This window comes from Echinops telfairi, unplaced genomic scaffold (assembly GCF_000313985.2).
Source record: "Echinops telfairi isolate 266 unplaced genomic scaffold, ASM31398v2 ScPeMD7_9;HRSCAF=40, whole genome shotgun sequence".
NCBI classification, from domain to species: domain Eukaryota; kingdom Metazoa; phylum Chordata; class Mammalia; order Afrosoricida; family Tenrecidae; genus Echinops; species Echinops telfairi.
This window is the reverse complement of record NW_022103906.1, coordinates 26,801,596-26,873,684: the sequence shown is the minus strand read 5'-3', so window position 1 is coordinate 26,873,684 and position 72,089 is coordinate 26,801,596. Positions and strand designations below refer to the sequence as shown.

At 42.5% G+C, this 72,089-nt stretch overlaps 1 protein-coding gene across 1 annotated transcript; it reads left to right on the top strand.

The window, feature by feature from the left end:
• The first annotated feature begins 29,175 nt into the window (after window positions 1-29,175).
• LPL (lipoprotein lipase) lies at window positions 29,176-55,522 on the top strand. Its single transcript, XM_045286743.1, has 10 exons — window positions 29,176-29,480; window positions 37,091-37,251; window positions 40,835-41,014; window positions 42,874-42,985; window positions 43,681-43,914; window positions 45,804-46,046; window positions 48,217-48,337; window positions 49,655-49,837; window positions 51,899-52,003; window positions 54,006-55,522. Coding segments are annotated over exons 1-10 (1,428 nt in total). The 5' UTR covers window positions 29,176-29,392; the 3' UTR covers window positions 54,007-55,522.
• The last annotated feature ends 16,567 nt before the right edge of the window (window positions 55,523-72,089 follow it).

The window sequence follows — 72,089 nt, the reverse complement described above, 5'->3', positions numbered from 1 at the left end:
AATTTAGTGAAAATAACAATCAAATTACAGTGGTCAAATCCTTGTGAGACAAGGACTACAGTCTGATTAGAATTCAAAATATTCTGTGAGGATAAAGTTTGAAAGGACAACCTGGTACACATATTAAAAGTGCAGGTGTACTCAGTCATAGCTCAAGTGTGTACTATGTACAATTATAAATCAGAATTTCTATCCTCAGGAAAAGCATAATCTCATTTGATCACATGATTAGTACATAGAAAAGAAACACTAAAAGACAGTGTATTTGATGCTGAGAAAACAAATAACTAATAATTGCATAACAATCTTTTAATTTTTTTCCTCAAAACAAAGCCTAAAGGGATGGAGTGGGAGGCATAATCCTCACAAGTTTTGTTTGTGTGTGTGAATGTCTATCTATGTATCCATTCACAGATTATTGCTATTACTCTTAACATCAATTTTGATGGAAAATTACTATGTGATTTTTAGCATGTAATTAGGAAGGAATTCTAAGAATAGAAAGATATCTGTGTTACAAATATTCTCCCATTCCTATGAAAAAAGGGTTACTAATGCTTACATATAAATGTTAAAAATAAAAGAGTAATACTGTAACTCTGAATCATTCTAGCAATAACAACATTTTATCCATATATGTATGACTTAATTTCTTAAGGCCCATTTATCTCACTAAACGCTTGTTTTGCAAATAAAATTTTATTTTTCATATTTATTAATTGCTTACTATTATGCCACATTTAATTAATTGTATAATAATACATTTAAACCTAGAATAATTCTTAACCTTGTGTCCTATTATCACCAGAAGAACTTTTAAAACACCTAATTCTGATATCTATACTTCTTTACAGAGAGATACTGAAGATTATGAACAAAACTTGAGTATTAACCTCCTTCAAATCCTTTGCTGACCTAAGAACTATACATGGTTGAGCCAAAATATCAAAGAACATAGAAGATAAATAACAACTGAAAAGCATGAAATAGCTGTGCAAAACAGACTCACTGATGGCCCAAGATGTTCGAATGAGCAGACAACAATGTTAAAATAACTATGAAAAGTATGTTAAAGAATCTCCAGGGAAAGAGGATTCATGTGGCAAGAATAGCAATAGCAAGGAGAGGTGTTAAATCTAATGAAGAAGTAAATGAACATGTCACTGTATTAAATGAAGAGTGGACACCATATAAATAACAAAGGATCGATGAAACTGAAAAAGAATCATTTTGAATTATCCACAATAAAGCACAGAGAGAAAATGGATTTCAAATATTTGAAAAGACCTATGGGATAGTACTAAGCCTAAAGTAAGTGCAAGTAGAATTCCAGGAGGAAAAAATATATAGAAAGAATGAGGCAGTCACCCCTTCCTATACCCTAGACCTGCAGTGAGCAGTAATTTCCCCAGGCTGCTGTCTAAAAGTGGTCATAATCCTAGGCTCCCAGAGACCCTTCAAGCGCTACCACATGACCTCACATCGGAGTTCCCCTCACTTCTATCTTCCCTGCACCTACAGTCTAGGGCTTTGCAACTCCCCTTCCAAGCCCAGAATGAAGTGACTACATAGACCAGTCCCTTTCCACCTCTCCCTAGGTCCCCATACCTGCCAGCATGGGTAACAGTAGATAATTAGACAATAATTTGTAGCAATTGAAGACCCTTTGGGTTATTTACCTATGACAGAACACAGTTCCCCAGAGCACAACTGAATAGAGCCAGCAGTGACATGGAAGTGCAGCTGGGGGCAAATTCAGATCCAGTCGACCCCAAACACATTCTGCTAAGCTGGTCCATGTTCCCTGAGGGACAGCACAGCACAGCCCCATACCAGGGCACCCCATAAGCCCATTATAAAAAGGAAAAAAAAAAAAAAAAAAGTTTTTTAATGCTTTCAATTCCAGGATATGGTCCTTTGTGTAACTTTGAATGTTAACCTGCAGAACTCTTCCCATTAGCATAATATTAGCATAACAAGGTAGCCAGAATGCTAATCTCTAGAGCACTGCCTAGGATTTCCATGACAAAATGGAAAAAGCCATCAGGTGTTGATAGCCACAGCCCAAGGCAAAAACTGGCTCTCCCAGTCTTGGACTCCACAGAGTGTCATTAAAAGACAGCAAACTGTGGCCTGACAGTCGAGCTGAGGCCTGTGTCCACACTGAAAACCCAATTCAACTGGCCAGTGACATATCTAAAGTCCCTGTCTCAACCCAGACACTGATTCCCCTCCCCCCCACAACCACCACCACCGGCAACTGAGTCATTGCAGCACACTGCCTACAGAGCAGTCCAATCTATCACCATAGTAGGCCAAAGGTAGTATTCAAAAACACTCTAACCAGTCACACATAAAAAGAGCTCAGGGTCCCTTGGTCTCCCAGAAACATGTCACCCAGGTCTGCTAAAATGACATGCAAACAGCAACATAACTCAAAACTCTCAACAAGAAAATGAGAAAAACAAAATGCAACAACAGAGGAAGTAGTAAACCTAATGACATGCATAGAAGAATCAGATGTGGATCTGCCACAGAAAGAAATCTTCAGATGCTGCTTGGAGGAATCCAGAATATGAGGAATGCAGCGTGGAATAAAGATGCAATGATAGAGGAGGTGAAGTCCATTATAAAAGGGATGAAGTCCACAATAGAGAGGATAACGTCCACGCATGCATCAAAGGGAAATACAAGAGCTAATGAATGAGGTAACAGGAGCAAAACACAAGATCACAGACTTTACCAACAGACTAGAAGAGGCTCAGAATTTTACCAGTGATCTCAAGGACAGTCAGGCAGATTTCAGCAAATGGGATACAGTCAAATAAGATCATCAAAGACATGGAAGAAAACCTGAGGTCAATGACAGATGGAATGAAAAGCAACAATATTCGAACAATTGGTCTATCAGAACAAGACAGAACGAGAAGTCAACAGCTAAATTAGCAAAAGAATTTCTGGAAGCAAACTTCCCCACCTTAATGAATGAGAATCAGACACTCCTACAGGAATCAGATAGGACACCAATTAGATTAGCCCAAGGAAGAACTCACCAAGCTACAAAATAGTTTAATTACCCAACCTCGAGGGGAAAAAGAGAAAATTTAAAGAACAGCCAGAGAGAAAAACAAAGGGGGGGTGGGGGTAGGAACACATACAATGGTGCACAGGTAAGAATATGCTCAGACCTATCAGCAGATACCATAAGAGGAAGAGGAAGATATCAAAAGCTGAAAGAAAGAAAATGCCAGCCTGAGAATCCTCTACCTCGCCAAACTATCTATTAAGATAGATGGTGAGGTTAAGAGACTTTCAGAACAAGGAAACTCAAAGAATACACCATAAGATACCAAACCCTGCGGAAAATCCTTGCCGACTCACTATGGTCAAAACACCAACATCTATCAAGTACAAGCAGGAGACCACCATATAGCCCAACTCTACCCCCAAAGCCAATGCAACAAAAACAATTACCAAGATAACATGGCCTCATAGGGAAGAGAAAGCAAGAATGAAGCCCCCACCCCAAACATAGCACATGAGGTGAAGGGACATGTGAAAACAACTAACACAAAAGGTGTGAAATAACAGCTATGAATCCACAAATGGTGATAATAACTCTGAAAGTCAGTGGCCTCAACTCACCCCTTAAAAGACAAATGTTAGCAGACTGGCTCAGAAAACAAAACATATCAATCTGTTGCCTGCAGGAGACACATCTTAAGATCACAGATGAAAATAGACTAAGAATAAAAGGCTGGTGGAAAATTAACAGGCAAACAGCCACTCAAAAAAGGCAGGAGTTGCAATCCTAATCTCTGCCAAATCGAACTGGAGGTGCAAACCATAAAAAGAGACAAGGAGAAGCACTACATAATGCTCAAAGGATCAGTAGACCAGGAACCAGTGAGCATAATAAATCCATATGCACCTAATGAGAGATCCATGAAAGTAGTCAAACTCTTCAAAAGATGAAAAAATAAATCACAGCTTAAGCAATTGTAGTAGGTGACTATAATACATGGCTATCAGAGAAAGATAGGTCACTGGGAAAGAAGCTCAGCAAGGCTACAGAGCTAAACACTATAATTAGGCCACTGGACCGGATAGACATTTATAGAGCTTTCCACCCAAATGAAAAAAAAAATTACATTCTTTTCCAGTACACAAGGCTCATTTTAAAAAATAGACCACACCACATGCTGCGACAAAAGTTGAGCCTGAGTAAATTCAAACACATAGAGATTACTCAGACATCCCTTTCGGATCACCATGACATAAAGCTGGAGATCAATAAAAGGACGACCAGAAAAACAAGAGCAAACAATTGGAAGATGAATAACGATCTTTGCAAAACAAATGTGTACTTGCCCAGATTAAAGAGGATATTAGGAAGTTTCTAGAAACTAATAAGAATGAGAATACAATGTACCAAACCCTATGGGATACAGCAAAACCATTTCAGAGGAAGCTTGATATCAATAAATGCATATATGAAAAAAGAAGAGAGACTTATGACTGATAAGCTATCACAAAACCTCCAGCAACTAGAACAGAGTCAACAGAACAACCCCTCCAATAACAAAAGAAAATAAATAAAGTTAAATGAGTGGGAAGACAAGAAGACAATGCATACAAAATCAATGCAGCAAAAAGCTGGTTCTTTGAAAGGATCAACAGAATCTACAGACCACTGGGAAGCCTAACCAAGGAGAGGCAGGAGTAAACATCAATAGCAAGGATGAGGGATGCACGAAGGGAAATTGCAACAGACCCCAAAAAGATTAAAATGATAATCACAAAATACTATGAAAGTCTATACTCCAGTGAATTCAACAATGTGGAAGACACGGACAAATACTTTGAAAAAACAGTCCCTCCCTAGATTATCCCAGATAGAGATCAAGAACCTCAACAGACCCATAGCAGAAGAAGAAATAGATAAAGTTGTCAAGAAACTACCAACTAAATACCAGTAATCTCCCAGACCAGATGGCTTCACAGGAGAATTCTACCAAGCATGCAGGAAAGAGCTGGCAATAATCCTCCACAAATTATTCCAGGGCATAGAAAAAGATAGCAAACTCCCAAACTCATTCTATGAAGCCAGTGTCACTTTGATACCCAAATAGGACAAGGTTCCCACAGGAATAGAGAACTACAGACTAATATCTCTAATGAACATAGATGCTAAAATCCTTAACAAAATATTGGCCAATAGAATGCAAATGTATATAAAACATATCATCCACCACGATCAGGTAGGATTCATCCAGGGATGTTTTAACATCTGAAAAACCACCAATATTATTCATCACATTGATAAGAAAAAGGATAAGAATCACATGATAATATCAATAGAGACAGAAAAACCATTTGACAACATCCAACACCCATTCCTAATTAAGACACCGAAGAAGATAGGAATGGAAGGAAAATTCCTCAAGTTAATGCAAGCTATCTATGAAAAGCCAACAGCCAAGATCATCGTCAATTGAGAAGAGATGAAAATAATCCTACTGGGAAAGGGGTAAGACAATGGTGTCCCTTGTCCACACTTCTATTCAGCATCATAATGGAGGTCCTAGCTAACAACATAAGGCAGCAGAAGGACCTTAAAGTAGCCAACTGGGGGAGGAGAAGGTGAAACTATCGCTATTTGCAGACTTCTATACCTTGAAAATTCCAAAAGCTCCACATCAGAAGTACTTGCAGTGGTAAAGGAATCTGGAAGAGTGGCAGGATACAAGATCAACAAAAAGAAGTCTATTGGTTTACTATATACATCAGACAAGACCTTGGAAGAGGAAATCAAGAAGTCAGTACCCTTCACAAAAATCAAGAACAAATTGAAATATTTAGGGATATATTTAACAAAAAAGCCAAAAGACTAATACAAGGAAATCTACAGTGACCTCCACAATGGAAGAATATCCAATACTCGTGGTCTTCAAGGCTCAATATAATAAAGATGTCAATCTTACCCAAGTTTCATGCTATCCCTATTCAAATACCAACAATCTTCTTCAAAGAATTGGCAAAACTGACCACCAATTTCATATGGAGAGGGACGAAGCCCAGAATTAGCAGGGAGTTGCTAAGGCACAGAGAGGACTGTAGGACCCACAGCAGCTTGAGACGGGATGTCCGCTCACTAGAGCATACCATGAAGGAGGGCAATGCTGCAAACACACGGCAGGGGGTTAGTCGGGTCTAAACCCCCCACAGTGGGAAGAACCAAAAAGGGAACATGACAGATCAGCAATGGGAAAAAAGCCAAGCCACAAAACCCCTGAGGAGCCCCGAAAATAGACTTCAGGGTAGGAGGGGCAGTTCCTGGAATTCTCCCAGGAGAAGGGGGGGGGGGGGGATCATAAAGATCAGCAGACAGACCTGGAATTATGTATGATTTTGGAGGTTTTTTTCCCCTAGTTATTTTTTTTCTCTTTTTATTCAATCTGTTTTCTTTTTGCTTTGTCTCTGTTATTGTTGGTTTGCCTACCTATATAAGATAGGCATGGGAAGCAAGCCCCAGGATAAAGCAATGACAGTTCTGGAGGGGATTGGGGGGTAGGAGGAGATGGGGGAAGGGAGTGGTGAGCAAACAACACCATAGACGGGAACAACTAGGTAATTAAAATCAATAATGAGGAGGATGTAGACATCCTGGCGGTGATGGAGCAACAGCAATCTAGCTGAGAGGAATTAATAACTTGTGGCATAGTCCCCTGTCCATGTGCTGCTGTAATGTGATATTTCAAAGAGTAAGCATTGAACCCTGGTGGCATACTGATTACACACTGCGCTGCTGACCGCCACGTCTGCAGTTTGAAATTAGACGAGGCTTTTACCCCCATCAAGGGTTCCAGCATTAGAGACCCACATGGGCAGTTCTACCCTGTCCTATAGGATTGCTATGAGTTGGAATCAACCAACTTGTTGGCACTGAATTGAGTGTCCAATTCACTAATCACTTTCTATTATACTATGTACTAGAATACTCTATTATAATGTATAATAGCATGCAATACTATATAATGTAATGTAATGTAATATAATATATGAGAATATCACATTACAGCAGCAGATTGACAGGGAACTACCACAAGTTAAGGCCAGATTCAGGAGAGGACATGGAATTGCTGATGTCAGATAGAAAATACCAGAAAGATCGTTACTTGTGTTTTATTGACTATGCAAAGGCTTTCAACTATGCAGACCTAACAAACTATGGATAACTTTGAGAAGAATGGGAATTCTGGAACACTTCATCATGCTCATTTAGAATTTGTACATGGATCAAGACTGAGTTGTGCAAACAGAACAAGGGAAGACTGTATGGTTTTAAAAAAAGGGAAGGTGTGCATCAGAGTTGTATGCTCTTACTATACTTGTTCAATCTATATGATTAATAAATCATCAGAGAAGCTGGATCAAAGAAGAGTGGGGCATCAGGATCAGAGGAAAGCTTATTAACAGCCTGTGATATGCAGATGACACAACATTGCTTGCTGAAAGTGAGGCTAAATTGTATTAAGCTTAATGTAAGGAAGACCAAATCCTCAAAACTGGACCAATAAATAACATCATGATAAACAGAGAAAGGTTGAAGTGGTCACAGATTTTGTCTTACTTGGATCCACCTTCAATGCTCATGGAAGCATCGATTAAGATATCAAAATACATATTCCATTAAGTAAATCTGCTGCACAAGATTTCATTAGAGTATTGGAGAGCAAGAATGCTTCTTTGAGGACTAATGTGCATCATATTCTCCATTCTCCATTGCATCATATGGATGTGAAAGTTGGACGTTGAATAAGGAAAACCATAGGAAAATCAATTCATTTGACTTGTGGTGCTAGAGAAGAATACCAAAAGTACCATAGACCGCTAAAAGGGCAAACTGGTCTGTATTAGAAGAAGTAAGGCCAGAGTGCTCCTCAGAGGCAAGGATGGCAAGACAGGAGAGACCAGATCCTGGGGAAGGACATTATGCTCTCTAAAGTGGAAGGATGGTGAAAAAGATTAAGGCTTTCAACAAAAGGGATTAACACAGTGACTGCATCAATGGATTCCAGCAAAGGAACAATCGTGAGGATTGTGCAGGACCAGGCTTTGATTGTTCTGTTGTGTATAAGGTCCCTATGGGTTGATACCGTCTCAATAGCCTCTAATAACAATAGCTAACCTAAACGTTGGAAGTTTGACCCCACCTAGCAGCACAGTAGAAGAAAGTTCTGGCAATCTACTTCTGTACAGATGACGGCCACAAAAAATCATATGAAGCTGTTGTTCTCTGTAACATGAGTCAGAATCACCGGAAACATATTTGGGGTCATTTGTTTACTGTTGGTTCGGGTGCTTTTGTTAGGGTTTTCACAGAATTTTGTTTTGTTTTGGACGCAGGCATAGGAACAATTGTGAGGATGGACCATGCAGTGCTTTGTTCTGCTGTATGGTCAGAGCCAAGTTGATGGCACTTAACAATAACAACAATAACATCATGTCCCATATAAGTTTGTTGCTTTGATACTTATTATATTTTAAAAGAAGAAAAGTTTAACATCAATGATTTTTAAATTATATAAACAACACAAAGTCCACATGCAAGCTAGTAGATGCTGACTCCGCAACCCTGTAGAACAGGGTAGCACTGCCCCTGTGGGTTTCTGTGACTGTCACTCCGATGGGAGAGAAAGTATCATCTTTCTCTTGCAGAGGGATTGGTGGGCTGGAATAGCTGACCTTGGGATAGCAGCCAAACACATACCCTGTCACTCCATCAGGGTTCCTTATTTATTGTACAATTATAATAATAATACAACTCACTGCCATTGAGTTAATGGCAACAAATGGCAACTGTATAGGACAGGATAGAACTGCCCTTGTGGGTTTCTGAGACTGTAAGTGTTTCTGGCAATAGCAAGTCTCGTCGGTGGTTTAGGGTTGTTGAGCTTATGGTTGGTAGCCCAGCGCGTAACCACTAAGCCACCAGGGCTCCTTGTTTATTAAACAGTAACTCATTTATGGCCACTTTCTAAAATAACAAATTGGAAGAGTCTTCTATTCAATTCCTAAAAAGGAGAAATGATATGTTAGGAAATTTTCAAGTTCATGTAATTTTCACTGCTCAAACATATTTTTGGATTAAAGGACACTAGGTTATGTGTAACTTGACCTAAATATTTAGTACAAAACACACTATTTTAAATAAATCCAGTGTGCACTACCTCTATCTCAGGCTAGCTAAGACTTTGTTACAATATCCTGATGAGCAGAAGGAAGGGTGGTATGCGGCATATGCTCTGTATCTCAAAAGTTAGAGCTCATAGAAGAAAATTGGTGCCATTCTTGGAGTCGGCAGGTCAAATATTTGCAGAAACAAGTCTAACATTTTAGGCACCCAAATATGTGTTGGCCAGTTTTATGATGCACATCATGTATGAAGCTGTATATTTAAATTATGTGCATTTTGTCTTATAAACTACCTCAATTTTAAAATCTGAATTGAAAATTAAGGAATAGTTTAATTCATGGGATTGATAATAAAACATCCATTCAAAAAAAATAAAGAAAACAAGTTGATGTCTGAAAAGAGTCACAAATGCAAAATAAAGACAATGTTGGATCCAAACCATTTCATTTGAAGCGAGATTCTGTGTTTGTTTGCCTGTTTGTTTTGCATGACTTTTTAATTGAAAACTTCACTCATTCCAAGATTTAAAAAAAAAACAACCTCCTAGTTACAGGTGCATAGACAGCAATTTGTAGGCAGTTGGCCTGGGTCTCTTCCTTCATTTGTTTCCTGTTCCTTCAGCCAGTTGGCTTCTGGATCACTGGTCTACAGCCATCTGGGATCTGGCCTTCCTCAACTTCTTGCTTTGCTGAAGGACAAATGCGAACTCTTTCCGGTTGAACTCTCCCTGGTTCCTGGCCCGAGACCCAGAAAGCTCAAGGTCCATCTGCAAAGGTAACAGACACAGAGCCCAAGGCACCCCGACAAGTCTTCACAAGGCCCTCTACACAGACCGCTCATCTCTTCAAGGTAGGAATTTCATGTCCAAGGCTCGGTATAATTTATCTCCCAAACACGTAAGCAACCAATATGGTATTGTCAATTTTTGTTTACGCTAAAGGAGTAAATAAAATGTTGTTGTTGTTAAGTGCTATCTAGTCAGTTCCAATGAATAAGGACCCCATGTACCACAGAGAGAAACATGACCCGGTCCTGTGCCACCCTCGCAATTGTTGCTATTGCCATCCTTACCAATGTTGCAGCCAATTTGTCAATCCATCTATTGAAATTTTCCTCTATTTTTTTCTGATTCTTTACCTTCGCAAACACGATGCAATGTCCTTCTCTAGGAACTGGTCTCTCCTGATAGCATGCCCAAAGTCTGTGAGGTGATGTCTTCCCCATCCTCCCTTCTAAGCAACCATCCAACATATATTTCTTCCAAGACAGATTTCTTAAAGCTAGGTATATTCAAGTCCATGGTATATTCAGTGGGTTTAGCCAGCACCATAATTCAAAGAGATCAATTCCTTTAGTCTTCCTTATTCATTATCCAAGCAAGTAAAAATACTATGGTTCATGACCTCTTAGTTTTCAAAATGACATATTTGCTTTTTAAAGCTTCAGAGATCTTTTGTCTGATGTAATTCTTGCAAAGAGTAATATAAACAAACAAAACCCCTCTGCCATGGCATTGATCTAAAGGTATATGCAATGTGCAATATGTATATGCAATATAAATTTCTCCTTTCTGCTGATGCTGCCTGCCTATCAAAAGATAAAATGTCTGGGGTCTTAAAGGCTTGAAGGTAAACAACGGCCATCCACCTCAGAAGCAACAAAGCTCACATGGAAGAAGCACACCAGGCTGTGTGATCATGATACCTGATGGGATCAGGTATCAGGCATCTAAGACCCAGAACAAAATCATACCCAATGTGAATGGGGGCTGGAGAGGGCACATGGAGTGGAGACCCAAAGCCCATTGGTAGACAATTGGACATCCTCTCACAGAAGGGTCACAAGGAAGAGATGGGCCAGTCAGGGTGCAGTATAGCACCAATGAAACACAACTTTCCTCTGGTTCCTTAATGCGTCCTTCTCCCCACTATCATGATCTCAATTCTACCTTACATATTGGATTAGACCACAGTATGCACACTGCTACAGATAAGAGCCAGGGAATCCAGGATAGATAAACCCCTCAGGGCCAACACTGAGAATAGAGATACTGTGAGGATTAGGGGAGGATGGGGGTAGAAAGGATCAACAAGGATCAATATATAACCCCCTCCCAGGGGGACAAACAATGGAAAAGTGGATGAAGGGCAACAGAAGATGATGTGAGATATGAAAATAATAATCTATAACTTATCAAGAGTTCATGGGGAAGGGCGGGCAGAGGATGGAGGGGGAAAATGAGGAGCTGCTATTAAGGGCTCAAGTGGAAAGTGCTTTGAAAATGATGATGGTGACATATGTGCAAATGTGCTCGACACATAGATGAATGTATGGATTGTGATAAGAGATGTAAGAGCTCCCAATAAACGTATTTTATAATAATAAAAAAGAAAACACTACACTTCAAAAAACAAATTCTCCATTCTGGAAAAGAGCGATCGCTGTAGGGTCTGACGTGTTTTTTCCTGTCATTTTCCTGGTGCTTTTTGGCACTGAAATGCCATTCTCATCAGTGAACAGTGAGACCAACAATGAGGTTAGCATACATCCTGAATGACTCCTGTTTGTGTTCAGTTGTTTTGTGTTTGTTTGTTTGTTTGTTTGGTGTTCATGTTGTTTTCTGCCTCCTTCAATTTATCAGAAAAGTTCTTGATTGAAGCCAGAAACTTTTTTTTGCTTTTAATCTTTATATGTCAATAACATCTAGCACAGTCCCTTGCACCTGATGGAAACTAAATTATTATTGGTGACAAAAATGTTATCAAGGGAAGAGAATAAGCAATATGGGTGTCATATTATAATTTAAGATTTGCTTTTGGCACCCAGGTTTATGGAGTTTCTGATCTGAGATCAGAATAAGTTATATTCTCATGTCAGCCTCAGAACAGTAGTCTTCCCTCCTGGAACCCTGCCCTGTGCACCATGTCTTAGAGGGTTCTGCGTGTCACAAACACAACAATAAATATATTAAGGAGCACTTGAGCATGGTGCTCACACACCACTACATACAATACTTAGCATCCGGCTTGGGAACTCTCCAGTCCTGGAGAGATTTCACTTCTCTTGTCCTTGAGATAAATGCTGATAAATACAGAATGATGCTAATATCAGAATCTGAATTGGGAGACGCACTTACCTAAAAGGAAACACCGGCCCTGCCTCTCAATTGCGAAATACTGAGCATTCCGAGTGCTCGCTGCCTCGCTGCTCTTTGTGAGAACTGCTCCGACGTTCTAGAACGGCACCCACTTTAGCACGATGCTTCTGAGGGTTACACACAGAAGCTGGGGGACCCTTTGTGTTTTTTCTCTTTGGGGACATATTCTATCGATACTTTGGGAATGAAAAGGCCTTAAAGTTTGACGGATGTAGACCCAGAGTCCCTGGGGGTTTCAAACAGTTAATGAGCACAGGGCTTAACCTGAGTCCGCTCACTGCCATGGGAAAAAACCAGGTGATCTCTTTCTGAAAACTGAAAACTCTGGAGCACAATTCTACTCTGACACTCACCCATGGGGCTGCTGGGGATCAGAATCAACTGGATGGCAAATGTGTTTTGCTGCTGCTGCTGTTTTGTGCTTGTAAATGTGACAGACGGATCAATGGCAGTGAGAACATATGAGAAACATGAGACTGATTTTTTTTTACCCTCTGCCATTCTAGATATTGTGTTAACAAAAAAACCCACCATTTAAGTGATAATACATTACACCCTAACCAAACTCACCGCTGTGGCGTCTGCAGACCTTGGGGACTTGTAGCCCAAAAAATAACCATGAAATTAAAATATTTTATGCAATAATAATTCATATGAGACTTCATTACAGTGTTTCAACATAGCACTTTTAATTCCTGATTCATTGCCTAATCTCAGTATGGCTTCAAATTTCTATTGACAATATCAAATACTGCTGCCTCAGCAAAATGAGATCTTCTCCTGTTTAAACTTTTTAAAGCTAAGAAGTAAAATGGCTCGAGAAAAGTTTCCGAATGCGGCTTGATGGTCAATAGAAAATAGATTTTTGTTTAATCAGTTATGATTGTCATCACAAAATTAATGATTTTTCTGAAACGAAGGTAAGAAAAATAAATTCTATGGAATAAATATTAAAAGATCTCTAAATTATGTATGCCTTCATCTCATTACCTTATCCAAACACCAGTGACTCTTCAAAAGGACACTTGGCCCTGCACAATAACAATAATAAATTTAGTAGAATTTATAGTTTGCTGACTTTCTGGTCTATAAAGACTAAAATCTTTCAATGCCATCATTAAGCTCACTCACTGCCATGGAGTTGATGCAGACTCCTAGCCAGCCTATAGGACAGGGCAGAACTGCCCCTGTGAGTTTCCAAGACTGTAACTCTTTATGGGAGTAGAAAGCCCATCTGTCTCCCAAGGAGAAGCTGGCAGTTTCTAGCTGCTGACCTGGCAGTTAAGCGGCTAATGCATTAACCACTACTCCACCAGGGTTCCCATGTCAGAATTATGAAGAAATTTCATAGGAAGCTAGAACACATTCTATTTAACCCTTTGAAGCTTGATGTATAACTTGAATATTTCCAAACCTGTCATGTGAGCTTCCATCTGCAACACTTCCCCATTAAAACCAAAACCCAAAACTGAACTCACTGCCACTGAGTCGATGCCAACTCATAGCAACCCTATAGGATGGGGTCAAACTGCCCCTATGAGGTGCTGAGCCTGTGATTCTTTTTTTGTTTTTTGTTTCTTTTATTTTTTTATTTTTTTTTTAAACATTTTATTAGGGGCTCATACAACTGTTATCCCAATCCATACACACATCAATTGTGTAAAGCGTATTTGTACATCATTTCTCAAAACATTTTCTCTCCATTTAAACCCCCGACATTAGGTCCTCATTTTTCCCCTCCCTCCCCGCTCCCCCCTCCCACATGAGCCCTTGATAGTTTATAAATGGGTATTTTGTCATATCTTGCCCTGTCCGACTTCTCCCTTCATCCACTTTTCGGTTGTCTGTCCCCCAGGGAGGAGGTCACACACAGTTCCATGTAATCGGTTCCCTCTTTCCTACCCATTCTCCCTTTACCCTCCCTGTTTTGCCACTCACACCACTGGTCCTATATGATTCTTTATGAGAGTGGAAAGCCCCATCTTTCTCCTGCGGAGAGGTTGGTAGTTTTGAACTGCTTACCTTACACGTCACAGCCCAACCTGTAACTACACCACCAGGGCTTCCTCATGAGTTTGTTCTTTTGGAAAAAAAATCGCCAGCTTCACTAGAGAGCTCCATCAGTTAAATCACTGTAGCTACGGGACCCAGGTCAAGAGGGAGGCAGAGGGTTGGCATCCCAGCTATGCTACTTATGAGCTCTTTACTGGTACGAGGCATATTCCTTTAACTATCATTTTCCTCATCTGTAAAAGCCAGGCCAATAATATTCCTATCACATATGATTAGTGTGAGAAATATAACAGGTAATACACCCACGGGCATCGATGGTCCAATGGTAGAATTCTCACCTTCCATGAGAAGGACTGGCTTTGATGACCAGCCAGCGTACCCCACAGGAGTCACCATACACCATCAGTGGAGGGTTGCATGGTGCTGAGATGTGGAACAGGTTTCTTTGGCACTTCCAGGCTTAGACAGAATAGGAAGAAATACCTGATAACTGTCTTCTGAAAATCAGCCTCTGAAATCCGATAGATCATAACCATGTTCTATGTGGGATCACCATGAAGCAGGGGCTAATTGACCACAGTTAATGAAGTCAACATCATGCCCCTAAAGCTTGTTACCTATGCAAACACTATCAATGGCTGATACATAGTAAGCATTGCACAATTAAACTTATTGCCCATAATAGAAACGAAATAATGTTGGTGACAAAGAATTTTAATAAATATCAATGTTTCTGATTTTATTAAATATCTCCTTTCACTTTGAACTGGAACATCAGGTCTTATTAACCTAATTTATTTCTACAAAGGTAAAAGGTTTATTCCAAGATGTAAAAGAAGCAGAACAAGAATGTGGTAAGAACGCTAGGCAAGTGGGAATTGAGGTATTGGTTGCAACCCCAGCTCTGGCTAGGGAATATCATCTCTTTCATATCAATTTTTTTTTTATGAAGAGAGAATCAGAAGACATTATCACCCTTTCTCTTTCAACTCTTAAGCATAATGATGTTCGTAATCTGTTTTTATAAGCAGATTAAAGCTATTTCCCCCCTCTTACTATCTCACTATAATCTCAATCATCAAACTGCATATACAGATAATTGTATGTAACATGTTAGACGAAAGCCCAATAACTAATAATAGAACTTTGGAATGGGGCTATCTGAAAGGTTACATTAGGAATCCGGGTGGCTCAGTGGTTACGTTTTTGCTGCTAACTGATAAGTCATCCGTTCAAACCCACCAGATGCACCATGGAAGAAAATTGTGGTGGCATGCTTCTATAATGATTACAGGCTTGAGGTAGTTAGTTTATTGTGCCAACCTGGCCGATAAACACATGTGGGGCTAATTGAAGGGCGGAGGGATAAATGGCTCGGTGAGCCTCGCCTTTCTAGTTCTTGAGTCTCTTGCTTTGAGGTGCAGCTGCCTTAGCCAGTTCCCTGCTTCAGCTGAGAAGTCTCACTTCCTGCAAGACATCCCCAAGGAGAAGCCGCATGGACCTACCCTGATGCAGCCCTGGGTGCTAGAGAAGCCGTGTGGAGACCCCTGCCAGTGCTAAGATGTTTACATGCTTGCTGATTCGGCTTTCCTCCTGCAGTAGGCGTCAGCGTATTTGTTTTGTGAGATGGAGGAGGACTTTGTGGATTGGTGTCGGACATATGGGTTAATGTTGAACTTGTGGACTTGGGCAGCATTGGGTTGGGATGTTTTCTTGATGCGCACTTACCCTTTATATAAAACTCTCTCTTATACATGAGTTTCTGTGGATTTGTTTCTCTAAAGTGCCCAGACTAACACACGCCTTGAAACACCCAATGGGGAATTTTGACTCTGAGTTATAGGGTCACTCTGAGTCAGAATCAACTCAATGGCAGTGTGCTTGGTTTGGGATTTGAAAGGTTACCTATGATAACATCAGCTTATCAGAATTGTATTTGTTTTCAGATGATGGGTGTGATGGTTAGTGTATGTGTTAACTTGGCTGAGCTGTGAGTTACAGTGCTTTAACAGACAGTCTGTGAAAAGCATGTCCTCTCTCTCTGTCTCTCTCTTTCTCTCTCAACCCTATACTCTTCTCTTTGTCTGGCCTCTGGTTTGAGGGACATAAGCTTGCACAGGTCTCCCATCTACCATTGACCTGTGGCCTTGGGTCTTAGGAGCCCGCACAATGGTATGAGTAATTACCTTGAAGTAATCCTCTATGTACATTTATATATGTGCCTTGCTGATCTTCCTCCTCTACAGAACCCAGAATAATAGCCCAAAGTAGAAACAACCCAAATGTCCACTAACTGATACATGGATAAATAAAATGTGGTGTGTTCATAAGGTGGAATACCATTTAACCATTAAAAGGAATGAAATATTAATATATGTTTCAGTAATTGAACCTTTAAAAATTATGCTCAATTAAAGAGTTCATCTGCAAAGGACCACATTAGTATGATTTTACCTAATGTAACCTCCAGAACAAATACCTATAGAGAAATAAGCAGATTAATGGTTGCCTAGAAATGAGAGAGTGGGAGAAATGGGGAATGATGAGTCTTTTTGATGTGATGAAATAGTACAAAATTGATGGTGGCGAGAATCAGAGCATTCTGAATATACCAAAATCCATTCCATTGTGCACTTTACAACAGTAACTTGTACAATATTCAAATTATATTCCAAGAAGTCTATTTTAAATAAATGCTTGGATATGTTAGTAAGAGTTGATTTGGTAGTGTGGCGCATAACTGGGGATGGTAGAAAGAAGGATATTTGAGAGAAACTGTATTGAGTGATGAGCAGGACTTCAAATCTGAGTGGCAATGGATGATGCTAAGAAGGAGGACAACCCAGTCTGAAGCAATGGTGAGGTAATTGAGTTTCTGCCATGGTGTCTAGTGGTCAAATGAGCCTTTTAGTATGGAAGCAGAGTACAACTAGAGGTATATCTTAGGCCAGTCCATGTTTGAAGAATATATTTTAGTTTAGTGGGTTTTTTTTTAATTTAGGGACATTTATAGAATCTTAAAAGAAATAAAGAAAATACAAGGACATAGACATATTATCCAAATGAGGAAGGCCATTAGCATAAGGTCAAAATGGCATCCTAGGATTAAGAGTTGGGAAGCCAGATAAATAGGGCATGGAACAAAAGCAACTGTCCCAAATTCATGATTGGTGGCAGCCCAATACATCACAGTTTCAGGTGAGACTACAGAAGCAGGATCGGGGCCATGATCGGGACATATACTGTTTATACTCGAGTATAAGCCAACCCAACTATCAGCCAAGGCACCTCATTTAACCACAAAAACGGCATAAGATATATGCCAAAAAACTTGGCTTATCCACGAGTATATACGGTACACTGTGAAATAAAAGGGTTTACAGGATTGGCCCAAGGCAGTCAAGGCAAGACTGACAGGGCTGGCTTTGTCGTAATGAATATGACTGATTGAAAAGCTCTGGTTTCTCAACGTTTATACCAGTGCTTCCCACCTTAGTACTACGGACATTCAGGGCCAGGTGATTGGTTGTGTGGGGCTCTCCTATGTATTGAGTACGTTAAGTCAGATCCTTAGATTCTATCCACTGTGTGCCGATAGCAAATGCTCCCCCTCCTGTATGACAACCAAAAATAGCTCAAACATTTCCTACATTCAAAATCACTCATAGTTGTGGACCACTGGTTTATGCGTAGGGTTTATTATAGGGTAGGGATGAGAGAACTCTCTTTGATTGGGGTAATGCCAGTTTCCCTTGGGTAAAGGCTCTCTCTGTTACTTAGTTCAAGCTCTTAATGCTCTCAGCCTGACTGCAAAATTCCCAAAAATGTAATAGCCATCACTTAACAGCCTTGTATAAGTCAGCTCTAGCATACGACTGGTAGGGATTTACAGTGCTTGTGTGAAAAGGACACTCCGCTGATGGGAGTGTTCCCTTGGGCCAGGTTCCCAGCAGTCCAGAATAATCCCTCACTCAATGCCATCCAGTCGATTCCGACGGGTAGGAATAAGCCCAGAGCTCCAATAAGTGCACCCCCTACTCTTCTGTCGTGATCCTTCACACCTAGAGGCCTCCATCTTCTTGATCAAGTTCTTCTAATGAGATTTGCATATCTTGCAGTTTTTTCAATGAAGCCAACACAGATGTAAAAGCCTCCCTCATTCAGGCAGCACTCAACTAATGAGACTGTATATTACTCTTGGCCAGACAAGCAGACAAATTTCATTCAAGGTCTTTAGAGAGAACCTTAATAATTTAGGCTTAAAGTCCTGGAAGGCTTTTGCCCTACTTACATTGCTATTAGGTAATGAGTCAACTGGGTTGACCTTTGTGGCGTGAAATGATCCAAAGAGTGCCTCACAGCAGACCTGAGATGGCAGTGCAGAATGTGGACAAGTGTCACTCAAATCCTTTGCACCGAAAGGAAGTATGAGGAGCAAGGTGAAGAAGCAAAGAGAGAAGTTTTCAGACATATGTGTGCAGATCAATTTCTATGCTGATTTTCCCAGGTGGTTCCTGGAGAATCAGTTTCAAACCAAGTCAAACCCATTACCACCCAGTCAATTCTGGCTCCTATCTCCCTGTTGAACAGACCTGCCAGTATTTCCAAGGGGTAAACCCTTATGGAAGCAGACTATTACATCTTTCTCCGATAAAGCAGCTGATGAGTTTAAACCACCTGCCTTTGGATTAATAGTCAAGCTCTTAACCATTGAACCACCTTTCAGTGCCATCCAGTCAATTCTGACTCTTTGAGGCTTTATAGTAAAATTGCCCTTGTGCATTTCCAAGACTGTAAGCTTTGTAGACAGAAGTTTCATGTTTTACTCATGGAGTGGCTGATGGGTTCAAAATACTGAATGGATAGTTAACAGCTCAGTCTGTAAACCACTATGCCTCCAGGGCTCCTTGAATCAAAGCCAGACCTAGGGAAACTCTTAATTCTCCCATTGCCTTTAAACCTGTGCAAGTTGTTCACAAATGACCCATTGCATTATCATTAGACTGTTTCTCATAATATATTTAAATAGCATGAATGAAAGTTGTATTATGTGAATTAAGTGTATTATAGCAACTGTTACACATATGAAATAATTTTTTGATAAAATAGTATTCCAACTTCATTATTGGGGATAAAAATTAGTTGATAGCTTACAAAATTCATGATATCATCTATGAAATTATATCAGTTGATTTAACATGTCTGTTATATAATACAAGTAAAAATCCCTCCCTTCTAATTTCAAATATGTATGACAGCCCAAGGTCAGGTTTGATTCCTCTTGATTTAGTTCTGCCTTCTTGCATTTACCAATAAAACAGATACAAATACCTTATTATACACGGAAGTTCACCTTCTCGCTCCTATAGTCCTTCTCCCCTTCCTTCCCTTCTTTCCTTCCAGCCTGCCTTCCATTATTCAATCATCTATTTATTCACACAAATCGTCCACTACCTTTACTAGCCCTCTAGGCTTGGTGCTAAATAAATAGAAACTATGAACAAGATTTCAACCCCAATTTTGGGAGGTCACAATTTCATGCAGTAGACAGACCGTAACTAAAACAACATTTACATATGGTCATCAAAGAGTGAACACTACTTTACAAATCATGCATGGAGAAAGAGGCTTGGTTCCTTACACAGTTGAACATAGTTACCTTTTGAGGTAGTTTGTTTATTGAAGCAACCTGGCCGATAAACACATGTGGGGTAAATTGAAGGGTGGAGGGATAAATTGCTTGGTGAGCCTCGCCTTTCTAGTTCTTGGGTCTCTTGCTTTCTGATGGTCGGACCAGGGTGCAGCTGCCTTAGCCAGTTCCCTGCTTTAGCTGGTAAGGTTCACTTCCTGCAAGACATCCCTGAGGAGAAGCCACATGGACCTACCCCGATGCAGCCCTGGGTGCTGGAGCACCTGTGTGGAGACGCCTGCCAGAGCTGAGATGCTTACACATTCACTGACTCAGCTTTCCTCCTGAAGTCGGCATCATTGAGTCTGTTTTGTGAGATGAGGAGGACTTTGTGGATTGGTGTCAGACATATGGGCTAAGGTTGGACTTGTGGGCTTGGGCAGCACTGGGTTGGGATTGTTTTTTTGATGTGAACTTACCCTTTATATAAAACTCTTATATGTGAGTTTCTATGGATTTGATTTTCTAAAGTACCCAGACTAACACACATTTGTTGTTGCTTTGAGTCTATTTGAACTCGAAACGACCCATGTAGTAGAATAGCAGTACCTCATAAGATTTTTCTAGGCTTTAATCTTTATGTTATTGTTTTTCTCACAGAATTGCTCTTGTTGTTAGGTGCCTATATGATGGCACCCACTCACAAAGTGATCACATAACTTTGTGATCTGGTTTATGGTTTAACCATTTCTGGTTAAGGTGGCCAATGGTTTAACCATTTCCCCACCACAATTCCTTCTCACCCTGGTTACCATATGACCCAGAAATTGCATGCCTAGGAATATATCCAAGAGAGCTGAAAGCATATTTCCCCACCAAAAAAAAAAAAAAAAGGGTATATACTATGTTCATAGCAGTTTTGTTTATTTATTTAGCAGTTTTATTTGTGATGGTCCATAAGTGGTAACAACATTAAAGTATGTCAGCTGATGAACGACTGGACAAAATATGGTACAGTCATATAATATAGTATTATTTGGCAATTAAAAGACAATGAAATACTAATACATAACACAACTTGAAAACATTATACCTAATGAAATAAATCAGTCACAAAAGCCATTGTAAGATATTTATGTGAAATATCCAGAGTAGACAAATGTATAGAAATAGAAAATAGATTAATGGTTGCCTAGGACTGAGGCTGGGAGGGAAAAGAGAAGTTACAGCTAATTTCTATTGGCGAGATCAAAGCGTCCTGAAATCAACGATGGTTGGACACTTTAAAGGAGTTACTTGTGTGGTATGCAAAGTACATCCTAGGGAAACTTTTTGTTCAATGATTTAATGTGTGCAAATCTTTTAGAACAATGCCTGGAACATAGAAAGCACTATCTGGTGTTTGTTATTATTTGACAATCTTAAAATGAATCGGAAACCACAAGAGACACGTTTTCACTTGCTAGACTGGTCAAGATTTTAAAATTCTGAAATACGCAGTTACGGCCAGGATGTCAAAACTCGTTCACTCTCGTACACTGCAGGTGGGAATGTAAAGCTGAAGTCTTTCTCTGATGAATGTTCATAGTTTACCTCAAGAGTTTCCAACAATTTATCTCTGGTCACTATTTTGTTGTTTGTTGCTGGGCGCTATTGAGACAGTTCCGACTGATAGCCAGCCTATGCACCACCACCACCGTGTCCTGCGCATCCTCACCATTGTTCTTGTTTGAGCCCACTGTTGTAGCCCCTGCCTCAATCCATCTCGTTGAGGGCCTTCCTGTTTTTCACTGCCTGCCCCTCCAATTGACCAAGCATGACGTCCTTCTCTATGGACGTGTATCTCCTGATAACACGTCCAAACGTGTGAGATGAAGTCTCTCCATCCTTGCCTCTAAGGAGCATTCTGGTTTCACTTCTGCCACAGCTGATGTGTTTGTTCCTTGGCAGCCCATTGTACTTTCCATATTCTTCGCCAACCCCACAGTTCAAATTCATCGATTTTTCTTTCGTCCTTCCTCGTCAATGTCCACCATGCATATGAAAATATTGTTGCTTGGATCACCGTACCATAGTCACCAAAGTAACACCCTTGCTTTTCAACACTTGGCAGTGGTCTCCTAGAGCAGATTGACACAGTGCGATAATTCATTCAATCTCCTGACTACTTCCATGAACATTAGTTGTGGATCTAAGGAAGAAGAAACTCTTGACAACTTCAGTCTTTCCTCCATTTATCATGATGTTACCTGTTGGTCCAGTTGTCAGGACTGTGGATTACAACACCAAATTGTCATCCACACTGAAGCCTGCAATCCTTGATCTTCCTCAGCAAGTGCTTCAAGGGCTCCTCACTTTCAGCCAGCAAATTTGTGCCATGTGCATGTTGTGGGTTGTTAGCCATCCTTCCTTTGACCCTGATGCCACATTCTTGTTCACTGTAGCATGGTTTACATTATGGAGGGAATAAATAACAATCAATAGGGTTCTGGTTAAATAAATGGTGGTGAAATCATGCAAGGCGATGTTAAGCCCAATATTGTCAAGTGGATTCCAGTTCTGACTTGTGGTGAGCCTGTAGGTCAGGACAGAACTGCCCTGCATGTTTCACAGACTGCAACTCTCACCAGGAGTTGAAAGCCTCATCTTTCTCCAGCAGTGACTGGGTGAGAAACCCAGTTCAAAATGGCGACACCAGGGCTCCTTTGAGTTTACTCTGAAAACCAACAACCAAAACTCACTCCCATCGAGTCAGGGCCGACTCACAGTAACCTCCTGTGGGTTTCCAAGACTGATTGTTTATGGGAGTAGAAAGCCAACTCTTTGTCCTGAGGAGCTGCTGATGGTTTCAAACTGCCAACCATTTGGATCACAATCCAACTGTGGGGCAAAAACGTTTGCATCACACAGGGAATAAAAAGAGTTCTGCTACTCTACATGAACTCTCTAGGAAACATTGCTAGGTGAGAAAAAAAGTATGAACCAATACTTAAATTATACTGACATACTGTAAAAATAAATAGTGTGTGTGGATAACATTTATATAAGCACATTTATGGACACAACTTCCTGCTCATATATGCAAAGATCTTTGGTAAGGAAATAGCAATTGCTTGTGGAGAGGGGATGGGGGATTCGAATTCCGAGGCTGGAGGAAGCACTGATGTACTGCTTACTTTTGTTTGTTTGTCTGTCATGAGAATATGACCTTTTTAACTAAAGAGGTAAATAGAAATACAACGAGAATGATGTCAGGCCAGCACACATATTCTAATCCAATGAACTTCGTCCTCCATTTCCCTACTCACAAATTTACACTGAATAGACTAGCTCACACTCATAAGAACATGTCTGTGTGCATTTTTGTGAGCTAACATTTTATAACTAATAAATCTGTGAAAGATAAAATGAAAAGTCACATATAACCCAGCCCTTTTCCGTTTTGCACCGAGTCCTAGTTTACTCAGTGATATCAATTCATCTGGCACAAGTGCCGACTCCTTCCCCAGCATGTTTAGATGCTGCAGGGAATCCTACAAGGTGGGGGGACTGATTGGGGAGTGGTGGTCTTCCTTCAACTTAATTATAATCAACAAAATAATTAAATAATATAAAATAATCTGCATTTCATCTCAAGACTTCAACAATAAACCCAGTCAATTCCGTTTCAGGCCTCATACACCACGGCTTTTCCGAAATGTTACAGTATCACCAGAAAGTCAGCAGGGGGCACCTCAAGCACATGCTCTGTGAAGGGAGGCTCCCTCAGGCCCTGGAGTGAGGTTCCCAGTTTCTCTGGGTATGCAAGGTCAGCAGCCCCAAACGCTTATGCCCTCCCTATTCAATTCTCTCACTAGAGTTCACGGAAAGATTCTTTTCATTTCCTGCAGGGATTTAAGCTTGTTGTTTTGTTTTGTTTAGTTTGGCTTTAGAAAGGGAGGAAAGACCTAATAAACGGCCATGGGTTTTAAAGCCAGTGAATTGTTTGTAAATCATTCTTTTTCTTTTCATTTTTAATGAACTGCCTGCCCTTTACTAAAAGACCTCCACCCTTGACCTTGTTGCAGCTCCTATGCAAAAAGCCTATCTGTTACGGTCTCAATGAAAAGTCTGTCTTTCCCCATGGCTATATACAGGGAAACCTGTGGCAGCCCGAACTGTCTGGCTTTCCAGTGTCATGCAAGTTTTCTGCCTTTTTACAGGGTGCAGTCTGGCCACTTTTCTATGGCCCATTTTGTGAAAAATATTTGTGTTTTCCTGCTCCAAGGGGTTTCCATCTTTCAGAGATTATGGCTTTTGAAGGTTTTAATGTAGCTTTTTCTAGGATGTGCCATTGCGATACATTGAAGGTTTTTTCTTTCCCTTATATTAAAATGTATTTTTATTCCTTTTTTAACTTTAATGAGACAAATATTTTAATGCTAATATAACAACCAAAAAACGTATTCTGTTGCTTGTTTTCCTCTGTGTCTGAAAGATGGTCACAGAAGATGATAGTGCCAGCTCAGGACACCTAAAACCTTTAATCCAGGTCTGGATTATTTTACACCACCACCACCCCTCTTTTTTTTTTTCATTTGAAGCAATTCTCTCCCCACATCCACCCACCCTTCCAAGTGCTTACAAAGTGAACTTGAGCATTTCCTTACTAGTGGTGGTGGTGGTGGGGTCTAGGAAATCGGTAGAATTCAACAGTCATTCCCTTTGCCCTACTACAGTGTCTTTGTCAAAGGAGAACTGTCTCCTGTCTGCATTTAATCTTCCCTGAACTGAGCTACTTAGAATTTCCCCCACTTAACTTTGTCGGGATGAAAGCCAAGGTCTGTAGAGCCAGTAGCTCTGGGTATCAGCCAGCCAGGGAGGCCAAGCTGGCCCAGGCACCCGATCATTCTGCAGACAATGTAAGCTGTGTGGTCCCAGGCAGGCCACTTTCTCTGTTCCGGTGCGGCTCACTCGTGTCCCTACTTGTCCATCTGTGGTGGAGATGGTAGGAAAGCCCTTTTATCAAGGGTTTTCTGTTTGCTTGTTTTTATGTGATTTTTAATACTTTAAATTTGGGGTTTTTTTACTTGTAAATTATAAACTTTCCCCCTAGATTCGATATCATTTCGGTGACGGGCCTATCATTTCAGCACTGATAATTCTTTGGAGCTCATTTAGACAATTCATTATACTGGAGTTTAGCAAAGAGGGCAGAATAAATCAGTCTTAAAATGCACATGTACAAGGAAAACATCTACTTCCCCACCACTTCAAATGTGCAATTCCAGCAATATGAAAGCACAATGCATCAAATACATGTTCCTCCTCCCAGGGATCGCCAAAGAACAAACACTAGGATTTGTGGTTACTGTTGGTTAATCCTTCCTCATCTGGACAGCAGGGATGCTATTAATGATGGAGGGGGGTGGGGGGTTGTTTTTTTAATGATTGTACAGGGAAAGGGATGGGAAATGTAAGCAAATAACTATCGTTCAATGGATGTGCTGAGGGGTAGATATGTAGAGAAAAACCAAAAAAACCTAACTCACTGGTATGGAGTCAATGCTGACTCCTAACGACCTCCTTCGGAGTTTCTGAGACTGAACTGCCTGCTGTTGGCTTGAACTGCCGGCCCTGAGGATCACAGCCCAACACATAGCTGCTAGACCAGATAATATAGAGAGGGAAGGAGAGAGAAAGAAAAGATTAAAGGAGATAAAGCTTCCTTTCATCTGTAGATACCAGTTGTTCCAAGAGGTAGGTACTTTAAATTTTTTACTTAGCTGATTTTTAACTTAGACCAGGAGGAAGTGTCCAGCTTCAAGGCTACTCTTTTGTTAAACGTTTATAAAGCGCTCAGCTTCTTTTAACCTTACGTTTTTTCGATTGTTAACAAAGTGTCCCGTAGGAGAAAAAGTCAAGCCCTCAAGCTATTCGTGACCAAATAACCTTGCTGAAGTTGGAAGCGGACCTCTCTCACCTCTCGCAGCAGTCCAGACTTGGAGCGCCTGTGAGCCTCAGCGTGAGAACGCAGTCACCTGACTGCCAGGGAGAGCAGCCAATCAGGAGAGGGAGTTGCCGCCACACCCACCTGCCCACCCCTTGCACTAGGAGCAGAGCCAGCCAGTCTGCTTTTCTACTAGGCTAAATGGTATGAGTTAATTCTTCCTGGAAATAGCTAACGCTAACGGATATGCTCAGTAACGGCACAAGCCATTCCAAAGCCAGGTTCGCGTTAAAAAAAAAAAAAAGTCACTCCAGTGTAGTGCCTTTTGGTTTACTTTGTTATATATTAACCTGGAAAATAATTTAAATATATATATATATGCCTCCTATTTCCTTTCAGCAAATATATAACATCTTGCAGTTCTCTGAAAGGCACAGAGAGACGGAGATTGCTCGGCAGTCTTCTCACTGCCATTGAGTAGATTCCGACCCACACTTGAGCTACCCGGTAGAGTTCTGAGGCTGTAGCTCCTTCTGAGAACAGAAAGCCCCCCGCTTTCTCCTGGGTGGCAGCTGGTGGGGTTGAACTTGTGGCTAGTCGTCCAACGCACAACTAGCACATGACATTTGTGTATTTAAAGGGTTTGCTTGAGAACATGAGTACTCCATATAAAATGAGTGTGTCATGTGTAACTTGAGCATATTCAATACAACTGTACGTCAGTCGTTAAGTTAGAATTTACTATAAGAAGTTTTTGAAAAATTGCTTCACCACAGGTACTCATCCTCTGCAGGGTCTGCTCTCTTCTGCCATTTCTGAAGTTTGTCAGAGGGGGGTGATGGTTCACAAGTCTCAGGATTCCTCTACATACCTTGTAGGACTGAATGAGGTGCACAATACATTGCGTGATAATTGCAGGATAAGGCAATCTATTATGTTGTGGAATTTAATAAATCAACTTAAAAAAGAAATCAACTTTGAAAAAGAAAAACGAACTCCGTTCTACAGAATAGCAAGCTGCCTCATGTGCACGGCAAAGCTGAACAACCAGAAAGGAAGATGGAGGAAGAATTGATACCTTCAGGTTATGTTGGCAATGAATCTTAAATGCCCCATGGATTGCCAGACGAACAAAAACGCCTCTCTTGATAAAGTACAGCTAGACATCTCCTTAGAAACAAGGATGGTGAGACTTCATCTTTCACACTCCAGACGTGTTTATTAGAAAGGATCGGAAAGGATTAGAAGGTGGGCCATCATGCTTGCTAAAGCAGAGAGTCAGTCAAAATTAAGAAGATCTTCAGCGAGCTAGATCGACACAGTGGCTGCAGGGATGGGCTCAAACTTGAGATCGTGAAGCAGGGGCAGGACCCTGAAGGGCTCCATCCTTCTCTGTATGTGGGGTCTTTCTGGGTGGCACCTCACAACAACCAAGTAGCAACAACCAAGTTCTGTTTTATTTCAGAAGAAACACTTAAAATGCGAACCTAATTCAAGTTGTAGGACCTTCCATTCTGTTCAGCTACAAATGTAGATCCCATCCAATTTCTCAGCTGGGTCATCAAGTGAGGAATCGAGTAGATTGTCTTTCCTGACGAATGCAAACCCTTTACATTTAGAAGGATAACTGAAAGTATTCCGAGCCTGTAGGCAGAAAAGCCTGATGTTCAATATGGTCTCTTTGTGAGATGGTGGAAGACTTCGTGGATTGGTGGTGGACATATGGGATAATGTCGGACTTGTGAGCTTGGGCAGCTCTGGGTAGGGATGCTTTCTTGATGTGCACTTAACATTTATGTTAAACTCTTTTTTATATAAAAAATGGTCTTACTGATTATTTTCCATGCACACTTCCATACATTTAAAAACATTTTCTGCATTGTTATTGTTGTTGTTAGGTGTTCTTGAATTGACTCTGACTCACAGCAACTTTGTGGGCAACAGAATGAAACACTGCCCAGGCCTGTGCCATCCACACCCTTGTTGCTTTGTTAGAGCTCCTTGTACAGCCACTGTGTCCATTTGTCTAATTGAGGTGGTTCTTTTTTTTTTTTCAATGACCCTCGGCTTTACCGATTATGTCCTTTCCCAGTGAACTGGTAACATGTCCAAACTACTTGAGACCAAGTCTCGCCATCTTTGTTTTCCAGGAACATTCTTACTGTACCTCCTTTTCCAAGATACTTGTCCTTTTTTCAAAAAAAGCCTTACTGGGCTGTCATGTACCTACCATATAGCTCACCGGTTTAATTCATATGATGGATTGGTTTTTAGTATGTTTATGGTGCTCTGTAAACATGACTATAATCTAATTTTAGAACATGTTCTTCTTCCCAGCTCTCTTGTGCTCAGTAGCCTTCATGTCCCGTTTCTCCCCTAACCGTCTTCCTCAATCCAGTCAGTTCTGACTTACAACATGAGCCCTAGAGAGGAGACCTGCCCCCTGTGGGGTTCTGAAACTGCAACTCTCTACTGGAGTAGAAAGCCCCATCTTTCCCCTGGTGAGGGGCTGGTGGTTTCCAACTGCTAGCCTGGAGGTCAGCAGCCCAATATGGCATCACCATGGCACCTGGGCTCTTTCTCGCAACCCCAGGAAACCACTACTCTATTTTCTATCTCAAGAGATGGGTCTACTTTGGGAATTTCATACAAATGGAATCATACAATTTCATGACCACGTCTTTCTCCTAGCCCAACTCTAGAAACTTCCATTTGACCTCAGTCAATGAAGATAAGATACTATCCTTGCATTCTGGATGAGTTTGAAAATTGGGTATAATTGGTTTGAGGCAAAACTGATAAACTGGTTAGAACCAGTAGGCTTTATCCATAAACTAACCTAACTTGCCAATGTTAAGGACCCCACACAACCTAAGAAGAAATGCCTGTTCATCTGCCCCTAGATGACACGGTGTCGCCCCAGAATTCAGAAAGAATACCATGGAATTAATGACACACGTTGTTTAAAAGTTTAACTTCCCCTCTTTGGAAAACCAGTGATGGCTTGTCCGTACGGGACCCTGGAGGAAAAATCAAATAGGAACCTCAACGGAAAAAAAATTCCCTTCTGCCCTTTCCCCCTCTTCTTGCTGGCGGGCAGAGTGCGCATTACAGTTTGCAGATATATTTGGAAGTGGATTTAGGGCCCTCCCCCCAACTTATGATTTTATAGCCAATAGGTGATGAGGTTTATTTGCATATTTCCAGTCACTTAAGCAGCCCCGGAGTGAAGACAGTGTCACACTCAATTCCTCCTCCTCCTGCGCAGAGGAGATCTGCCCCTTCGATCCAGCTGCCCAGCCCGTCCGTTGAAAGGGAGGCTTGCCCGCGCCAGCTGGAGACTCCAGGCCCTCTCCCGCCTCCCATCCGCCCAGTTCCTCGGTCCGACCTTCCGACCCTCCGTGCGTCAGTCGGTCCGCGCGCTCGCGGGCGGAGTGCAGCCGCTACAGAGGGACGCTCCCGGAGATGAAGAGCAAAGCACTGCTCCTGGTGGCCCTGGGAGTGTGGCTCCAGAGTCTGACCGCCTCCCGCGGAGGGGTGGCCGCCGCCGGGGGTAAGTTCGCGCGCGGCTCCGCTCCACCTGCAGCCCCTGCCGCGGCCACTGCGCGCGCTCGGAGCCCGGCGCGCGGAAGTTGGAAGGGGCACAGGCTGGACACAGAGCTCTCCCCACCCCAGCACTGGCCCTCGAGGTGTGCGGACGGCGGGGTGGGGGTGGGGGGCGGGCGGGGTGGGGACACCGGGTGGGACCCGGAGGGGTAGAGGGGGCATTTCGCGGGCGGCTCTCAGTTCCCGCTTTCCCTCTCCCCTGGGTTCCCGCGCTGTCCCTGCCAGTCAAGGGACAGGAGCCACCGCGTTCCCAAGCGCGCGCGCAGAGCCCCGGAGAGTCTGGGGAGTGTGAGAGGCGGGACCAGGGAAGGGGAGGCCCTGATGGGGTGATCCGCAATTACTTTCTCGCTCTGGGGGCTTTGGAATGAAAGGAACGCGGCCCAAGGTGACCCTGGGTTGGCAGCGACTGGGAGCGGCTCAGTGGGGCCATGGGAGCAGGGGAGCAGCAAGTGGTCCCTTCTTTGGGCCAAGCCGATCAGAGTAGAAAGGGAGGACCCCTTGTCAGTCTCTAAAGAGCCCGGGACGCCCATGCGCTCCAGGGTGCGTGAGAGGGAAGAGAACACGTGTCCTCATGTCCTGGGGACGCTGAGTCTTGCAAGCTTTAGGACGCCTGGGAAGCTCTCCAGCTTCCTTGCACCCACGCTTGATGTAGTGCCCAGCAAAGGCTAGAGCAGCGCTGACCCTCCTGAAAGCGAGGGGCGCGGGTCTGCACTGGGGGTCTCTTTCTGTCCAAGCGGAATTCAACTCCAGGCGCCCAATGTAGCGAGGTGGCTGCGAACTCCTGGGTTTTCAGGCCAAGGCTGGCAGGCCTGGCTTCCAGTGAGACCCCCTTCCCACCCCACCCCACCCTGCTCTGCTCACCAAAGCTCCTTACCCAATTGCAGCCTCTCAAAAGTTAAGGCACTTTCAGGGAGATGGGCATTCTTCAATGTAAGGCAGTGTCCCACCTGACAACCTAGCCCACAATAGAGACAGGCAGAGTGGGTACCTTGAACCCTGGTTCATCTGGAATACAGCAACAACCGAAACAAGTAATTAAAGAGGCAACATTTCCCTTTTTTAACCTTGTTGGTGGTGTCCCCTGGAGGGGTATTCAGGGGGCACATTCGCAGAGGATCAAGTAAAACTCCCACCACTCTGCAGGGGGGTTTCTTTTAGCCCTTAGATGGGAAGTACGAGTGTTAGGTTTGTCTTTTAAGAAGTTTTCATGAAAGTTAAACTTTGGCGGAAAGAGTTACAATTTCTTTCTGGCAGTTCGGTTTGAGAACACAGGCCATTCAGTGAGAAACATCGTGGGTGGTGGTAGAAGGAATTCACCCTAAATTCTCATTTCAAAACGTATACTGCAGTGTAAAAGGAACGCCAGTGGCGTAGTGGACACGCCTTGGGCTGCGATCTTCATGCTCGGTAGTTCAAAAGCACCAGCAACTCAGGAGAAAGACTGGGCTCTCTACTCCCTTCAAGTCCTCTGAGAACCCACAGGGGGATCACTAGGAGTCAGCCTTCACTCAATAGTGGTTACTGGTATTTGTTTTACCACAGTGGACATTACTTTTACTAGAAAACACACAAATAATGTATCATCTACATTTTGTTTTACCATCCTGCATCAGAGGTTAGGGTTCCCACTCAGAGTGAGCACACGTGGGACAGACTAGAACTGCCCCTTTAGGGTTCTAGGACTTTAAATCTTTACAGGAGTAGACAGCCTTGGCTTTCTCCTTCTGAGCACAGGTGGGTTTAGAACAGCTGACTCTGCAGTTCACAGTTTAATGCATAGCCCACTGAGCCACCAGGGCTCAGAATTGACTCAGGGCCCCTGAGTTTGGTTTAAGTGCATTATCGGTTCATGATCCTATATTGTTGCCTGCCATATTTACCCTCCTCGCCCTGTCCGGTGAGGTGCATGAACTGGATCGGAAGGCCCCTGAGACCCCTCTAATGTTTAATCTTTGGTTCAAAATTTAATGAATTAATCAAATTGAGTTTTAGCTAGCATGTGCGTTCCCTGGCTGAACATGTATTAGGGAAGGCTTCCCTTGTAAGGAGATTGGCCCTCACTTCCCTCTCCCCTTTCTAGCTGCCTCTCCCATTACAGAGGCTCCATTCCCCTTTGCTCCTCTAAATGAGTTCACCTAGGAAAGGAAGAATTTCAGTGAGAAAGGCACATGCATGGGTCAAAAATAGATACCACTTCCTCTGGGCTCTTAGTTTATGTATTCATTTTCTATTTTCTTTCCAAGAAAAATATGAGGATATGGGGCCCTGCCCTCGGGGCTCTTTGCTCAAGAGCCACCACACTATCTCGGCAGGGTTCCAGTGAGGAAGAGCCAAAAGCGGGCCTGGGAGCCAAAGGGTCAGTGTGCAGTGGCAGCAGTTCTCTGGGAGAGGCCACAGTCCATTTCCAGGGCAACATCACAGTGAAGAATGATGAGTGATGAGAGCGAAATAGCAGATGTCACTTTCTAACAGAGCTCAGGAAGGGAGTGATGGATTAATAACTGTACTGAAAGGTAGGAGTCAGGTACGGGGGAAGAGTCGCCATGGAAAATGTTCACTTTCTATCAAACTATATTTTTAGCTCTCATTTTGACTTTGTTCCTGAGGAGAAATAGAGTTATTCAGTTGACTCACTTGAGAGGGCCTGACACACACCGCTTGGCTGTCCGTCCCTTCTCTACCACCTGCTCCTACATTCTTGTTGCAAAATCTGCATTGCATCGCAGTAAAAACGAAGGTGTTCTTGCTGTCAGGATATGGTGGATGAGGACTTTGAACCACAGAGCGTACGAAATGTACTCAAGACATGAGTAGCATATTTCAGATCTACGTAGAGATACCAGGACTGAGTTTACAGTAATGTCTTTTTCAACTTTTTTTTTTTTTTTGCAGAAAAAAATGTTTACTTGTGTTTTATTGACTATGTAAAGACATTTAACCGTTTACGTAATAACAAACTCTGGATAACATCTTGAAAAATGAGTATCCCAGAACACCGACTTATGTTCATGGGAAACCTGTGAGCAAAAAGGTGGATGTGATTGGTTGTTTGTTTGTTTGTGGCAGCCGATAATCCACTCATTGTGGGCGTAGCTGGAGGACCATGAACCCTGGAATCACTGTGTTTAAATGCTGCCAACCCAGAGGTTGGTGGTTCATACCCACTTAGCTACTCAGTGAGTCTTTCTCTCAGAAAGGTCACAAAGGACGTTCCTACTCTGTCGGAAAGGGTCACTAGAAGTCAGAGTCCACTTAACGGCACCTAACAGCAACTTGTATGAACGATGACCTTGCTGTCATCAGAGACACTTGAACCTAGGAAAGAATCTGTGTCACAAGTCTTTAATCATATTTCCTCTTTAAAAAGCCGAAGACTGGTCACTTCTAAAGGTACAGTATGGTTGGGTTCCAACTTACTCAGAGGCAGAGACTGATATTATTCCAAACATTGTTCCCTTGACTCTAGAGTTGAACATTAGGGGTTTTTTGGGCCATCTTAAGAATGTTTGAGTGCAATCCCATCATTTAGCCTAGTTGCTACTAGGAAGGGAAATAAATATCTACCAGGAAAGGAGAAATGGATGTACTTGGACGTAGCTATATCTTAGTCCTGGTTGTACAGTGGATTTCTGTTAGGCTTTTTGCTCCAGAAAAATGTACAATCTCAGAAGCCCACAGGGGCAGTTCTTCTCTGTCCTGTAGGATCACAAGGAGTGTGAATTAACTTGATAACAGAGAGTTGTGTGTGTGTCCATAAATATGTATGCACACACACATATATATGTATACAATCTTGAAATCAGTTTTGTACTTTTGAGGGGAAAATGGTATTCAGAGTCACTATGGTGAAAAATAGCATGAGAGCACCGTTTTAACTTAAAACCAAACTCATTGTCACAGAGTCAATTCTGACTCAAAGCAACACTATGAGTCAGAATTCTTATTCTTATCACAAAAGTTGCATTCCATTGCATTTAAAAAATGAGATATTTTTGCAGACCATTTTAAGTCACAGACCAAACAGAATCCCCATCTTTATTCATCTTTCCCACAAATAAAAGACTTGTCAGCAAGACCAGCATTGACTGTCATGGTATCAGTTTGAGCCTTGATCTAATTCAACTGGGCACTTTTAACATCTCCCAATCTTTTATTTAACCCTTTTCAGGAGGGTGGAAACCCAGCCTTACTATTCAACAGCATTAAGCATAAAGTTAATTTGGGTGATAAGTACAGTGATTATTTTATATTCAATTAATCAGCCAAGTATTTTTTCTTAAGCCAAAAAAAAAAAAAGGTTAAATTTGTTTAAGTACTTCGAGAGTACTAATCCCCTGACTGCATTTCAGTCAGGTAACCTATTCCTCACTTATGGTCGACTTCATTATCCAGCATTTCACATTGACAGCAAAAATTTTAAAAATCTTCTATCTGACTCTGATGTGCATTTAGGACATCTGTCCAGTGGTATTGAACACGGAGGTACTGGCTGTGATGGTTACGGTCTTGCGTCAAATTGGCGGGATCATGATTCTCAGTAGTTTGTCAGTTATGTAATGATGTGATTTAGCAGTTGTGCAATGGTCTCACCAGCCTCCATTTGACAATCTGACGTGGATGATCACACCAATTTTCACCTAATGACCTCAAAGAGTGCATTCATTTTTATTTTTTTTTAACCTCACCAAACTGACCTGGTAAGCAATTTGACTGGGTGTTTTTGTTTTGTTTTGCATCTTACCGGCACTGCCTGGGGTCCCCTAGTGGTTAGGCATAGGACTACAAACCACACTGTCAGTGATCTGGGATCACCAGCCACTCTTTAAGAGAAGGTGAAGCTCTCCACTCTAGAGAGAAATACAGTCTCAGAAACCCACAGGGGCAGTTCTACCCTGAACTGTAGGGTCATTATGAGTCTGGATCAACTCAAGGGCAGTGATTTTGTATGTTGTTGGGGTTTTTTTTAGTGTATGGCTCCTATCCATAACTCATTGTTGATTCCAACTATGAGTTGATCCCCTTTAGGAACAAGGAGACCTGCCCAAAGGGTTTCTGAGACCACAGATCTTTATTGGAGCAGACTGCCTCCCTCTTCTCCCTGGGAGAAGCTGATGGCTTTGCAGTTAGCAGGCCAACACCTAACCCACAGCACCACCAGGACTCCATACATATAATTTGATCTGGGCTCTATGAGTTAAAGAGACCTTTTTTTTTTTTTTTCATGGAAGTATACAAAACAAGCCTTAGTAATTTCAAAGGATATTCTTTGAAACTGATTTCAAAGTAATTTCGAAACCACCTGCAATACTCGTGCTACCACACTGCATAATTCTAGAGGCAACATGAATGGGGACCATTTGCGGATCTGCAGTATAATTGTCCTAAATATTAGTTGGGCAGATAGGTTGTGGGTTAAATCTATTTGCTGGCTTTTCAGATTATTTCTGCTTTAAACAGACTGGTAATTGAACATGTTAAAATAAGGTTCTGAGGGAGGAGATGTGAGTTATTTGAGGTTGGGAGGTGTGGGAGAGGGTGAAACGAATTTAGTTATAACCTTTCTCTACCACTTTCTTAAGGATCTCTAGTGTCGGAGTGGGGCATGCATTTGGCTGCTCATCACAAGGGCAGCCTTTTGAAACCACTAGCCGCTCAATGGGATAAGAGGCTTCCTATTGCCGCTGTGAGAAGTTCACCTCAGAAACAAACCCACAGGGACGATCTACCCCATCTCAGCGGCATTGCGGGGAGGAAGACTTGACTCAGTGGTCGCGAGCCTAGAGTTTGGCGCGTTCCGTCTGTTTTGTGCCCTGTGGCCCTGCAGAAAGAAAAAGGGTCTTTGTGTTCAATAGTTTTGCACAGGCACTTTCTTGAATAAATGATCTTAGAATGTTTAGCTATTGTAACAAAATTTACGTAATACTAGACCCTGTCACTACCGATTGTGTCCTACATTTTAGGTCCTGGGGGTTGTCGTTGTTGTTATTTGCTTTTATGTGAAAGATTATAATGACGTAAAAGAGAAAAGGAATGTTTGGAGAGGGAGAATTCACCATAACTTGTACACAGCCCCCAAATCCACTGTCAGCAAGCCAGTTATGACTCACAGTGACCCTGGATAAGGTTTCTGAGGCTGGTCGATCTTTACCAGAGGACATAGCCTCACCTTTCTCCCCTGGAGTGGCTGGTGGGTTTAAACCACTGACCTTGTAGTAAGCATCCTGATGTTTATCTCACAGCGCCACCAGGACCTGAAAAAGAAAGAAAGAAAGAAAACACATTCATTGCCATCGAGTTGATCTGACTCATAACAATTCCATAGTCAGAGTGGCACTGCCCGTCTGGATTTCTCAGACCTTAGATCTTTACAGGAGTAGACAGTCTCTGTTTTTTTTCCCTCAGAGCCACATTGGGTGTTTGAACCACTGACCTTGTTGTTAGCAGCTCAAATTTTAGCCCACTATTCTACCAGGGCTTCTTTGCTATCAGGGCTGGTATTTCTAAATCATTTTTTGAAATATCATTTAAATCTGATACATCCTGTCATGGAGTGAGAATTCCATAGAATCATCTCATACTTCTAACTTTTCTTTATGCGAATGTTTTTCTTTACAAACATGAAAAGGAAACCGCTTTCCCCTAAACAAGTCTAATTGGATAATACTAGTATTGTGAGAACACATTCCTTCTGATATACTTAGAAAGCTAAGAAATGCAAAATGATAAATAAAATAAAGGCATCTAGGTAACGCAAGAGATGCGAGCCAATGTGCTCCAAGAGAAAGAACTTTGAACTGAAATTTGATTTCTGTTCCTCACATTCTTTCCCACTATTAGCAACAGAACCTGGGTCCAAGTCACTTAAACATATGCCTTGAGCTAAAGTTGAGTTGGAAAAAAAAAAAAGTTGAGTTGACGCACAAATCTTCACATAGCGATTTGCATATTGAAATTGTGTGTATGTATATGCACGTAATCAAGCATGCCTCCTGAGCGAGCAGAAGAGGCTGAGAGGGACACTGGTGTTGCTTCACTTAGAGTTATCTTTCAGATCATCTCTGCCGACTCTGGTCACCATTGGCGGATCGGCTCTTCTTTGTCCATCCGCACTCATAGTTTCTTAAACTCTTCAGGAACAAAAAGAGCATTGGTAATCTCCTATGCCTTCTTTAAACCAAACAATAGTTCAGCTGAACTTCTAGAGACTACCTGCCTTGAGCACTGTATTCTCTTAAGATCTGCTGACAACAACACCTGGGAAAATTAGCTGGGGCCCTTCGGGAACAGGGAGATTATGGGAATGGCCCAGGGAAAATATCAGAAAAGGAGCACGAGAGTGGTTCACAACTCAAAGTACGTAATCAACTGAATTGTACATAAAGACACCCTTCCATTGGGGTGTTATTGCCGTGTATATTATCAACAACAACAACAAGTTAAAAATACAGATCATCGGTGGGGGCTGGTTGTGAATCTAAAACATTCTCTTCCAAAAACTGTAAGAAAGCAGTTCTCTAGTTAACCACCTATCCGATTTTCCTTTTTCTGAACTTATAGGAAAGAGAGATTTTAGAGACATCGAAAGTAAGTTTGCCCTAAGGACCCCCGAGGACACAGTGGATGACAATTGCCACCTCATCCCCGGAGTGGCAGAGTCTGTGGCTAACTGCCACTTCAACCACAGCAGCAAAACCTTCGTGGTGATCCATGGCTGGACGGTAAGAGGCATTTTAGGAAGGAGATGGTTGGGGTAGACCAGCCATCCCAAGATATATGGTCCCAGATACAAGAAGTATGTTGATGAGTTTCTATCTTTTGTCTCTCTGCTTACTCTTTGAACTTACATAAGGCAGTTCTAGCTTGCAATGGAGGCTCGTGGAATCTAAATCACGGCTTCATGAGTACTTCCCCTGGGTACCCACCTACATGATAACACGGTACCTGGCTGGTGGCATTCTTTTGAAGAGGGGCTGTGCTCAACTACAGAGCAGAGCTTGGGTCACTGTAGGCACTGAAAGGAACCTGGTATGGTCCCGATTCATCCTGCACTTTGTCATTGTCTGAGGAAGACAGTCTGGAATTCTGAGGAGAGAACTAGAGTAGAAGAAACAGCCAGGAGGCCGGTCCCAGCTTGGCCACGTAACAGCTCTGTGATGTGGGTCAAGTGACTTCCCACCTCTGGGCCTCAGTTCATGTTCCTGCAAAATAGACATGTTTAACTAGACACCCCTATAATTCCTGCACTTGCTTCCCATATTTTCAGATTGTAAGCATCAGGAACTTACATTAGAGATGAAGGTTTTCTTGTCATGCAAGATGATTATAAAAAGTAAAAATTGGGCCAAAATTCACTTTTTAAAAATTTTAAGGAAAGACTTCTCTTTAAATATACCATATGATCATTTTACATAATGCAGTGCTTGCTTTCATTACTGTATTTCTAAGTGTTAAACCCTAGTCTGAAGGCTTTATTGTCTATTCAACATAATCTGGAACAAGTCACTTACATTCATCTCTTAAGAGAAGATTAGGTTAATTGAGGGGGGTTTTTAGCAGCAGTTCAACTACTTGAAATTTCACACACATTCTGGCTGGAAAGTTATATACAAGCTATCAATATGAAATAACATGTATTGAATATTATTCCAAAGCATGTGAATCTGATGATAGGCCCTAAAGTCAAATATCATGAAATAGCTACAGAAGAATACCCGTCTCCTCCTGATTCCTGAAGTGCCCTTGCTATTGGCAGTGAAGCTCAATTACTATGTTTACTTGTGGTGGCTAAGCAACGCCTGACGCTTGCTACACAGATGTTTGTTTTAATAAAATACATCTGTTTACTAGAATTGGCAACGTTTCGGTAAATGGCACATCTTAAAATACAAAATTCTTAAACATATTTCTCAGTGTATATTTTGAGAGGTTTAACCAGGATGAAAAAGGAATCTTTGGAAATTTTAAAGATAGCTTGTACATATACAAAACTTAGCTTTTAACATTTTTTAAAGGTATGGTTTTACTAAACACAGTTTTATTATAATAAATTAAATACTCCAGGCATCGGCATCTGATCTGAGAGAACTGTGTAATTTAGAAATTAAAAGGAAAAACAGATGTTTCCTTCTCAAACTGAATCCAATGTAAGTAGATAGTGCCATTTTCAGTCACGGGATCCTTGACACCGCTTGGATCCTTGATACCAAATTGGATCCTTGATACCACTTGCTCGGGGGTTTTGACAGCCTGACCTCAGAGGCCAAGTCATTGGCTGTGGGTCATTTGACTGCTTCAGAGGCCAGGTCGCTGGCAGGGGACTGAGTTTGCATTGTCCGGGGCTGCTTAGTCTAGTCCGTACAATAACGAAGTCAGCCATGCAGACTTCCACCTTTTCACGGGGGCGGAATCAGCTGGACCATGGGGTGGGACGAACTGGGGTGGGTCGGTTCAGCCCCGTGCTTGCCAATCTCAAGATATTTTAAAATGGTTCTGTTTGAGGGAAGCACAAGAAAAAAAAAAGCCCACCTAGGGAATAAAAACGTTCAAGGTTGTTGTCTGGGGTTCTGGACACCAGTATTCCATGCTGAGTTATAAAAGAAGGATTCAACTTGCTGTTAGGCAACTGGCAAAAGCAGCAGTCAGTCAAGAAGGAAATTCGGTGACTTGCCCTGTTAAAGATTGCCTCGTTAGGAAACACTGATAAGACAGAAGCAATCAATCAGTGGGGCCCAGAGCAAGAAAGCTTTCCTGACATCATTGAGGTAAGCTGGCCCTCTGAATCAAGAGGAAAAGCTAGGCAGAATGAGGAGAGAATCCCTTTGCTTTGCTTGTAATGTGCATATGCATTTGCCAGCGAGCAGTGTAGACCCAGCTGGTAAAAGCTGTGCCTCTTGCTTGGGTGTCACAACCAGGTGCTTTGAGTGCAGGGTGCTCCTGGTCGGAGGCTCTCCCCATGGCTGAGAGGCAGAGCAATGAACACTGCATTCTGGAGGAATGACACCACGCTGTCTTGACAGACAGCTGCAAGGGGCAGGCTGTGCACCAACCATAAAGAGTGGAGAAGGGGCCAGGGCCAATTCCTCTGGGGTTTGCTTAAGGGTGGGCTTGCTACCTGGTTCCCTCAAAAACTTACCCCTTGCCCCCAGATAGGAAGCAGCCTGCTAAAGTATGCCCAAAGGAGACTTACGTAAGCTCCTAATTGGGCTCACATCACCTTGGTACCTTTTGGACCAGATTTTAACATTGGTAAAGCAGGACACCATTGATAAAACTCATAGCCTGGCGAAATAGCCACATGGCAGCCGAAAACCGTATCCCCTAGCTTGTCGTGCATTCTTTCCAAAAATCAGGACTTTTAAAAATGCTGTGGGACGTGGGAAAAATTGTTAAAAATCGGGACCATCCCACCAAAAGCGGGACGTCTGGTCACCTTAATCTTTCCCCCTTTGTTTGCTCTGTATGTTCGGAGCTGCATTGCATCACCGCCAACAGATTTACAAGCTGAAAATTTAGACAGAAACAGCTATGCCACTGGAATCTGGCCACTGTGCTTTATAGGTGGCCTGATAAGGTGGAAGCCGTGGCTAGGCTCCTAGATAAAATTGGTGAGAAAGTTGGGACTGGAACTAAGCGCTTCTGGGTCTCAGGCTTGTTCCTGCTCTCTGGCCAAAGAATGATGAAGTGTGAGTTAAAGCTAACCACTTTCCTATCAGCTGAGAAGGCAGTTGCTAAACAAACTTACTTTCTGCTAGGATTTATGAATATGTTCAAAAGCAAATTGATGAACATGTTCAAAATGAATGAGTTTTCTTCCCTGAGCACATGAAATGTTGTCTGTAAAAGGCTCTATTAAAAGGGGAAGAAAGGAAAAATAGCCACAGAGCCCAAAACAGTTCTCTTGAGAAGCATCCATTAGCCTAATTGAAAGTAATTAAACTAAAATTCTTTTAAAATATAGGCTCTAATTCTCCTGCAAATGTCTAACTTATCATGCTGAAATTCCCTTTAATAGTACAAATTAATGATGTTTTACTGGATTTATCAAACATCCTCCTAAAACGGACAGTTTGCTAACCCCCATCTGCCATTCCTGAGCTCCTCACAGCCCTTTGTCGTCTCAGAGGTGCCTCCAGTGGGCAAGGACCAGTTGCAGGACATCGTCCCGGGTTTCCTTTTTCATCTGAGCTTCCATCATGCTTCCTTGTGACTCTTTCCCCCACTGAACACACCTGTATTGGGCCATCGTATCTGGAACACGTTCTAGACGGGCATATCAAAGAATGTTGTATGGTCTTTCCTCAGGTGACAGGAATGTATGAGAGTTGGGTGCCCAAGCTTGTGGCAGCCCTGTACAAGAGAGAACCAGACTCCAACGTTATCGTGGTGGACTGGCTGATGCGGGCGCAGCAGCATTATCCCGTGTCTGCAGGCTACACCAAGCTGGTGGGAAATGACGTCGCCAGGTTTATCAACTGGATGGAGGTAATTCTAGAAGAACGTGTCTGTGCTAGTCTAGTTTGAGTAGAAAAACAAATTCATAGACACTCATATGTGTATAAGGAAAAGCTTCCTATCAAAGAGCAATTGTACATTAAGGAATATCCCAGTCCAGATCAAGTCCATAAGTCCAATATTAGCCCATATGTCCAATACTAGTACATAAATTTCTCTTTAGACTCATGCAGCCATGCAATAATGCTGAATGCAGGAAGATCCTAAGCCAGTGGGTGGAAAGTTTTGTATAGATCCAGTGGTGGTGGAAGTATCTCAGCACTGCCCTGGGTCTCCACATGGCTCCTCCAGCTCCAGGGCTCTGGCTCCATCAGTGTGTCTCCATGTGGCTTGTCAACAGGAATACGAAGCAGAGAAAGTCTCTGTGTGTCCTGCCTCCAGGGAAGAAGAGGAGTTCCCAGAATCCTCAGGAAAAGTCCCTGCCCAGACAGAGGCCTCATTGGTGATGGCCTGATTGACAGGCTAGACTCCACCCCCTTCGCAAGTTGACAGGAGATTATGTAACTGCCACAGTGTCTAAAACACATCCCTTGGCTAGAGCTAGGCGGGAGGCTGGTCTATTTCCCTTTTCGTTTAACCAAAGCAATCTTCCAGGCCAAGTCAAATCTTCAGATAGTCAGTATGGATGTTATTTTTTGGCCAAGAGCATTACTAAGATGATCATGCCAAGGCATAGTCTTGCCCCGCCCTGTCTTGTGATATGTTCGTAGTGAATAAATCTGCTGAGTCCAAAAACCAAGTGGGCAGAACAGACAAAAGCTTGTCACTTCGGCACTTCGGGAAGATGTCATGTTTAGTCAAATCCTTCATTCCCCTTTGTCTGCCGCAAGGACGTTTCATCCAGTCTTTAAGCTCTGTTAGAATACTAATCTCTTTGATCATAAGCATTGTTGTTATTGATGTTGTATGCCATGGTGCCCATTAAGCTCACAGTGACCCTCCAGGACAGAGCAGAACTCCTCAAGATAACTTACTAGGCGGAAACCCTTACTAGAACAGGATCTAAAATCTTTGGATCTTTTCTCCCGTGGTCCAGCTGGCAGGCTGGACCTGCTGACCTTCTCTTATCGGCTAAGTGCGTAACCATCGGTACCCTCAGGCCTCCTGTGACACAGGCGCTAACAGTGTTTACTCCTGAGTGTGGATTAAGGATCCAGATTTCTAGTTGAGGTTTGAGAGATGGACAGAACTGGGTAGGGAGAAAATAGACAGTGTACAGGAGAGGGGTGGATGGAGGGCCTGGTGATCCTGTTTGGCATTCTGAGATCATCCTGGAGAAAATTACCTCTGAAAACAAACGCAGGGTTGAAAGGAAGTGTATGCTCTGACCGGAAGCGTATGCTCTAAATTGCATAAGCAAGATGGAGATAGAAAATAACCTGGGCTGATGGGATTTCTCATCAGAAGATATAGTTCTTTTCCTGGGTCTTTCTGTAACCAGGCTAGTGCGTTTAGGTAAACCAAGTAGATCACCTCCTTGCACAACTATAAAATCAGATGACTGGACCACAGGTGTGGGACCTCTTCTCACTGTAACATTTTCTGATTATTAACCATTAGGTATAATTTAAAAAAAGTTATAGGCACATGATATAATTTCAGCTATATAGATACATTTCTAATTTAAATCCGTTGTGAAAAAAAGGAAAACTTTTAAACACCAGAGCATATGATTTTCTCTCTTATGGGTAGCACAAAATGAAAATACACATCATTAATTTGGGGTATTCTTTATACTTTAAGAACTATATTTGTAATCATTCTATTTTCTTTAGTTTTGATATTTTGCAAAGAGCTGTTAGGATCATTTTCCTCCCTCTGTTCCAAAGGAGGAATTTAACTATCCTCTGGACAATGTTCACCTCTTGGGATATAGCCTTGGAGCCCACGCTGCTGGTATTGCCGGAAGTCTGACCAAGAAGAAAGTCAACAGGATTACTGGTAAGAAAGCACTGTCCTTCACTTTCTCACCGAACCACAGAGATGGCAGTCTTTCCAGAGAGATGCTGTATGTTTGTGAAATGCCCACGTGTATATGGTGATACACTTGATCTCTTGATTATCTCATGATAGAGCTGCTTTCCTGGAATAAGATAAAATGCAGGCTCTTGCTCTTATGGGTTTACTATATCTTAGCAGGAAAGAAACGGATTTCTCTGAGAAGAACCCTGGTTTCCTCCTTCCCCTTCACTGTGCTTTGGCAATGAATCACCTGTCTATTGCTCTACACATGGATCCTGGGCGCAGTGAAAACGACCAGCACCAACACCTATGCCGATTGGTGTAGATAGATACTTTGGCATGTGTAGAGAGAGACAGAGAAGCCACTACTGTTTCAATTTCTTCACACCAGATTCAGAAATCGTTTCAAAGGGAAATCAAGCCATCCCAGATGAATATTGTTATACAATGGCTAGTTTAATTGGCACAAAATCCATTTTAGGAGAATGCCAGTCTGTATTTATGACAATCTTAGTAATTTAAAGATCCAATTAGTGTAGAATAGGAACGAATAGAATCTAAGTGTCTGCCCATTTCATTCCAATGGAGAGCCATAGAGTGCTAAAGTCAAGATACCAATGGGAACTGAACAGGTTTAAAAGTTGTGGCTTTGTCTGTCTGCCTTTTCCCATAAGGCCTGGATCCAGCTGGACCTAACTTTGAATATGCTGAAGCGCCTAGTCGCCTTTCTCCAGATGACGCGGATTTTGTAGACGTGTTACACACATTCACCCGTGGGTCACCTGGCCGAAGTATTGGAATCCAGAAACCAGTGGGGCATGTGGATATTTACCCGAATGGAGGCACTTTTCAGCCAGGCTGTAACATTGGAGAAGCTATTCGCGTGATTGCAGAGAAAGGCCTTGGAGGTAAATATGGCCTGAAGTGAATTAAATGTGAAATGTATCCTTGACATTTATTGGCATACCACCCCCCTTACCCTACTGCTTACCTACAGAGGAGGTTCTGCTCATGTAAAATTTGACCAAGATCTGTTTCAGAAGGATTCCACCATTCAGCATGGCCAGAGTCTTAATAGTTTCTGTGTCCAGACAGCCAACCATCTTCTCTTTTTTTTTTAAGTACTTGCCAACTCCTAGCTGAAAGGTTGGCAGTTTGAATCCACCAGAGCAGCTCCACTCTGCACATGGGGTCTCTGAGTTGGAATCAACTCAATGGCAGCTGACAGTAACCTGCCACAAGTGGTACAAATGGGGAACATGCCCAGTTGCTAACCAAAAGGCTGCAAGTTTAAGTCAGCCAGGGGTGCTTCGGAAGAGGGGCCTGGCCATCTACTTGTGAAAAATCAGCTGTCAAAGCCTAGGGAACACAGTTCCACTCTGGCACACATGACGTGTGTCGCCCTGAGCTGGATTCAACTCAGCAACTGCTAAATGGTGTATTACACTGAGTACTCTTCTTGCGGAAGCAAGATAAATGTAAAGACAGGAAAATGGCACTGCCCGAAATAATGGCAGTCACATTTTTTATCTTGCCCACGGGGTGTTTTGTTTTGAATGTAGTTGCAAAGCCAGTGGCGTGATTTTGATTGAGAGAACCCAAACCAAGCCCAGTGCTGTTGAAGCTCTTCTGACCACATGGGGCAGGGTAGAACTCCATAGGGCTGCCAGGAGTGCAGAATCTTGACAGGAACAGACAGCGTGTCTTTCTCCTTGGAGTGACTGATGTGCTTGAACTACCAACCCTGCAGTGAGTTGACCAATATTTAATCCACAGAGTCACCAGGGCTCCAATGTTGAATAAAAACCAAACTCACTGCCATGGAACCAAACCAGACTCATGGTGACCCTCTTGGCCAGAGTAGAAATGCCCCCTATGGGTTTCCAAGATTATAAACCTTTATGGGAGCAGAAAGCCTCATCTTTGTCCTACGAGGAGACTGGTGGTTTCAAACTGCTGACCTGGCAATTAGCAGCCTAACTGGTAAGCAATATACCACGAGGGCTCCTTACTGAGAGTGAAGTAAATGTCAATCAGTCTTCCTTTTTTTTTAAATTACTCTTCTTAAGAGTCATACAAACCGGAAAGAAAAAAAAATCCGTTTCCAACAATTAGTTTCCCAAAATTTTAAAAAGAAATTCATTTTAATAAACATGTTAGCTTGTGTTTAATTTATTTTGATTTCAAGGGCTTTTTGCAGATTGTGTATGTAGGACGTACCTACTTTTGTGCTGTGTGTGTGTCATAGGTCTTATAGCATAATGTTACTATTTTTAAGTGTTATAAAATCTCATGCTAATAGGCTGATTCTTGTGCCACTATTGATTACTTCTATGATTTATGTAGTAGAGTCACATGCTCAATTACACATAGTATGGACAGTAGCACACTATTCATTTAAGAAGCACACACCCTTTATGGTGTGGTTTCTACAAGTGCATTTCCTGAAGCATTGCGTGCTTTTACAACAGAAGGATGAGAGAAACTGGAAGAAACCAGTTTCTACCCTGGATGTTCTATGCTACTCTATCTTAAACGTATTTGTAAATAAAAGACACCAAATATATTTCTAAGTACAAGAAAACTCAGATGTTTCCTCTGAGTTTGTAGTTTTGACATTCTTGAAAGTAAGTAAGCAACCTGACACCTGCTTACATAGGGCCCATATTCATGGCTTCCCAGAGTAACCCTGAGGTCAATTTATTCTGAAACGAAACCTAAATTCTTTAGGACGTGCGCAATCAGACACTCGTTATGGACCTTAGCAGTATCTTACTTTGTGTCTGTTTTTCCCCAGATGTGGACCAGCTAGTGAAGTGCTCCCATGAACGTTCCATCCATCTCTTCATTGACTCCCTGTTGAATGAAGAAAACCCAAGTAAGGCCTACCGGTGCAACTCAAAGGAAGCCTTTGAAAAGGGGCTCTGTCTGAGCTGCAGGAAACACCGCTGTAACAATCTGGGCTACGAGATCAACAAAGTCCGGGCCAAGAGAAGCAGCAAAATGTACCTGAAGACTCGCTCTCAGATGCCCTACAAAGGTAGGTTAGAGGTTCCTGCCAATAAGGAAGACCGATGTAATCCTCCTTTTCATCATGTCTGTCGTGTCACATGTGCGGATGCTGTCTGTCCAGGCAGCTGAGATAAAGAAATGATGTGACGAACCCCATGTTTCTGGCGATGGAGAGCGCCAGAGGTCGACTTGCTGTCCTAGCTCCTCCCGCCCAGGGCACCGCCGCCCCGTACACAGGCTGTACCGCGGTACTTTACTTTCCTGCTTGCCACTCTCCTCTGTCCTTGTGACCATCAGCCGAGGCTCAGTCATTAGCTCACTGCTCATTGGGAGCACATCCTCTCTGTCAGAGATGAGCAAACTATAGCCCACAGGCCAAATCCAGTGCATGGCCTGTTTTTGTTTATTTATTTTAATTAATGTTTTATGAGAACACAGTCAAACCTTTGTTTGATTAGAACACAGTCACATCTTTGTCTGTGTCTGGCTGTTTCTCCACCAGCTTGGCAGAACTGAGTCATTACAACAGAGACCCTATGGCCGACAAAATCTCGAATATATCTGGCCCTTTTAAAAAGTTTGCCACCCACTATGACTTAAATTCGACTCCACAGCAAGGAACAACAATCACACAGTAAGCTTTAGGTGTGGGCAAGAACCACCTGCACTTTAACACACAACGATCCCAGGGAGAGAGCGCTACGATATTTTCATTTTGTCATCATTTGTTTCTGTTTTATTTCAAACTTGGCATCATGCTTAGAACAAGACCTAGCCATCGGAGCGACAACAAGCAGAGGTAATCAGATGACTCTGGTGAGAGGGATGGAATGCAAAGAAGCCAGGTTGTGTGGAGTGCAGGTAGAAGCCCGAGAGAAGGGACACCATTGGAGAAGAGTTTCCCCGGGGAGGATGTAGCTGATCTAGGCTCCGCTTTAGAAAGTGGCTTGTCCATCTGCAGAGGTGCTTATGGTGGCATGAGAGCTTTTGAGTCCCCTGCAACCCAGAAAACCCTTGTTCAATGAGGGGCCCTCCGTTCCCTGGCTCTCAGGCCCAGGCAGTGTGGGTGCCAAGGCAACCCGGATCTTAGTCATTATCTCAGTGCTCTGTCGGTGTTCACCGGGGCATAGGGACACTGAGCTAACTTCTGGCCTTTCTGCTATGACTTGTGATGATGCCTACAAAGACTGCATTTCACTTGAAGCCCCCATTTCCGTTGTCCTTTAGTTAAACAGCGTCTTAAAGCATGCTGCCTTTTCCGTCTCCTTCACCATCAACCACTCATTACTCAGCGTTTCTGGTGGAACTGAGGGGATGCAGAATTGCACATCCTTGCTTCCCAAACCCCACTGCAATCCAGCTGATGCTGACTTATAGCACATGGTAGAACTGCCCCTTAGCATCTCTGAGACTGTCAATCTCATGAGAGAAGGCAGCCTCATCCTTTTCTAGAGGAGCGGCCAATGGGCTGGAACCACTGACCTTTTGGATTGGCAGCCCACCACTGAACCCACAGTGCTTCCAGCCAGCACTGCCTCAGACTGTAGACTTTGAGACCGGTTTTCTTCCACTCTCCACGGTGATTTACTAAACAGAGTTTTACTGCGCCCTGCCGACTGCTGTCTCTATGTAGATGAGGAGGGGAAAGAGAGAGTATGTGAGCCGTGAGGCTTGGGCCTGAAGGAGGTTACAAGCCACTCAGGGAGATCAGATAGAGCCATGAAACAAGAAATGTGGTTGCATACAACAACACACAGCAACAAATGTTCACTACGCTTGGTTCAGATGCTAAGGGACAACCAGATGGCCAAGGAAGGGTGGAGCTCATGGGTGTTTGGGCTTCTTGATCTGTTCTGCTTGAACCCCTTGAAAGATAACGACTTTCCCGGACACCTTGGCGATTCTGTCACACCTGTGTGTGTGTGTGCTGTTTTCTTTCCATCCACTACAGCCACCCTTTTTGAAAGGTAGAATTCCGATCAAACTACCTGAAAGCGACACTGTGCAGAAGTGAAGAGGCACAGTAGTACTAGACTCGTGTGTGTGTGTGTGTGTGTGTGTGTGTGTGTGTGTGTGTGCATGCGCGCACGCGCATAAGTCCTGTTTGGTTGTTAGTTTGGCTCTGAATGTTCTAATTGGGTAGTCTGCAGCGTTCCCATAAAACCTGATCCACCTTTCTCCCAATTTCTCCCCTCCAGTCTTCCATTACCAAGTGAAGATCCATTTTTCTGGCACTGAAAAGAGTATGCATACCAACCAGCCATTCGAGATCTCGCTGTACGGCACGGTGGCGGAGAGTGAGAACATCGCTTTCACCCTGTGAGTCGGCGGCGTCCCCTCCAGCGTGTGTGCTCTCGGGGTCCCGCCTCCTGCCCGTCACCGGGCTGAGGGGCAGCAGGGCAGTGGGGCACCTAGAAAAGCAGCCTCTGGCTCAAGAAATTGGACTGAAAGCCCTTGCCCTATTTCACGTGAAGGAAAAACACGCAATAGTTTAGTTTATCTTCATTTGAGATGCAGGTCTCTTTCCCTGTTATTTTCAAGCTGCCTATTTCTTTTGTGTTGTGTTTCAGCAAATGCATTCAATTCTCTCAAAAGTCTGAATTTTAACATAAACCAACAAGAAGAAAAAGAAGTGTAAAAGGCCCCTGATAAAATGATTTTCAAAAAGAGAAAGAAATCCCTTTATAAGCATAAACGCGGTGTGTGTACCTGACCTCAGTTGCCGTTGGGTTGATTCTGAGACTTGGCGGCCGCACAGAACAGAGGAGACCTGCCCTGGAAGCCTTCGCAGGCTGCACAGCTTTCTCCTGGGGGCAGCTGATGCGTTTGAATGGCCAACTTTTCAGTTAGCAGCGGAGTGTGTAATCACTGTGCCAACAGGGCACCTTGCAATGTGCATTAACCCCAAGCCAACTGCCATCGAGTTGATGCCAATGTACCGCAGACCCACATAAGAGTTTCTGAGGCTGTAGATCTTCATCAGAGCAGATACCCTCCTCGGTCTCCCATGGAGCGGCTGCTGGGTTTGAACAGACAACCTTTGGTTAGCATTCCAACACTTATTCCTTCCCAGTAATACACATGATGGCACACATCTGGAACAAAGTTAGTGTCCAATATCAAGGTAAGGGTTAATTGTGGCTTACTGAATCAACACATTCCGTTTGGGGCCTTTAAAGACTATAATTATTAAAGATTAGTTAAAACATGGCAAAATGTGCAATATAAATTATTATCGAGTAAAGAAAGACTAGAGATTGTATGTATTCTATAAAATCAAGTAAGCATGTGTTCACCTATTGATAGAGATAGAAAATGAATCTGTGAAAATGAAAATAATCTCTCTGAATGTTATTCATTCTGAATGTCTTGTAGATCGACACCCGCCCCCCTGCCTTTTTAAAAATTGTACTTAATAGTTCATCTGGTTAGAAGACAAGCTGGAATCAATTAATGGGATATGAATGTCTTTTAAAGTACCCTAAACCCCACGACATCCATCTTGAGTCTTTTGTTGGACATAGTTTGCATTTCTTAAATATCTTCCAAACAATAAAGCCATTTACACAGCTTGGGAGAGAGAGAAAAATAACTTTTTTTTTGGAACTAACCAAGCATGCTGTCTGTTTTTTTCAGGCCTGAAGTTTCCACCAACAAGACATACTCCTTCCTAATTTACACCGAAGTGGATATAGGAGAACTGCTCATGCTGAAGCTCAAATGGAACAGCGATTCTTACTTCAGCTGGTCAGAGTGGTGGAGCAGCCCTGGCTTTGCGATTGGGAAGATCAGAGTAAAAGCAGGAGAGACGCAAAAGAAGTAATCAGACTCATCTTTTGCCTCGATTCACTTCAGATTCACTCACACTCATGGCATTACTCAAAGCATCTCAGGAACCTTCAGCATTCTTGGGGACGTTAGCATTGTCTGGCCTGGATAATTAATTACACCCAGATTCTCTAAAGATGATGCCTTTATTATGAAACTGAGAAATAACAGTATTTCTGCATATCAAATTAGGCAAGCCTAAGCTCTGCCTGGGCCATAGTCAGTCAGAGGGAGAACAGGGTATTAAAAGTCGGCACTCACTCAGCTCTGTTTGCTGCAAGGACAAAACCGTTAGGAAGCAAACCCAGAGGTGTTACTTTGACCTTCAAATATCAAAACCATCCTCGTCAAGCTAATTCCAAGCTAATCTCTTCCTGTCCCTCCTCACCCCGTCTGACCAAGTGAACTGCCATGCAGTTGATTCAGACTCACAGCCAGTGTCCTAGGCTGTAAGTCTTTGTGGACCACAGACAGCTCCATCCATCTGCCTGGGAGCAACTCGGGGTTGGAACTGCCCTTCCACTTCACTGCCCTGGCCTAGAACATGAATGGCATAGAGGGCCTTGTGGGATTTTAAACTTTTCTACTAGGTGTAGGTGGGTTTTATAAACTAGAGCTTGGTTTAATTGATATTAAAAAGCAACTCTTTAAGTGGGTGTCGATATATTATGCCTATTTAGTCACTTTCTTGTATACCCCAAAAAGACATGTTGTCGGATGGAAAGGCTAGGCAGAACATTTAGTGAACCCTTAACTCAGTGGTTCTCAACCTTCCTAAAGCTGCAACTCTTTAATATAGTTCCTCATGTTGTGGTGACCCCCCAACGATAAAATTACTTTTATTGCTACTTTATAACTGTCATTTTGCTACTGTTATGAATCGGGCGGACCCCTGTGGAAGGGTTGTTCGACCCCCAAAGGGGTCGTGACCCACAGGTTGAGAACTGCATTAACTCCTTAATGCAGATGCTGAGAGCTAGCATACGAGATCTGGTGACCTTACTTATGATGTTCAGGCTGCTCCGGGCTGCCTGTAGCTTCCTGCTTAGATTGGTTAATTCTTGTGTGCTGCTGTAAGATATATAGTATGATACAACTGTAGATGTACAGTTACTATACTCATATAGGTACTATGCATCATGGGAGCCCTGATGGCATAGTTGTTATGTGTCGGGCTACTAACCATAGATCAGCAATGTGAAAGCGCCCACCCCCCACTCCATGGGTGAAAGATGGGGCTTTCTATTCCCTAAACAGTTACAGTCTTAGAAATCCACAGGGGCGGTTCGACCCCACCCAATAGGGTCATGATGAGTCAGCATCAGCTCAATGGCAGTGAGAATTGGTGAAGACCATACATCTTAAGACAAGAGATATGAGTTAACCAATTGCTAAATGGACCAGACCCTCAAATAACTCTATGGAAGTGTCACTGCCCCAAATAGCCTGAGAACTAACCATTAATTATTGGAAATATCAAAAACTAACTAGCACAATCATGTAGGATCTAAACAACTTGAGTCAACCACCACAGTGTTTTGGTCTTTTTGTTGTTGTTAGTGGAATGAATGACCACACACATTTATTTTTCTTGCATATCTACAATTTGACAAAACTCAGTGTCCATGGTTTCTATCAGTCCATGTCACATCACTTCAGGTGGCCTAAAACAGGATTGTGGGTCCACTTCCTGATGGCTAGCTTGCCTGACTCGCGATTTGGACCTGATTGTTCGCTGGAACCCTGGCTGTGGCCATGGCCAGGACAGCGGCAGAGTCACCCACACGTGGCTTCTTCTGGTGTCCTGGGATTCCTCATGGCACAGTGGCTAGGTTCTAAGAGGGAGTGTCTCAAGAAGACTAGGCAGAAATAGGATCCCCTTTCAAACCACCCTCCATCATCCCATTGCCACTGAGTCAATTCCAACTCCTAGTGAGCGATAAAGAGATTCCAAGATTGCAAATCCGTATCGAGCAGGCAGCCTCTTCTTGTCAAAAAGTCACTGTTGTGCTTCCATGTGGAAGGCATGCTCACATCCATTTCCTTTGGCAGGGTGCTCTTCTGTTCCCGGAACAAAGTGGCTTATTTGACGAAAGGAAAGGAACCGGTGGTGTTTGTGAAGTGCCATGACAAGTCTGTGAATAAGAAGTCTGGCTGGTAAGCACCGTGGGCTGACCCGTCCGGAACCGTGAGTCAACCCTCGGAGGGGATCCAGCCTCACCCCTGCACTGTGCCTTGGGATCACATCCTGCCCGTGGTCTTTCCACACAGGCCTCGTCCCAAGCTCCATTTCCTTTTCGCAGGGCTTCCTCTTCATTTCTTGTTTTCAGGTTCTTCTCTCAACCCACTCACTTCCATCCCAGGCCCCCTTTAGCATTTTCTTTTTTGAATTACCACTAGGTCTTCATTTCTCTTTGACTCTGTACCACATCCCTGCTATGACACAAGTATGGTAGTTGCCACTGTGTCCTGCCAAGGATAGATCCTAGGATGCAAACATCTAATGTCTCCAGCTGCAGCAGCATTGGTTCTGAGGCTCTGAGAGCTAGTAGGTCCCAGGGCAGAAAGCCAAAGGGGCATCCACCAAACACCCATCTCAAAAACTGCCAAAGATGGCAGCTAGGGGAGTTAGGATCTAGGAAGCTGGTCTCTTCCCCATCTCTAACCAGCTCCTGGCTCGTTCCTACCTGACCTTTAAGGCTAATCCACACTGCAGCTGTCAGCTGAATCTTTCCAGAGCGTCAGTACTAAGTGGAACTAAGCATGTGACCGTCCCCACTCCCCTGCAGAATTTCCTGGATATGCCAGTGGCATTCCTCTACCCGTCCACTCTGCCAAATGTCAAGTGCTAATGGGTTTCAGGTACGAAGGGGAGAAAGCGTGGGGCATGTAAAACAAGCCAGTGACATGAGAAACAATGGGACTGGTCACAACATCATCTGGAAATAGAAAAAGCAATTGCTTTAGGCCTGTGCTCCCCTCCTAGTAATATTTATAAACATGGATACCCGGGGAAAGTGTTTGAAAGACCCTGTGTGGATGTGGAATACCTTAGTTATTTTTCATTTCTATTTATAAGTTTGCTATGTGTTCATGATAGATAGATTAGGAAAGGTAACTAGATGAAGAGAAAATAAAGGTACCATGATGCTGTTTACCCAGAGACATCCACAACTAGCAGTGACAGCCTACCGGATTTTATCTATGCTTCCATAATAGTCACATCTTTTCCATGTTTCCTACAAATGGAATGAAGGCATATATCTACTTTGAAGGACAAGAGTAGACCTTCTAGACCCCAAAACAACACATGAGCCATCAGGATAAACTTTAAAAGGGCCATCGTTGCTGGGGTTAGTCTAGTAACTCGCCTCCTTTTCAAGTGGAGACTGTCTTACTAAGAGCGTCATTGGATTGTGTTTTCTTCACTTCTCAGAAAAGGACCTCTCTACGGAAGTTTCAAGTCATGCCTTCCTGTCGCACACAGCCACGTCCAGACACACAGGCAGATAGTCTCCCACAGTACCCCATAGCTTTAAATCTGCAAACAGTCATGAAGACAAAACCCTAAATCTCAATTAGGAAAAATTCCAGCTATTCAGTATTTCTGGGCACATTATTCGTGTGCTTTTAGAATTCATCTGACAAAGTCTATCAACACATTCTTGGTCTGATGATAAGGTTTCTGAGTCAACAAATATGTAGGGAGGCCTGTTTTCAATTTCGCATATCAGAATTTAGTGTAGGAGGCCATTGTGAATCAGATTTATAATACAAAGCTTCTCTTCCATATGACAAAAGTAAATTGATCAAATAAGTTTCTCCTCATCTTATTTCCTTAATTGTACCTTTTTGCCCTGAGAAAAGATTCGGGGCTTTTATTATTGCCAAGATCAGAAATAAGAGCCAGGTGGATGCATCCTGTGAAAATGATATTCCATCCTGGGACTTGGCAGTATTGACGTTAGGCCGCCTTTCATTTCTCGGGGCCTGTCACTTTCTCTGGTCCACTACCCATCCTCCCTGCATTTGTCCTCCCAGCCTTTGTTCTGACCTTCTAAGGGAACACCTGTTTATCCTAAGCATTTTGGGGGAGCTGGCGAGGTGGTATGACATTAAGCAGGAAACCAATCACCCTTCTTCCTCTGCTTTTTTTCAGAAACCCAGCACAACTCCTGAGCAAAGAACGGCATGTGGATTCTGCAAGGAAAGAAGTGGATGAAATAACTTTTACAAAACACCCAAGGTTCTGGGTGTTTTAAAAAAGTGGATTTTCCCGAGTATTAACCCCAGCTATATCTTTATTAGTTCTTTTAGGACACAGTCTCAAATACTTTGAACAACAAAAAAGTGGCTAATTTCATGTGAGGACTATGGTGGCCAAACAGCACACCCTCCTCCATGTTCAACGACGGCCGATAGGAATATATAAATACACTTTCGACCTTTGAGAAGGAAATGAGGAGTTGTTCGGGCCAAGAGCAGACTAAGGCTCCTTCAGGCAGTTCAGTTAGGCAGAGCCTAAAATGTAGTCGAATTTCCTATTTCAATTGGAGTTGTAGGCTTTCTGAACTGATGCCTTCCCAAAGCTTTCTCAAATGGTTCTCTGAGGCATGAGGCAGAAGTGAGCAGACTAGTGATGGACTTATCAGTAGGTTTTGTTTCGTTTTGTTTTGTTTGGGGGGGATGTTTCCCTTCCTGCCACTGGCATGTAGCCAAGTTAACCAGGATGGAGTGATTGGGAGAGTGGGGTTGATAAAGCACTGACCCTTTCGTGTTGTGATCAATTAGTCCTTAATCTCTCTGCACTCCCAATTTGTTCTTTTGTCTCAAGATTGTACTTTAACACTTTAACCTTGTTGTCTGAGAGGTGTTTCAAATATGCTTGTAACTCTCCAAGAATACATAACTTGGGCTGTGGAGCAAGAAAATGAGACCATGCCTCTATGATCAGATTTTTTAAATTAAATTTATCAACTTGAAGGCCTGAGAGATTCCATCTTATTCTTCCATGAGGTTTGCTCCAGTCTTAACTTCAACCCACCTCTTTCCTTTCTGGATTTTAGCTAGAAAATATGTGTTCGATTTCTAAATTTGAACATCTGGATTCTGACAAATTTCCCACAAGGACCATTTTTACGAAACAATAAGACGGACAAGTCACTGGGTGCTATTCCCAAGCAGTGTGCACCAGCCATTATGTGCAATGGAAAGAGTGCTTGATTGCCGCAGCCATGAAAGGGCCAAGAAGGCTGTTGTTGTTTTTAACAACTAATAAAGAGTGAGTGATCACTTATTTATAAACTGCATTTCATACTTTCAGAATGTTTTTCTTTCTATTAACACAGAATTATAAAGGAGTCAATTAGCTCAGAGGCTTTTGCGGAGAACCCAAACTGTGAAAGTGTGTGGGGGCCTGAGCCCATAGTCATAGAAGTGTCTCCCATGCTTGTCAGGCAGCACGATTTGGAGGGCAGACCAGCAAGGGCTGGATGGCAACACATTAGAGCTGAACAAGCTCCACAGGTGGTGGGCCCTCAGCGCTTTACCTGAGAAATACGGCTGCACCTATATGGGCAAGGGCAACTGTTTTGAGGGATACCAGCGGGCTTGGGACCCATTCTCTGACAATAAAATGATGTGCCATCTGTTGTTGGCACCCACCTTGACTGTTAAGTCGTTTATTTTATTTGGGTTTTGATGAAAGGTGCCTAACATTAAAACAAGATTCATCAGCTTCTCTGGGAACTGTGGCTTCTAAAGACTTGGCTATAAAGATATACATATATATTATATGCTTTGGCTAAAATGTTATTTATTAGCTGTGAGTGTGTGTATGTATAAAGGGAATCTGTACATATTGGGTAGGTGCTTGTGGCTCTCCACATTGACAGAAGCGGGAGTGAACATTGAACTTGTCTTCATCAGTAACAACCTCACGGAGTCCATTTCACTCGCATGAAATCATCCAATGAGATGGGCACCATTTGAAAGAAGAGAGAAAACGTCTTCCCTATGTGAAGAAATGGAGCCTACTGTTAATAAAATCAACATAGTTTAATCATAATGCGAAGTCAACTTTTTGCATTATTCAAGTCCCCACCAAAATAAATTTTTCCCTACGGCAGATTCAGCAAATATTTACTGAGTGGCGACCATAGTTAGTAAATAATATGGGTTCTGACAATCACAGAACCCATTCAGTTACAAAGCCTTTGGTCAAGTTTAAGGTCTTTATATAGCCTAGGAGAAATCTTACATTCTTTAGACAAACTACTAAGGAAAATGATGCAGAATTATCTGAAAAAAATGCCCAGGACATGCCTTACCTGCACCATGCTTTTTCACAATACTACATTCTCTCACTGTCATTGAATCGATTCCAAGTCATAGTGGCCCTATAAAACAGGGTAGAACTGCCACTGTGGGTTTCCAAGACTGTAAATCTTTATCGGAGTAAAAAGGCTTTTCTCTCTCCTGTGGAGCAGCTGGTGGTTCCGAACTGCTGACCTTTTGATTAGCAGCCCAAAGTGTAACCTGTATCTGTGACCATCTTCTGGAGTGTCTGAGATCTAATAGTGAGCTATCAAGAGAGTGACATCTGTTCAAGGACATAAACTGTGTGGGATGAAGAGGATGATTTTACAAACTCTGCTTTGAGTTGTCCTGATAATGACAAAGAAGAGCTTAGTGAAACAGAGATTGCTCTTAGTGCGTCCAGGAAGAATTTAGTCCAGGAAACAAGGGTCTCTGTGGCCACGGGTATGAACAGATTGCAAGTCTGGGGCGGGAACCCCATCTGGGAAGGGAGGACTTTTCATTTTGCATGTTGCCCTTCTCTGGAATACTTGGGTCTATTGGAATAATCAAAAAGACAATAGCAAATGTTGGTGAGGATGTGAAGAAACGCGAACCTGTAGACATAGCTAATAACAACAACAACAACAACATCAAATTCACTGCTGTCAGTTGGTTCTGACACATGCCTACCCTACAGGGCAGGGGAAAACTGTCCCTGTGGGTTTCTGAGACTAACTCTACAAGAATAGAAAGCCTCGGCTGTCTCCCACAGAGGGGCAGGTGGTTAGGAACTGCTGACCTTGTGGCTAGCAGCCCAGGGTGTAACCCTACAGCGTAGTGCCATCCCTGTTGTAATGTTTGTCAGCTTCTTGAAAAGCTAAGTACAGAGTTACCATATGACTCAACAATTCTCCTTCTAGATTCTTGTCTGCTGCTGCTGATTGTCCAACAGGGTTTCCGAAGCTGTAATCTTCACAGAAGCAGAGGTCTCCCCACAGTGTTCTCCCCGCTAGTGTCTGCTGGGCTCCAACTGACAACCTTTCAGCTGCCCATCATACTGAGCCACTGGACCACCAAGACTCCAAGGAAAATTAAAACATATGAAAAATAAAATACTTGCACACAAATACTTTAAGCAACATCATTCACAAAAGCCCAAAACTAGAAACAGCCCAAATGTCTATCAGCTAGTGAAGAGACAAACAACATATGGTAGTCATATAATTCAATATTCAAAACTAAAGATAAAACTACTGGTGCATGCTATCACATGGATGAACATAGAAGATCTTATGCTATGTGAAAGAAGCCAGACAGAAACGACCCCACTGTTGTATGTGAAATTTATGGTAAATGGCAAATTTGCAGACAGATAGTTGATTAGTAGTTGCCTAGGACTAGAAGGTGGATTAACTGCCATGAAGGATTTGTTTAATTAGATTATAATGGTGGTTGAACAATTATGTGCATTTACAAAAACTCATGGACTAATACATTTAGAATAGGTGACTTTTATGTTATGCAGATTGCAACTCGATAAAGCTCTTAAAAAGATACATTTGGGGATAAATATAGTCACATGATCTGTGAAAACTTGCTCTCTCTGCAGGAAGTTCTGCAGTGCTTGTCTACAGCCCCTAACCCAAAGCTCATAACCACTGCTGTTAAGTCAATTCTGACTCACAGCAGCCCTGTCCGACAGTAGAATTGCCCTGTTGGACTTACAAGACTGTAACTCTTTAAGGATGCTCATGACCACATTTTTCTCCCATGGAGTACCTGGTGGTTTCCAACCGCCAATATTTCTGTTAGTGGTTTAAACATTAACCACCGTGCTACTAGGGTTCTGTCCCTCTCACATAAACTTTATCTATCCCATGGGCCCAGAACATTATCATTTGTCACAAACGGATACTGTTTAACACGGTTGTATTTAAAATAGCCTGTTCTAGCCCTGATTCGGTTATATTGTGTGCCTGTTTGTGATGTATTTCTCTTACTGCAGAAAGGTTGTAATACAGATAACTGTGCTCTGAAATGAATCGGATACAGAATCTTCTGTTATAATTTAAATATCCTCAACTAACCACTTTTAGAAGTAGCAGATCTTATTAGACATCATCTAGTACTACAACCTCATTGTTCAGCTGAGATAATAGGGTCAGAGAGATTAAGTGACTTTCTTAATGTTACACAGCTGGTTAAACAGATAGGAAACATAATTGGACACCTACTGATTTATAGTTCCGTGTCTCCTCTATTTACAGTGTCCTGCCTCCCTAACACTTACAAACTACTTGTTTAATTCCGAGCTTGTGTCCTGGACAAACTTACCCCAGTAAATTACCATTAGGAGATATGCATTCTGGTCTTCTATTAAGATAAATGAATTTTTATTAATTCTGCCATACCCTTTTTGCTCCCCAGGGCACAATCTTTCAGCAAACATTTACCGAATCACCACTATATGTATAAAATAACATGCTGTTGTTAGGGGTGATCTAGTAGGTCTGACTCACAGGTCCCCCGTGTGCAGCAGAACTAAAACAACGGGACTGACAGTTCTGGGGGGACAAGGGAGAGAGGGAGGTGAGGGGAAGGGAAGAGATGTTAGGGGACAAGGGGACAACAAGCGATCCAAATTGGTGGGGAGGTGGGTGTGGGAGACCTGGTAGGGCATGATCAAGGGGAATGTAACAAAGAGAAAGTGCTGAAATCCTGGTGGGGACTGAGTATGATAGTGGGACAGGAGGACAATCAAGGGAAATAGAGGAAAGAGCTGGGAGGGAAAGGGCATTTATAGAAGCCTAGATAAAGACATGTACATATGCAAATATATTTATATGAGGACGGGGAAATAGATCTATGAGCCTATATTTATAGGTTTAGTATTAAGGTAGCAGAAGGACATTGGGCCTCCACTCAAGTACTCCCTCAATGCAAGAATATTTTCTTCTATTAAATTGGCATTCTATGATGCTCACCTTCCCGACACAACCGCTGAAGACAAAGCGGGTGAATAAGCAAATGTGGTGAAGAAAGCTGATGGTGCCTGGCTATCAAAAGATATAGCATCTGGGGTCTTAAAAGCTTGAAGGTAATCAAGCGGCCATCAAGCTCAGAAGCAACAAAGCCCACATGGAAGAAGCACACCAGCCTATACAACCACGAGGTGTCGAAGGGATCAGGTATAAGGCATCATCAGAACAAATAATCTGAACATAGTGAATGATGGGGGGATTGTGGAGTGGAGACCCAAAGCCCATTAGTAGGCCACTGGAGATCTCCTTGCAGAGGGGTCTCGGGGAGGAGATGAGCCAGTCAGGGTGTGATGTAACAACAATGAAAAATACAACTTTCCTCTAGTTCCTAAATGTTTCCTCCCCTCTCCCACTACCATGACTCAAATTTGACCTTGCAAGTCTGGCTAGACCAGAGGATGTACACTGGTACAGATAGGAACTGAAAATGCAGGGAATCCAGGGCGGATGAGCCCTACAGGACCAGTGGTATGAGTGGCGAAACAGGGAGGGTAGAGGGAGAGTGGGTAGGAAAGAGGGAACCGATTACAAGGAACTATATGTGACCTCCTCCCTGAAGGACGGACAACAGAAAAGTGTGTGAAGGGAGACGTTGGACAGGGCAAGATATGACTGAATACCAATTTATAAACTATCAAGGGTTCATGAGGGAGGGGGAAGTGGGGAGGGAGGGGAAAAATGAGGACCTAATGCTGGGGGTTTAAGTGGAGAGGAAATGTTTGGAGAATGATGAGGGCAATAAATGTACAAATGCACTTTACACAATTGATGTGTGTATGGATTGTGATAAGAGTTGTATGAGCCCCTAATAAAATGATTTAAAAAAACAAACAAACAAACAAACAAACAAACAAACAAAAAACGTTATTCAGCCTTGCACCGTGCCTACGATTGTTGCCATGTGTGAGCCCATTGTCAATCCATCTCATTGCGAGTCTTCTTCGGGGCTGACCTTCCACTTTATGAAGCAGGATGCCTTTCTCCAGGTACGGAGCCCTCAGGACAGTGTGTCCAAAGGATTTGAGGTGAAAAATCAGCATCCTCCTTTCTAAGAAGCATCTCACTGTAACTGCTTTCAAAACAAATTTGTTTATACTTCTGGCAGCCCATGGTATACTCATCATTCTTCACTAACATTATAACTCAAATATCTCCATTCTTCTTTCCTCTGCAGTAAATAACATAGCTTCTAGAAGTCACAGGGTCTTATATTACAGAAACCATTATACTAGCCATTACAGCACAAAGAGTTATCACCAGAAACTATACACAATATGTGAGTGACAGTAAGGTTTCCCAGAAGCTTCATTCTGTACCTTGGATACTATCTAATCTACCACACATTAAAACTTTATTTTATTAGTGTTCTAGACAGATGCTTGCATGACCAGCATGTATGTAGAACAATTGGAATTAGGTGGCAACTAGCCTTCATGGTAGTTCTGATGATGCCCATGTCCTGGTCTTCATATCCTTGTACAGTCCCCTCTTATCGACCAGTGTAACTAGTAGCATGTGACAGACATGATGATGGCATGTCACTTCCAGACTTAGATTCCTTAAAAAAAAGTTTTATTGGCACTTAACCCACATATCACACAATTCAATAGTTCAATTATATCAAGAATTATACAATCAATTTGAGAACCGTGTGCCGTCTCTTTGTTGGTCATTTGCTCTGGAGAAGCCATGTGGTATGCAAGCCTGAGGAGAGGCCCGTGTGGTGGGGAACCGAGACCCCCTATCAACAGGCACATTCATGAATGTGGGGGTGGAGTCTCCAAAACCAATCAAGCCTCAGAGTCAGCATCACCGGCCAACTAAGTCACTGCCAGGTTCTTGAGCTGCAGAACTGACTACAGAGCAAAAAATAATGACTGCGGAGTTGGCTTTTGTTGAAAGATGAGACTTGAATAGTTTTCTACAAATTAAATATTTGGAATCCCATATTTTAAAAGAGCCAGAAAAGGCTGTGTTTTGAAGGCTCGATGGTATTTTCCTCACATCCCCTTTTAGAAGGCGAGAGGAATGGATTGTTTACTTCTTAGTTTCCACTTTTGTTGTTTTTATTGATTTTACAAATAACACAGAGCATAATTACAAAGAGTCATTACTATTAGTCCAGGAGATTCAGGACTAAGAACAGTCAGTCAATTTACAAACTAAAACTCTTTTTATCCCATAGTATTACAATCTGAAAACTGGGTTCACATCAAAATCACACGCGAATCCTGTAATCTAGAAATTCCTTGCGTGTGAACTGACCGCTTTTGTCTGCTCATAGCAAACCCTATTCAGTAGCATGACTGCGAGTCCTTAGATACCCCTTCATCCATAAGTATGGGACAATGTCAGGAGAGTTTCCGAGTGGTGCAAATGGCTAACGTGTTCACTACTCCCTGACATACTGGAGGTGAAAGTCTACGCAAAGGTTCCACTGAAGACCTGGGAATGAACTTCTGGACACTGGGCCGCTGAACCCCCTGCCGGGCACAGTTCTATGTAGACACACATGGGGTGCCCATGAATCAGAACGAACGCCACAACACTGGCTGTGGTTTGGGAGCCAATTGTGCTGATTTGCTCCTTAGTTCTGACGTAGTATACTGTGTCGTTCTCACTGAGAAAATCAAAGTGAAAGGACAGGAAAGCCAGTCGCTATGCCCACACGTGTGGGCCATGCTTGATGCTCCGTAGTGCTGTGTTCCAGACACTATTCCAGAGGTAGTACACCTCTGTCTTGTTTAGAGGCTCTTAGCTCCAGAGAGAAGCTGAGCTGGACCCCCGCCTCACAGCTATTCAGAAACCTGAAAGATTTGGTGCGTCCATGGAAGAAGTGAAAAAATAAACTTAAAAACCCAAGCACTGTCAAGGCGAACATTCCCCGTGCCCCTGTATATGCCTCTACATGACTCACTCATGCTTTGGCCTCTGTGACCCTAAAAAGTCATGACACGTGCCTCCTTGCCAAGCATGGGAGAGTCTATTGACTTCTGAAACAATTTCCAGACCAGTGGTTTATGTCTTTGGATTCCAAATAGCTTATTGTTGGTTACGCTTCCCCTGTCTGTACCATATATTTTCTTCTCCTAGTTATCTTAAGTTGAAATTTATTATGATGACCTCTTGAGAAATTTAATGGATTGTTACAAAAGCTGTGAGAGCCCTCAATAAAATGTTAAAAACAGAAAGAAAGGAATTTAGACACAGCTACTGGCATAGCTTATGGACTACACAATTGGCTCCTAACCACAAGCTGAGAGGTTGGAGACCGCAAGCAGCTCAAAAGGAGAAAAAACGAGTCTCTCTGCTTCCAGTAAAGATCACCGTCGTGGAAATCCAAAGGGACTGTTCTACTCTGTCTTAGAGAGTCACAAAAAGCCGGAAGTGACTTAATGGCAGTTCGTTTGGTTCAGTAACTACGAGAAACAGTCTCCTTTTTGTTCATTAAGGAAAATCTTTTGGAAATTAGAATGATTATAACTGAACCAAACTATTGAATAAATCATTATTATCAGAGTTTCTGGGCTTCCCCACGTCTCTAACCTATTTTATCAGCATTCACACTATGTTCACTGAATTTAAGAAATGCAGGCGCTGGGCCTGGCTGTTCTCAGCACCACTCTTCAAGCCGCTCCTTGCTGCTCTGGTCTCAAATACATTCTGACCTGGGATGTTGGAATTTGACCAATTCTTCTAATAATGTAGTCTCAAAACCAGGCTTCAACAACACCAAAAGAAGTGTCTTCTAACTGGTATTTTCAGTCTTATCCTCAGAAAGTGTGTTGTCATAAGCCTTTGAATGGCAAACCACCTACCACAGATTGACCCAGGTATAAAATCGATCTCTGGAAACAGCCGTATCTGCAAAAGAGGAAGACCCAGTTGACCCTGGCTTGAAACGAAACTGAAGCACGTCCCACTTGTGCTTCCTGACGTAGGCTATTGCATCGTCTTGTAATTCAGTAGAGGTTCATGTTATGCCTCCAGTCCAGGGCCGTAGGCTCCAAATTCCTTCAGATCCCCCTTATTCATCCATTGCCTTTGGGGACTAGAAAGCTCGTGGTGACTCTAGGTAGTGTTGGCTATGCATGTATCTATGTATATGTGTGTGCACATGTGTCTATATGTACACATACACTCGTGGCAGAGTGAAAATTTCAGGCATTGGGTTGCTGTTTGTGGAGCCAGCTGCTGCCATTAGTTGGCATGGAGTCAGTTCTGACTCACAGCGACCGTGTGCACAACGGAACAGAACCAGCTCACGCTTGTTCCATCCTCGCGGTCGTCCCAACTAGGGGTACGACAGGTGTCAGTTCAGTGCATCAAAGGCAAAAGTCCAGCTTGTGGACTTCAAATTGATCGTCCGCTAAAGGAACTTGCCTTCTCTTTGGCCTTTGCAGTTTATAATATCTGATTCACTTATTTAGTCTTAGGCACTAGTTTGGGTCTGAATAACTCACATTCATAGGTAAGAAGAACCATGGAGTTGTGAGAATAATGAAGGCTATTATGACTTGAATCGTATCCTCTTTGGAAAAAAAAGGGTTGTCAAGAATGTGGCCTTCACTGGAGATCCCCTTGCAGAGGGGTCTCGGGGAGGAGATGAGCCAGTCAGGGTGTGATGTAACAACAATGAAAAATACAACTTTCCTCTAGTTCCTAAATGTTTCCTCCCCGCTCCCACTACCATGACTCGAATTCGACCTTGCAAGGCTGGCTAGATCAGAGGATGTACACTGGTACAGATAGGAACTGAAAATCCAGGGAATCCAGGGCGGATGAGCCCTACAGGACCAGTGGTGGGAGTGGCGAAACAGGGAGGGTAGAGGGAGAGTGGGTAGGAAAGAGGGAACCGATTACAAGGAACTGTGTGTGACCTCCTCCCTGGGGGACAGACAACCAAAAAGTGGGTGAAGGGAGACGTCGGGCAGGGCAAGATATAACAAAATACCAATTTATAAACTATCAAGGGCTCATGCGGGAGAGGGGAGTGGGGAGGGAGGGGAAAAATGAGGACCTAATGTGGGGGTTTAAGTGGAGAGAAAATGTTTTGAGAATGATGTACAAATGTGCTTTACACAATTGATGTGTGTATGGATTGTGATAACAGTTGTATGAGCCCCTAATAAAATGTTTAAAAAAAAAAAAAGAATGTGGCCTTTAGCTAAAGACTCATCTGGATCTGGATTAAGTATCGGTCCTTTATTACTTCTATACTGCTGGGCAATTAATCCCTCTGCATCAGGTTCCTCATCCACGAATCAAGAGACAAAGAGAATGACCCCCAGAGAGCACTGTGATTCATGTACAACACTGCAGGCCAGCAAATTGGTTCGTGTTGCTCTTCCAGCCACCTTCTCTGCAACTCCCACCCACCAACCTGTTCCAGGTGAGTCTGGGTATCCGGAGGTGGGGGACGGTACTGATGTGATTCCGTCGTGAGGGCCTGCCAGGATTCCTTGTGATGACCATCCTGCTATGTATAAAGTGAACTGTCTTGGAAGTTGGTTACCAGCAAGAGCCAGAAGTGGGGAGTGTGCGCTTTGACACCCGAGGAGTGGCAGAACAGCAGCAGTAGAACCGGGACCCAGAGCTTGAGTTGCGCAGGGGGCTCCCCAGCTCACAGAACCAGTAAAGCAGAGAGCTTTTGTGCAGGAGCCCGGCTTGTGGGTTGGGGTGCTGCTGGACTCTTCATTGGGGGAAGTGGGTTTGCGCCCATGGACCTGGGGCTGAGCGCCTTTGGGCTAGCTTACAGCACAGTCGTATGCCCTGTGTGAATTTATTCGCAGTCCTGGAAGAGTTTTATAACATGTCCTGATGAATAACTGTATCCTAAGCATTCCTCACCTAATTGTGACCGGTTAACTTCCATAATAAACTCCATAATTATGACATTGTCTGTGAGTTCTGGGTGGCACCTAGCAGAAAAGTAGCGGTGTGCTCTGGGAGACCGAGCAATAAAAGCAGAGCGTGCTGTGGGAGACAGAGCACACATCTTACTCTAAGCACAGGAGAACCCCAGTACTCAACTGCATCAGTGCCTGAAATAATCAGATTCCAACGTGAAATATCCAGAAAACTTTGCATCGGAGCTTGAACAAAACATCGGAATCCGACCCGACACCTGTGATTTTTGTAAACACAGTTGGTGTTTCACTCACTCACCATTAATTGGCGTTCTCAGTGTGCATTGTTTAAAACTTTTGCCACTGTGTTCCAAGCATTTTGCTATAATTTTCTTAGTTTTGTTTGTGGATCTTTGTACTGTTTTTAGATTAAAAACAAAACAAAACAAAACACTGATCCTAAGAAAGTTTTTTGAAAAGAATCATCATGATAAGGAACTGGTTAACCATGTTATCGATATTGTTGATGATAATTTAGTAAACTCTTTTAGAAAACAGTTAGGGAAATGCCAACAGCAGATCACATTTGACAGATTTTTTTTTTTTTTGAGAGAGAGAGAAAACCAGCCAGGTCCTAGTGAAAAAAGGCAAAGAAGGGGGAAAAAAACCTCCTGAAAAACAGCTACTAGTTGATTTTATGGAAGGGGATTCCCATTCCAAGCAATGACTCTCTCTCCACACCTCCTCTCCACATCCTGTCCACAGATCCAGATCCTCATCAGTCTCAAGGTATGGGCCATGCTGTAGTTGTTTAAAAACTTTCTAAATGTTGTGTTTCTTATTTAAATTATATTATTTAACTCTGAACTTATTTACTTTGACATTTCTGTGTAATGTTTTGTATAAGAAGGCAAGGTTGGAGTAAAGACTTGGCGGTCAAGAACAGGTTAATCAGTTTTCAGTTATTTCTTATGGGAAAAATTGATTCAGAACTCGACTGCATCGCATCTCGACGCTCCTTCTAGGATGGATTAGCATTGAGCTCCAGGGCTCTACTGTAACTGACTGGCAGAAATTCATTAACAAAATTTTGAGTCATGGACCTTTTTACAGACTTCCATTTTCTTTGTTGTTTTTGTTTTTTCTCAGTATAATACATTCTTTTTTTTTCAAAACCACTTTATTGGGAGCTAATACAGTTATCATATCATCCCATAGTTCAATCACATCAAGTAGTATCATACAATTGCTACCACAATCAGTTTCAAAACATTCTTTTCCTTCTTGAACTCCTTGACATCAACTCCCCTCTCCCGCACCTCCTGTCCCCCCCAGAAACTCTTACTCTACTTGCTGTCTCTATAGATTCATCAATCTTGGGGTTGATATCCTGAGACACAGAAATATATACAACAAAAAGTCAAGGAGAAGGATTGATAAAGTGATTGCAGCAATTGTGAAGATGGTGTAAACCTGGGCCGTGTTTCATTCTGTCATGCAGAGAGTCTCTCTACGAATAGCAGTTACTCAATGGCTCTAACATCAGATCCAAGAAATTCAATGAAGCCCAAGCACAAGAATCGACACTGAGAGACTTTGTACTCAAGGTGCTTAAAATAAGTGATGGTTCTTCAAATCAGCTAGAAAATAAACAAGCAACAACCAAAAGACGAGTCTAAAAGAAAACTATAATGATGAGAGCATACTTCTTGCATGGAACACACCAATGAGCAGTCTTTAAAGCACTAAGAGGAAAGAGAGATGGTCACCTAGAATTCTGTGTCCAGTGAAAATATTTCTTCAAAACAAAGGTGAAATTAAGATATTCTTAGATACTAAAGAAGAAATAAAAAGATTTAATCACCAGTGGATGCACAGAAAATGATAAAGTATGCCCTTCGGGTAAAAGGATAAGGATACTGAATGAAAATATGAAATTATGGATCTACAAAATCCATAATGAAGATCATGTAAGTGATCAAAATTAGGATAACATGTGATTTTTTAAAAATATTAAATCTGTCTAAATGATGATATTGTAACGGAAAAGTAACAGCAATGTATTATAGGGTTTAGAACATCTGTAAGACAATTGTCTGAAAGCCAGAAGGGCAGAAAGGAAAATGTTTTACTATAAGTTTCCTAAGTTATCAAAGTGAAGTGATATGACAGCATTAGAATGAAGATGGTAGTGGCATAAAAGTGTATGTCACGAATGGCAGGCAAAAACAAAATTAATTTGTATACTTACTGCCCTCATTGTTCACAAAGCATTTGCTTTCTACTTGAGCACTTGGTATTAGCTCCTTAGTTTTCCCCTCCCTCCCCAGCCCCTCCCTCATGAACCCTTGATAATTTATAAATTATTATTATTTTGTCATGTCTTACACTGTCTGACGTTTCCCTTCACCCACATTTCTGTTGTCCATTCCCCCAAGGAGACACTTATATGTAGATTCTTATAATCAGTTCCCCCTTTCTACCCCACCTTCCCTCCACCCTCCCGATATCACCACTCTCACTACTGGTCCTGAAGAGTTCATCTGTCCTGGATTCCTTGTGTTTCCAGTTTCTACCTGTACCACTGTACATCCTCTGGTCTAGCCAGATTTGTAAGGTAGAACTGGGATCATGATCGTGGCGGGGGAAGAAGCACTTAAGAACTAGAGGAACATTGTATGCTTCATCGTTGCTACACTGCACCCTGACTGGCTCATCTCTTCCCCATGACCCTTCTGTAAGGGGATGTCCACTTGTCTACAGATGGGCTTTGGGTGTCCACTCCACACACACCCTCATTCACAAGGATTTGATTTTTTGTTCTTTGATAGCTGATACCTGATCCCATCAACACCTCGTGATCACACAGTCTGGTGTGCTTCTTCCATGTGAGTTTTGTTGCTTCAGAGTTAGATAGCCGCTTGTTTATCTTCAAGTCTTTAAGAGCCCAGATGCTATATCTTTTGATTGCCGGGCACCATCAGCTTTCTTGACCACATTTGCACCAATTTGCCTTCAGCGATCATGTCAGGAAGGTGAGTATCATGGAATCTGTGAAACATCTTTTATGATCAAGGGGAAATTAGGTTAGCAATGGAAGAAGAGATAAAACGTTTTCTAAAATTTCCCTGATACAGGTCTATTGGAAACAGCCATTTTCATGTCTGGACTAATAGCAAAACATTTCCCAGATCAAGTTGATTTTGAAAGAGGTCTGCCAGTGTACTGAAGCACACAGAATTGCCATCCACTGAGTAAACCGTGTAGTTTTCTGTCATCAGAAGTCAGAAATCTTAAGTGGCAAAATCTTTTTTCTTCTTGCCTTTCTTTGTATCATCAATCCCACCCACCATGGAAACTTCCTGCAATAGCTGGTTCAGAAAAACCGACCTCATTTATCCTGCAGTCATAGAAGAGGTGGCTCAGAAACCTTTAAAAAGGTGTAAATAAGCAGTAAAACTTTCAAACTAACTCTGTGAAAAAGTGTACTTTTTTAAAAAGAGTAACTAAATCCAACTTAATCAGCTGACACAAATAATAAAGCAAAAACTAGAAATCAAAGAAATGGAGAAGAAACACAATAGAAAAAATAATTAAAACCAAATGTCTTGTTTTGTTATTTGTTCATTTTGGGGGTGTGTGTGTGTGTGTGTGTGTGTGTATCAAGAAAATTAATAATCATCAGATTGTTCAGGGAACATGAAAATACAAAAATTACCAATATGAGAAATGAGAGGAGGAATATTGCTGCAGATTCTACAGACATTAAATAATAATCAGAAAACATTATTTTTTTAATGGTAAGAAAATTTACAGCTTAGACAAATCACCATACATGTATATCTTTAAAAACATATGTAGTTTGAATAGATACACATCAATGAAATAAACTGAGGGTTTGGCTAAAACCCTTCACGCAATGAAAACTCCAGATCCAACTTACTTCACTAGTAAATTCTCCCTAGCACTTAAGGAAGTAAGAATATAAATTACATACACACCTCTCCAGAAAACTGAAGGGAAGGAAATGTGTCCTAACTCATTCTATGACATCAAAAACTCACTGCCATCGAGGCCATGCAGACTCGTGGTGACCCTCTAGGAAAGGGAAGGACTGTCCTAGTGAGGTTCTGAGACTGTCACTCTGTTTGTTTGTTTGTTTGTAATCATTTTATTGCCGGCTCGTGCAACTCTTATCACAATCCATACATACATCCATTGTGTCAAGCACATTTGTACATTTGTTGCTCTCATCATTCTCAAAACATTTGCTTTCTACTTGAGCCCTTGATAATTTATAAATTATTGTTATTTTGTCATGTCTTACAAAGTCCAGCGTCTCCCTTCACCTACTTTTCCATTGTCCGTCCCCCCGGAGAGACTGTAACTCTTTACAGGAGTAGAAAGCACTCTCTTTCTCCCAAGGAGCGACTAGTGGTTCCCAACTGTGGATCTTGCAGACCACCTACCTCACCTGGGTTCCTCTGTGACTTCAGTTCTATCCAAACGAGAGAAAGACATTAAAAGAAAACTAAACTCTAGCTCATAATCCTTTTAGAAAAGAGAAGGGTGGCTCAATATCCAGCCAAACCATAGACAGTGCTGTGGGAACGAGGCAGACAGACACACCTCATCATAATCAGCCATTTGAAGTCGAAAGGATGGTGTTTACCCACGGACAAAATTCAGAAAGGCTGGGCGAGCGGGAGGGACGGCAATGGGAAGCACAGGAGGAAGTGTAAGAAAATGAAAAACGAAAAGAGATGCAAATGTTGTGAACAGAGTTTCAGTCAACAGAATCCAAGCGTATATAAACAGGATAACAACGTTGTGACCAAGGTTGAAGTTGTCGCGGATTTGGGTCACTTGGAGCTACTGTCAACAATCCTAGAAGTAATGAAAAAACCAAATGAGGTCTTGCATTTTAGCGTTTTGCTACAAAAGACATTTCGAAAGTGTAAAAAATAGAAAATGCTATAAGGCCAAGATGTGTGCACAGGATGCAAGTCATAATATTTTTTGATCACCTCCGGTGCATGTCAAAGCTGCTCAAGAAATAAGGAATCCCAAAGAAGAATCCATGGGTAGGAGTTACTGCAAACAGGACTGCATAAACCACGGACTGAGAAAAAAATGACAGCCAGAATGGTTATTAGAGGTGAGAATGGGGACATTTCGACTCATGCACTTTAAACATAGTATCAGGAGGGACCAGGATCCTGTACTTCCCGTACCTGGAGAAGCAAATCATCTTTGGGAAAGTAAAGGGTCACACAAAGGGGGAAGCCCTCAGTGAGACAGCTGCAACACGAGGCTCAGACACAGCAATGGCTATAAGGGTGGTGCAGCACAGGGTACTGTCATGCATGGGGTGGCTGAGAGGGAGCTGTCTTGTCAGTACCTAAGAACAACAGCTGATTCCAGGGTAGGCAGTAAAACTCTCTTTATTTACAGGTGGCACGAATTCTACACCAAGCAACTGGGAAATGCATGCAGTGACCTCTGCACACTTTACCACTGTGCTGCCAAGAGAGCAGTGCCGAGTCCAGAAATAGTTGCACATGTATTTTCCAAACTGGTTTTCCATGAAGGTGCCAATTGAACTCTGTTAAGAATGATCGTTTTTTTCAACAAAGGGTGCTGGCACAGCGAGATCTCAATAAGGGGAAAAAGTACTTTTAGTCACACCTTGTACTATATACAAAAATTAGCACAATATAGATCCTAATCCTAAATGTAAAATCCAGATTATAAACATAAGGAAAGTTTTTTGTAATAATGGGTTTGGCCAACTTCAATACATCCTGTATGACAAAAAATATGAACCTTATGAAATTAATAAATTTGATTTCATCAAAATTTAAAACTTCTGCTTTTGAAGAAATAGGAAAAATGAAGTGACTACAACCCTGGAAAAATATATCAGAGAAATTGTATTTCAAAATCTGTCATTTATTGGAATCTTAATAATAATAATTATTATTATTATTACTGTTTTGACAGTTTTGAAGTATGTTCTGGATATCAGAAATACAGATGATTAAAAGGCGTATCCACAATAGTTAAACCCAGACAAACTTTCTGGATGACATCCAAAGATTCCACTCTATTCCCAACTCAATATTTAAGTATCTCTGTAAGATTCTCTGTAACTGCCATTCTGGCTCGACACAAAAGGCTGTAATTATTGTTCGCATATAAATGTGTGTGTATGTGTTGTCAGAGCTTTTCTTGGGTCATCACAGGGCAAGTAAGCATAAGTAATAATTGATTTTTAGCACATCTGGGCTCAGAGATGACATAATTCAGAAAGCATGCACTGCTGGGCCAATATGAGGAATTCCCACAAGGCCAATTTATCAGTGCTCAGCATCTTCACTGTATTAGTCTGGGTAAACTAGGGAAGCAAATCCACAGAAACTCATATGTATAAGAGAGAGTTTTATCTAATGGGTACGTATATATTAAGAAAGCATCCCAACCCAGTGCTGTCCAAGCCCAAAAGTCCAACATTAGCCCATATGTCTGACACCGATCCACAAAGTCCTCCTCCATCTCACAAAACAGATGCAATGATGCTGACTACAGAAGGAAAGCCAAGTCAGTGAATATGTAAGCATCTCAGCACTGGTAGGAGTCTCTACATGGCTGCTCCAGCACCCAGGGCTGTGTCAGGGTGGGTCCATGTGGCTTCTCCTCAGGGATGTCTTGCAGGAAGTGAGCCTTGCCAGCTGAAGCAGGGAACTGGCTAAGGCAGCTGCATGCTGGTCCAACCATCAGAAAGAGACCAGAGAACTAGAAAGGCGAGGCTCACTGAGGTATTTATCTCTCCACCCTTCCATTAATCCCACATGTGTTTATTGGCCAGGTTGGCACAATAAACCTTAACTATCTCATTCACCCTCTCATCTCACACTTCCAGCTATAGAATGCAAATATGACTGCAAGGTAAGATTAAAAAAAAGGCATCTAGATTTAGGGCATTCTTCTGCCTTTTCCCTATGTTGAGATAGGACGTCCGTCCATATGCCTAATGGGAGCGTGTTTATCAGT

Excerpts from the sequence above, each read along its gene's own strand:
- LPL (XM_045286743.1), top strand. The coding sequence starts at position 29,393 with ATGAAGAGCAAAGCACTGCTCCTGGTGGCCCTGGGAGTGTGGCTCCAG. Across the intron at positions 29,481-37,090 it reads AGGGGTGGCCGCCGCCGGGG|GAAAGAGAGATTTTAGAGAC; the intron begins GTAAGTTCGCGC and ends CTGAACTTATAG. Across the intron at positions 43,915-45,803 it reads TGCAGAGAAAGGCCTTGGAG|ATGTGGACCAGCTAGTGAAG; the intron begins GTAAATATGGCC and ends GTTTTTCCCCAG.